At 35.9% G+C, this 71,031-nt stretch overlaps 9 protein-coding genes, 2 long non-coding RNA genes and 1 pseudogene across 13 annotated transcripts; 6 read left to right on the forward strand and 6 right to left on the reverse strand.

The window, feature by feature from the left end:
* Positions 1-4,862: 4,862 nt before the first annotated feature.
* Positions 4,863-7,098, reverse strand: LOC125198720 (large ribosomal subunit protein eL8y-like; annotated as a pseudogene). Its single transcript, XR_016135590.1, has 6 exons — positions 7,069-7,098; positions 6,267-6,478; positions 5,681-5,869; positions 5,463-5,591; positions 5,290-5,377; positions 4,863-5,211 (listed from the first exon to the last, which is right to left on the reverse strand). The product of XR_016135590.1 is annotated as a large ribosomal subunit protein eL8y-like (transcript).
* On the forward strand, positions 7,085-9,406 carry LOC148932756 (actin-related protein 2-like). Its single transcript, XM_089065216.1, has 9 exons — positions 7,085-7,203; positions 7,459-7,569; positions 8,125-8,259; positions 8,336-8,407; positions 8,496-8,574; positions 8,799-8,848; positions 9,079-9,182; positions 9,284-9,352; positions 9,400-9,406. Exons 1-9 carry the CDS (start codon positions 7,162-7,164, stop codon positions 9,404-9,406), a joined length of 669 nt encoding a protein of 222 aa, XP_088921342.1. The 5' UTR covers positions 7,085-7,161.
* Positions 9,407-15,774: 6,368 nt separating this feature from the next.
* Positions 15,775-16,613, forward strand: LOC148932757 (uncharacterized). Its single transcript, XM_089065217.1, has 2 exons — positions 15,775-16,489; positions 16,600-16,613. The coding sequence occupies exons 1-2, from the start codon at positions 15,775-15,777 to the stop codon at positions 16,611-16,613; spliced, it is 729 nt and encodes a 242-aa protein (XP_088921343.1).
* A 103-nt stretch (positions 16,614-16,716) lies between these two features.
* On the forward strand, positions 16,717-18,296 carry LOC125198330 (uncharacterized). Its single transcript, XM_048096700.2, has 2 exons — positions 16,717-17,658; positions 17,736-18,296. The coding sequence occupies exons 1-2, from the start codon at positions 16,717-16,719 to the stop codon at positions 18,294-18,296; spliced, it is 1,503 nt and encodes a 500-aa protein (XP_047952657.2).
* A 659-nt stretch (positions 18,297-18,955) lies between these two features.
* On the reverse strand, positions 18,956-20,113 carry LOC125201935 (uncharacterized). The gene is made up of 2 exons (XM_048100235.2): positions 19,821-20,113; positions 18,956-19,536 (listed from the first exon to the last, which is right to left on the reverse strand). Exons 1-2 carry the CDS (start codon positions 19,996-19,998, stop codon positions 19,199-19,201), a joined length of 516 nt encoding a protein of 171 aa, XP_047956192.1. The 5' UTR covers positions 19,999-20,113; the 3' UTR covers positions 18,956-19,198.
* A 4,781-nt stretch (positions 20,114-24,894) lies between these two features.
* LOC125198342 (GRAS family protein RAM1-like) lies at positions 24,895-27,274 on the forward strand. Its single transcript, XM_048096707.2, has 2 exons — positions 24,895-25,812; positions 26,143-27,274. Exons 1-2 carry the CDS (start codon positions 24,895-24,897, stop codon positions 27,262-27,264), a joined length of 2,040 nt encoding a protein of 679 aa, XP_047952664.2. The 3' UTR covers positions 27,265-27,274.
* A 942-nt stretch (positions 27,275-28,216) lies between these two features.
* Positions 28,217-30,748, reverse strand: MUB4 (membrane-anchored ubiquitin-fold protein 4 precursor). Of its 2 annotated transcripts, none has more exons than XM_048110266.2 (3): positions 30,330-30,748; positions 29,707-29,877; positions 28,217-28,570 (listed from the first exon to the last, which is right to left on the reverse strand). In XM_048110266.2, the coding sequence occupies exons 1-3, from the start codon at positions 30,457-30,459 to the stop codon at positions 28,563-28,565; spliced, it is 309 nt and encodes a 102-aa protein (XP_047966223.1). In that variant the 5' UTR covers positions 30,460-30,748; the 3' UTR covers positions 28,217-28,562. The 2 variants fall into 2 exon arrangements, with proteins under 2 accessions (XP_047966223.1, XP_047966147.1); XM_048110190.2 differs by having other exon boundaries at positions 28,217-28,534; positions 30,330-30,744.
* A 2,635-nt stretch (positions 30,749-33,383) lies between these two features.
* On the forward strand, positions 33,384-34,943 carry LOC148932758 (uncharacterized). The gene is made up of 3 exons (XR_016134864.1): positions 33,384-33,748; positions 34,287-34,369; positions 34,726-34,943. It is a non-coding gene; the product is annotated as an uncharacterized LOC148932758 (long non-coding RNA).
* Positions 34,944-35,553: 610 nt separating this feature from the next.
* Positions 35,554-37,758, reverse strand: LOC148932759 (protein FAR1-RELATED SEQUENCE 5-like). Its single transcript, XM_089065218.1, has one exon. The coding sequence runs from the start codon at positions 37,756-37,758 to the stop codon at positions 35,554-35,556; it is 2,205 nt and encodes a 734-aa protein (XP_088921344.1).
* Positions 37,759-42,223: 4,465 nt separating this feature from the next.
* Positions 42,224-42,910, forward strand: LOC125198349 (uncharacterized). The gene is made up of 2 exons (XM_048096713.2): positions 42,224-42,280; positions 42,371-42,910. Exons 1-2 carry the CDS (start codon positions 42,257-42,259, stop codon positions 42,908-42,910), a joined length of 564 nt encoding a protein of 187 aa, XP_047952670.2. The 5' UTR covers positions 42,224-42,256.
* A 730-nt stretch (positions 42,911-43,640) lies between these two features.
* LOC125201997 (uncharacterized) lies at positions 43,641-44,866 on the reverse strand. The gene is made up of 2 exons (XR_007173014.2): positions 44,570-44,866; positions 43,641-43,801 (listed from the first exon to the last, which is right to left on the reverse strand). It is a non-coding gene; the product is annotated as an uncharacterized LOC125201997 (long non-coding RNA).
* Positions 44,867-52,962: 8,096 nt separating this feature from the next.
* Positions 52,963-53,571, reverse strand: LOC125202131 (glutaredoxin-C1-like). Its single transcript, XM_048100474.2, has one exon. The coding sequence runs from the start codon at positions 53,479-53,481 to the stop codon at positions 53,104-53,106; it is 378 nt and encodes a 125-aa protein (XP_047956431.1). The 5' UTR covers positions 53,482-53,571; the 3' UTR covers positions 52,963-53,103.
* Positions 53,572-71,031: the final 17,460 nt, after the last annotated feature.

The following is a 71,031-nucleotide window of genomic DNA, read 5'->3' on the forward strand; positions in this document are numbered from 1 at the left end:
TCTCCATTAACGAATCCAAGCATTCATCTAATGAATGGGTGATAAGTCGTATTCTAAGCCTTGGTTACTGGTCAGAATGTCGTGAAATGCATGTATTATCTGCAAAACAGTTGCTCAAGTGTGCAGGATTAAAGGATCCAAGTCAGTAGGAGACGATTCAGGTGACGCAAGAAAAAAAGGGCGCTAGAAGGGTGCAATACTGACCAGGATGCATGCCAGAGAAAATGCTCGAGATGGAGAAGAAGGATAGCTGGGATGATCATTAACAAGGGGCATAAAAGTCAAAACTTGAAGGAAGTCTACCCTAAAAGCAAGGGCAAGCCTCCCTATAAAAGAAGCCACTTGGAGAGAGAGAAGGAGTTCGCCTTTAGAGTCCAGCCACCGCACTTAGTTAGAATTCTCTCTAGAAGATCAGTTCCTTCAGCATTATCCAATCTCTCGATCCTCGCCACAGCCATGGTCACTTGACGTCCAGAAGTCTGCCGGAGAAATCATCGATCCACTGTTCCAGCCAGTTATCGTAGTAATATAGTAGTATCATCGCCCGGAGTGGAAAAACAATCGTTACTTTGCTTTCTAGTTTAATCTTTACTTGTTTTCATCGTTGGTTTGTTGCAAACACTCATCGTTGTTGCCTTTTGAAGTACTTTGTTATTTTACAACGTTTACGTTATGAAGTTTCTATTTCGCATGTCGCTTTGGTTCGAGTTTACTTCATTCTCCCTAGGAAAGTTAGATCTAGTTATCGCTTTTAATTTCTGAGTGCTTTCTTATCTGGAGTTTTCGACCTGCAGTTGTAGTTATGTTTAGTCAAATTTTCGTACATGAGTTTCTTTTCTGCGCCGTGATTACCTCTTTGCATGTCAGTCAGTAGAAGTAAAATTACAGTTTCACCGTTTAATTTAAGTTGAGCATTTTAATCGATGGATCTTGAGTTTGAATTTATGAATCTGAAGTTTAGTTATGGTGTTTGTGTTCAGATGATTTTTGTCAATACTTGGTGAAGAAGAAAACGTCAAAATCAACTTTAGTTTGGACCACTTTCACTTTTAAGTTACTTTTGCTTTTGTTCCCTACTTTTCAGTTGTACTATCCAGACCTGTCAGAGAGCCCCCAGCCACCAGATATACCTTGTTGTCTAATTTTCCTCTTTTGGTAACTGTCTACTTTCCATATGCCTCTGAGACACCTTGTCCCCTATTTTCACGAACACCACCGCATGCCTGTTATTTTCACGCCTACTAGTCAGTAGAGTACCACCTTTATTTCTCGTCTAGGTAAAATCTCAACCCAAGCGTGGTAGCTAACCAAAACACCCAGGAAATTCACCGCAGTTATCAAAACGTGTCCATCCTCGTGGGATTCGACCCTTACCTCCATTATACTAATCAGTAGAAGTGGGTTGAGGAAACTCGTTTGAAGCAAGGTCCCGGTTGTCGTACCAACGACTCAGCTGGGTCAGGAATCTCTTCCTGATCAGTTGGATACACTCCAAATTACATACGAAAACCCGAGGAAACCACCTGAATAGAGACCCTTCAATGGGATAGTTATGTAAGAAGGAATCGAAGTCTTTCTAAGACAAGTTTGATTATGTGATGAGTTGTACTCATTAAAATCTTATCATTGATGGGATAAACATTAAAGAAACTACGAACATCAGTGTCTTCTACAAAACACAAGTTGTGGACTAGAGCGTCTCTAGTCTAGCACATCTCAAGGTGTAATGTTGTTCCAACACGTGTTGGAAAAGTGTCCAAGAAATTGGAGTTGAGTACTGAGGCATGTTTTAAGGTTTGTCCCAAATGATGTAAGGTTTTGAGTACTGTAATCTTCAAAGATATAATTCTTGTATGAAGATCAAGAGATGAACTACAAGCCTAACATCGTGATAACTCTCAAAATAAAGAGAGAGATATCGGATTTTCCACATTACCAAGAAGTCATACCATTAGAAACTTTTGCACTAATAAAATCAACTTCATTACCTAAGTTTGTAAGAACCATATCGTAGTGGGAGCGTTCCACTGGAACACAGCAAGTTCATGGGTCTAAGAGTGTCGTAAGACTCAGTCTTAGATTAACTTGAACATAATCCATTTAACTACAATGTAGTATTGGTTAATTTGGATAAGCATCTTTTAAAAGGTGATAGATTCCATGTTACAATCTAAGATAGACAACATGTTTTACAAGACTCGCAATACTACCTACAGACTGTGTCAGTCAGTGGGAGCAAGTATCTCTGCAAGTGTAAATGTGGATCTCAAATGCCTAGACAATGACAATGGGTTATGCCCAAAGAGAATTATCTTCTCGCTATCGTTGTGCCAGGATTTAAGTACGCAACAAAGACATTGTGGTGAAAAAGATATAATCAGAGAACAACCAAGCAGATTTTTCTTTCACCTTGTGAAATGAATGGTAATTCGATATATCTAGTACAAAGACCTACTTTGAGTATAAGTGGGAGAGTTTTTGGCAGTGGTATACTCGAAAGCATGTTTTGAGTATAAGTGGGAGATTGTTAGGTTTGGTATACTGAAAAGCATGTTTCGAGCAAGTTTCGCTCGAATAGAATCTTGCTTGTATATGTAAAACTCTATAATCCACTTTTAACCCGAATCAGTATTATTCGAGCAGTTTCGCACGAATAGAATCAGTATATTATTACATTGTGTTTGCTTGTGCATTTATAAGATGTTTTATAAACATTTAAATGCATAAGAAGTAAACAAAGTCTAAGTCTTTTGCTTAGTAGACCGGTTGTGGGCGTCGTCCACTTTAAGGTAACATGGTCAGATCTATGCAATGCTTTGCAAAAGAAAAAGAAGAATTTCACAACCTAGATAGGCTTAGACTACCTATCGTGAAAGGCTGCAATGTCAGCCCGCATATTTCTAGGCCTTACTGAAATAAGATGGCATTGGTGTGGTATAACACTGAACAGATCTAACAGCAAGATGTGTCTTTTTGCTATCTACTGAAAGACTAGGTTTTGATAAAATATTATTTCTTAATCTACATATGTTAGTATTGAGCATACGGTATTGATTATGCACTACTTTGACTTATCAAATGGTGTGGGTTTTTCGCAACCCAATAATCCTGATATATTGGGTAGTGGTTGATAAGGCTCGTTTCATGCATCGGTTTAGGGTTAAAATTCTGTGCATTTGGGGCGCTAATGTGCGTTATTGAGTTTAGGTGCGAAGTAAATCTGCCGGACCCAGGAGTTGTTGTTACCGGACCTGGCAGATATAAAGTTAATGTAAGAGATATAAAGAGAGAGTACAATAATGAGAGGAGATAGAATTTTTGCAAAAAAAAAAAAAAAAAAAAACTCAACTACCTTGGGACAATCGAAAAAAAAATATGACTCAACTACCCTGGAACGAAGGAAGTATAAAATAAATTTAAAATTCAATTGTATTTGAAAATATTGCTAATCAAATCTCTATAAATATCATTTATATAAAATGAGAAAAGAAGAATTCTGTTCACCTAAAAGTTTTTAGATGAAACATTAAAAACGCTTGATCACCCGCTGCTAATTATGGACCCAGGTGCGGTTGGCCGACCCAACTGTTGGTCGATGAGTTCCACCGGAAAGCTACGTAATCTGAAACTTCACCTCTAACCCCACCAAGATTGGTGAAGTAGAAAGGAATAGAGAAGTAGCAATTTTGTGGATTAGTAAAATTTGGGAATAGAAGAAAATTATGCTACCTTTGTCCGACGAGAGTATGCACTTTCTAATTTTGGAAGCCCTTTTCACCCTATTAAGGTGAGACTCATTTTTCACTAACAATACTTTGATTACCTTTTCTTTTGATCTCTCTTATACTTTACCAATTGTGCATTAGAATATATGCTCAACCCAAAGTACATACTCTTATGGATGGAAGGTGTAAAGCACAAGAAGCAGCAGATACAACATACTATAAAGGAGAATAAATTTTGTACAAGAAAAATGCAAATTTGCTGAAAATAAATTGAGGAGAAGAAGATGCGGTTTGTTTTGTGATATTAACCAAAGAACATGTCCAACATTTTACATTCAACTCAAACACATTTTAGTGTAAATGTCACGTAGTTAGTTAAATGTTTCTCTTTTATCTTATTTCCTTTATTTCTGTTGCTTTTGTCAACTACTTCCTCCGTCAGCCATTTATAGTCTTATTTTGACTTGTCACGGATTTTAAGAAAAAATTTGACAGTATGAAGAAAAATGGAAAAAATGAGTTAGTGGAATGTGAACCCCACTTTTATCCATTTATTTTAATGTGAGTGTAATGAGTTAGTCGATGGTGAATCTACCAACCTAAAATGGAAAAATATTGAAATCCCAAATGTCAAAATGAGACTTTAAATTGTGGACATAAGGAGTACTATAACTTCTTTCGCCTTTCATCTTCATTTTGCTTGTGATCATAACAATTCCCTACTTTTATACTTCCATGACTACAACCCAAACCATAATTTTTTGAGTGTGGGCTATACGAGTTATAATTGTTTTTGTGTTTTCTTTTCAAATTGAACCCTTAAATTTCAGGTTCCAGAATAACACATCAGATCAGTCGAGTTCAAGACAATTTCGATTCTTTTAACTAAGTAATATTTCTACGATAATTTTATATCTATAATAAATAAATAAATAAATGTATATGAATGAGTGTTATTCAACTCGAAACTAATAAATGTTGAGCACATCAAATTTTAATCTGTGGTGTTTGTTAAAGCTGTTGTGTTTATAAGCCTAGAGCATCTATTCTTTCTTCCACATTCATTCGCCACTCTAGAATTGGATGAATACATCGAGCACCACACTAACACCGTCCCAAGATAAATAAAACGCATAGTTAAGAAAAAAATATTGAAAAAGAAAAGTAATGAAGGGCAGCTACATTGTGGATGCCATATAAATAGTCTATTGGAATAGGTACTGCCATCATAAGTAAAAAAGTAGCATAGTAACAAAAACAAAATTCATGTCTAATGTTTAGTGAAACAATGACATGTAAGAAATATATGTTCTGACACTATAAACTAATTGGCAAAAAAAGGCACAGGAACTACTTTGGTCATCCTCTGGGCAGCCTCCTTGGCAAGAACCCTCTCCTTAGCCTTGGTCTTGGCCTGTGACTTTGATCCCATGACACCACCTCCCCACTTCTTCCTGGTCTCATCGTATTTGTCGTTGAAGTTGGCCTGTAACAACAGCAAATAGGGTTAGATCTGTCATTAAACATCGAAACTGAAAGACCATAATGATGTTGGTCTAAATACCTTGATAGCCTCAAGGATTTTGCTGAATTCCATCTTGTCCTCGTTCTTTACTGAGGTCAAGCACTGAGGCAGTTTTCTTGTGGACGATCTGTGCAGAACAAAACAAGCATCAAATCAAGCTAAAAGTAATGAAGATGAAATCCAAATTACGCAGGTGAGGTGCAACATCTTACGCTTCCCAATCTAGCTTTGCCCTTGACAATGCAGTATGGGATCTCCATCTTCCTGCACAAAGCAGGGAGCCAAACAACCAACTCAATGGGATCGACATCATGAGCAATCACAACCAACTGAGCCTTATTCTGTACATGAAGAATACACAAATCAGTGAAAAAAAAACACAGCTTCAGTCAAACAAACACAACAAATGGGAACAGGAAGAGAGCAAAACCTGCTCAATCAGGTAAGTCACATGGTTCAGACCATACTTGACCACAATTGACTTCTTGACCACAATTGACTTCTTGGTCTCAGTGGGTTTTGCCCTCAGCCTCAGCTTGAGCTCTCTTCAAAAGCCTGTCTTTCTTTTGTGCTCTGTCCTCAGGTCTGTACTTGAGAAGCATCTTGAAGAGGTTGGTTGCTAAATCAAGTATTATAATCAATATATAATGTTAGTCTAGAGTAATAAAAGCATAAGATAAACTACTTTTACATTGCTATGGAATAACAGTTTCTTGTCAAAAACTTTTACGGACATACAGAGACAAACCAGATTTCAACTCTGTACTAAAAACACACAGCCTATTAAATGTTTTTTTGATAATGTGGGACTAGAAACCTCACAAAACAGGCAACAGCTTCTCAACAAAGCATTATAGATAGACATTACTAAATGAGATATATGGCATACCAGAAAAAAGAAAAAGCATTCTCTATAGTAAACAAAAACTCAATCAAACGAATAGTCTCCAATCCTAGATAAAACAAATATAGAACTGAAAAATAGCTTAAAACACAAAATTAGAAAGGGGCAATACCCAAATTTTTGTCTAGCGTTTTGGAGAATTGATGAATCGGCGGCGGCACCTTCAAGCGCTGCTCCAAGATCATCTCACGAACCTGTGAAGGTCCTTCTTAGGCGGGAGGGCGCCACGATACCAAACTGCTTCGGCCTCTTCTCGAAGAGTGGGTTTACAACTTTCTCCACCTTTTTCTTGGCAGCGACCGGCTTCACACCCTTCTTTGGAGCCTGAAATTGAACATAATTAGATATTGAACGGAGGAGGTGAGAAGATCACGACGACATATAATCGATTTTTACCATTTTCTTCAGCTGCTGGAATGAAAGAGTGAGCAAAACCCTAAATTCCACTTGTAATGCGGCGACGAAGGGGCTTGAGATTTTATTACTTAATCAACGATAATTATTTATAGCCCAAAATTAGGCCCAAAACCAAAATTGAGCCCAAATATTTTACAAAATTGTTAACAATCGATATTAATATAATTGGGTAAGTGGCAAAAAAAATAAAATTGGTTAATGTCCGATGAAACTTTAAATAAAGGCTAATTATATTATAATTTTTATATTTTTTAAATTATCCCATATTCCATGATTTAGATGGAAATTATGTAGTACGTTTTTTAAACAATAGTGTTAGTTATGTGTTTAACTTTTACAATTGATTATTTAAGAAACGTATAATGATTTATTTGTTCTTTCTTTAAGAAAAGATTATTTTTAAAGGGTTACTTATGACAAATTTACAGGATTGATTTAGAATCATACAAATAACAAAAGATGTTAGGTAAAAAATTTTAGAGGTATTTGTTCAATACATTTTTGAATTGTGTGATTAAATGAATCATGAGTGGAGGTTGCTCGGTTTCAAAGAAACAAACGTCGGTTAAATCAGCTGATACTTTTTAGCCATGGACAGCCGGAACGTCGTCGTTTGCGACAACGGCACCGGTGTAATTTCCCTCATCTTCAACCACCTGCACATTTCCGTTTATCGATCTTTGATTTTATTATTGTCGCTTGATCGCTTCCCCCGATCGATGCTGCATGTCTAGCTGATATTGGATGTTGATCTATCCTGTTAGTGTTAATTATAGACTTTTATTGTGCTTTTAGGGTAATTTCAGTGTGAATTGCATCAATTTTGCAGTTACGCTTTTGGTCATTACCGATGCTCATGTCATAGGTTTTGTATGAATTTATTGCAGTATGTGAAGTGTGGATTTGCGGGTGAGAACTTCCCAACGTCTGTGTTTCCCTGTGTTGTTGGAAGGCCAATGCTTCGTTATGAAGAATCTTTAATGGAACAAGAGATCACGGTCAGCTTGTTGCTCTTTTAATGCATCTACTTTTAGTGTTTGTCCTATTTTCAGATTAAATTTCGCACATGAACGCATGTGTAAGTTGCATTTAACATCTATTATTAATTGAAATCGATTCCTAGACGGTCAGGGACATGGTGGGCTATTCAGTATCTTCTAGAAAGAGAAATTATCTAGTTTGCTCCATATAGGTTCACGAAATAAATATTGTATTCAGTTCTTTATCTGTGGGACGAGACTCACGGTCAATGTGGATAAAGGTGGATCGATACATGTATGTATACCATTAATTCAAACAAGCTGGCAAAGTACGACTAGGGCCAAAGGAAAGGTTGGCCATTCCCATTAGTAAATTTTGATTGGTACCACAAGGGTCACTGGAGTTTTGAAGCGAAATAACTGGATCATTAATCATTTCCTACTCCTCACAATCTCAATGTTATGGTTCAGATGCCTACTTTTAAGTCCTATCATGATTCTGATGCCAAATCTTGTCGTGCTGCGCCTACTTATTGTCGACTCAGTTGGATTTTCGAATCTTTTTGTTCCTAGGACACTCTTGTGGGTGATGCTTGTTTAAAGTGGAGACACCAATTGGACATATCTTATCCGGTAAACAACGGAATCGTTCAAAATTGGGATGACATGGGACATGTGTGGGATCATGTATTTTCTAGCGAACTAAAGGTTGGTTTTTTAGTTTAAGTACGTGCGATCTCGTTTAAGATGATATCTAATTTCTTCTACTGTTATCTGTTTATAGGTAGATCCCAAGGAATGTAAAATCTTGCTTACCGATCCGCCTCTGAATCCATCTAAAAACCGTGAAAAGATGGTGAGCCAACACCTTAAAATGATATGCTTAGATTTGCTTCTTAATGTTCAATATTGACTGATCTAGTTTCCACATTTCTTTATTTCAGGTTGAGATTATGCTTGAGAAATACCAATTTCAAGGTGTTTTCATCCAAATACAAGCTGTTTTAACGTTGTACACTCAAGGTGCTTAGAAGAATACTTGATTTTTTAGATGTTTGAAGCAGAAGCTTCTAGTTTTACTGCTGAATCAAGGCTATTATAAATCTTGTCTAGAAGTGATTAACTAATGTACTCCCTTTTTGATGGGATCGTTTTATGAATTTGATGTCAAAACTTTTGTCTCAAATTAAGATTTCCTTTTGGATATAAAAGTGATGTGCTTCTAATGCTTTCTTGACCTGACTAAGGTTTGCTTACGGGACTTGTAATTGACTCTGGCGATGGAGTTACTCATGTGGTAAGCATTATTTAATGTTGTCCCTGTGAAATGCTTTGGAGTTGATAGAGGACGCTTGATGTGTCGTACATTCAGAATAAATTGCAAAGATAATTATGCATTGTAAGTTGGTCTCTAGTTTGGTGTGCCAGATCAAGTCAGAATTTGTTTAGTCATGTCATGATCTAGATTCATGTGCATTTAACTGATTATGTTATACTCTGAAAATGTTAATGAAACTTGAATCCCAGGTTCCAGTTGTTGATGGATACTCATTTCCCCATCTTACAAAACGAATGAACATAGCCGGGCGCCACATAACATCATATCTTCTTGATTTGCTCATGAGGAGGGGGTAAGTGTTCTTGAAATTTCAGAACTCAGTTGCTGCATTATGTTTATGGGGCTTGGCAATGTGGAATTTTCTCATTAATAGAATGCCTTTTATCTGTGAAGGTATGCAATAAATAGAAATGCTGACTTTGAGACAGTAAGGAATATCAAAGAGAAGCTTTGTTATATAAGGTGAACATGCCTTTACTTCTTTCAATGACCTGTGACTGGATATACAGGTTTTAAAAGTTGCCTATTTTGCTGCAGTTACGATTACAAAAGGGAGTATCAGTTGGGACTTGATACTACCATCCTTGTAAAAAATTATACTGTAAGTTGTTTTTGCTAGATCTTGTCATTTACCAAACTTATAGGATAATCTGCAGTGTTTGTGTTGATATACCTATAACAATTAGCTCCCAGATGGAAGAGTCATTAAAGTTGGGAATGAGCGGTTTCAAGCACCCGAGGCTCTATTCTCTCCCGTAAGTATGTTTGTGCCATATTAAAGCTATGGAGTGAACATTATTGAGTTCTATATCAATCTTCTGGATTATTAATTATGATGAAACATGATGTTAGAGAAGGACTCATCTCATCCACTTGCAGACATCTGCCATTTCTTAACCAGTTGCATTATGATTAGCTTAAATTTTCTAATCCAGAGCCTAGTTGCCTGCTTTCTAATTTTGACGTCCATTATGTGGTGGTAGGAGTAGGATAAAATGATATTGGAAGCCTAATCTTTTATTCACGTCCCTAATTATTCCTTTTCTTAGAAATCTTTCGTGTGTGTGTATAGGATGATTGTCAATTATGTTATGAGTATTTTTGTGATCCACGCTTCTTGACTGTTATGCATATCATATAATCTGTTGTTGTAATTCATACAGGAGCTAATAGATGTCGAAGGAGATGGAATGGTTGACATGGTATTTCGTTGCATCCAGAAAATGGATATTGACAATAGGATGATGGTACTCATATTTTTTTAAACTGCAAAGCGTCCATGTGATGCATTCTGCAGTTTATGATGCTCTAGAATCCTTTTCTTTTTGCAGCTCTACCAGCACATTGTCCTCAGCGGTGGAAGCACAATGTATCCTGGATTACCTAGTCGGTAATATATCATATCCCTCTCTTCACTTTTAACGAGAAAACGAGAAACATGATCGATTCATAATATACTAGTGTATATTCTTGAGAAAGTCCATCAACTTAATTTTGTTGAGGACAACCTATTGTGTGGGTTCATTGGTGTAGACTATTGGTCTGAGATGTGGAGAGAATATCATGCTTTCTTATCTTTATTATAATAACAGCTAGGCTTTTCCTCAATCTCATAAAAGTCTGTGGCTTGGAAAGGTTCCAAGCGATGCTGAAGATCGGGGTTTTTGCACGTGTGTCATGAGCATGTGTCCCTCCTTTCAATAAGATTTATAATTTTCCCTCTAATGCAACAAATATTACTAAGTATAAGCGGCAAGAGCGGGGTCGAACCACATGGACCATGGACCTACTCGAGATCGTTTCTACGACACAATCGGAACAGGGGTCGGCTGCTGCCACGCATTCATTGAGTTAAATTAAATCCACTTGACCTGGCGGAATTAAACTCGACTCTATCTACCTGACCTAGGGGATAGAAAAAGTACAGACACTTGTAACTTGTAAACTGGAGTGAAACTTACTAGAACACCTATAACTGAAGGAACATGCTTAAACTTAGGGATGTCAATTTAGCCCGAACCCGATAGGCTAGCCCGAATAGACCGGTAAATTTACAGGGTTAGGGCCGAAAATCTATAAACCGATAGGAAATCGGGCTAATCGGGCTAGCCCTATCGGTCTGCCGGGCTAGGCGGGCTGGGCTGCCGGGTCAGCCCATCGGGCTATGCATAAAAATTCTAAAAATTAAATGTGTGAGTTTTAATGATCTTCTGACTCTTCCACTTCCAATTGATTAGTATTTAAATCACCGTTTCTATTGTTTCACTTTCACACATTATTCATTATTCTCTTCCCCTCTCTTTTTCTATTTGTTATGCATTTAGCTCAGTAGTCATATCATTCTATATGTGTATCAGTGTATACATTTGTTTAAAATTAAAAAATTACTTTATGTGCTATGTTTGTCAACATCATGTGAGTAATATGTCACTAAGAATAAGATGTACTATCAATTTATTTACGTAATATAATGTGTATATGGATAATGGATGTATCTGTGTATGTATATATGTATTTGGTTTTTAGTTACTGCAAATGAGAATCATGAGATGGCTTATATAGCATTTACATTATGATTTATGTGTATGTGAATATAATATGGGAGTATCTTATATTTTTTAGCTATCTCTTACTGGAGAACAAAATTAATATGGGAATCATGAGATGGCTTATATACATTATTTTGTTAGGCATTATTTCAGCTTTATGCTATTTAGACATAAAAGGAATTTAAATAGTCAATAATAACTTTATGCTATTTAGACAGAAAAAAAAATTTAAATAGTCAATAAATTCTAACATTTTTTTGTTTAATATATGTCAGTAATTACTTTATTACTAAACATATGTTACCGACTGCATCTTCATGATATTTTGGACATTTTAGTTAATGTATAATTATTAATTACGTTATAGTTTTGTGCTAAATATATGTGATGAATTGATTCTATATTATTACTTGATTAGTGATTAATTTATGCTAATTATATTTTTATGTTGCATATATATATATATATATATATATATAATAGGGTTGTGATCAATTGAGATTTTTTATGCTAATTGAGAAATGAGATGCAATATCAGCCACTCATTTTAGGATGGTAATATCATGGTATATTTTATTCAATAAATATTTTTAAATTTTTAATTTTAATTTTTTATTAATTTTAATTTATTTTTTATATTTTTTTATTTTTTTTTTATTTTTTTTATTTTATTTTAATTTAATTTTTTAATTTATTTTAATTTTTTTTTAATTTTTTAAATTTTTTTTAAATTTTTAAATTTTTATTTTTCAACTGCATATACAATTCATGTCAACTACACACATATAATGTCAACTATGTGTACAATCCATGTCAACTACACACATATAATGTCAACTATGTGTACAATCCATGTCAACTACACACATATAATGTCAACTATGTGTACAATCCATGTCAACTACATATACAATTCATGTTAACTACACAATATAATGTCAACTATATGCACAATTCATGTCAAATAGTATTTATTGAATAAAGTTGTTGACATTTGATGTGTAGTTGACATGAATTGTATATGTAGTTGGAAAAAAAAATATATAATAAAAAAACGAAAAAAAATAAAAAAAAATAATAATAAAATTACAATTATGCCCCTCTGTTGACATAAACTACATGCTGTTGACATTTCACAAATATTCTGGATGAGTGGCTGAGATTGCATCTCAATTCTCAATTAGGTTGATAAATCTCAACCTAACAAGACCCTACATATATATATATATAATATAATATAATGATTTATTATAAAAATATAGATATAGAATTCTCAAAATTTAAATTAGTGTTATAGTTAATTATTTGCTTTAAATTTGATTAGCCCGCTGGGCTAGCCCGAAACCCGAAGGTTTAGGGTTAGGGCTGAAAATTTAGAGACCGATAAAATCTCAGCCCAATAAGCCCGCATCCGATAAACCCGAAGCCTGAATAGGGCTGGCCCGATTGACATCCCTACTTAAACTTTCCCAAAATAGGCAGACAAAGTGTAAAAGTAAAGTGGGGACCATTTTTCCTAAACAGGCTGGGGCTGGCAGAAAGCTGTTAAAAGCAAAAGCAAAAAGCAGATCTGATTCTCTAACTAACTCCTACTTCATCTTCTCCAAACAACCAAGTAAAAACAGAGCATAGAACAGAGCTTCAACACCATTGACGAAATAAAACTGATCATGCTTCAAAACAAGACGTAAATGCGAAATTCAAGCTAGAATTACCAGATCTACGCTAATGGGTCAAGGAGAAAACGAAATGAACAAAGATTACCTTGCATGCATCACCTAAACTATCGGATCTCAGAAATCGAGCACGTGAACAACTAAATCCCAACCTCTAAACTACTGGAAATCATGTAAACAACATGGATCTAAACATCTAAGTTACCAATTGCGAAAAGCATCCAAGAAACATAAGTAAAAATATCATCAACATGAAAATAAACACCAAAGCTTCATAAAACTAGAAATGAGTCGAGATCCAACGGTGAAGTCGTCAATTCCTCCGATGAAACCATTGAACTAAGCTAAGAAAGCAGCAAACTATCTAACTAAACTAAGAGAGCGGTGGCGTTAAGCGCCTATGAGAGCTTCCTACCTAAACTACGATAGCGTTAAGCGCTGCCTCTTCATTGTGGAAAGCTTCTATTTATAGAGTGGCTTTAACTTCAACCCTAAGGAAACTTCTTGTCGGTATTTGACCATTTTACCCTTGCAATAATTGAGGATCTTCATGTCAGCACGCCATTCTGTCTCCTTGACCAGGTAAATGACTTTTTCTGCGCTTCAGCTCCATTCCGCCATTCTGTCTCCTTGACCAAGTAGATGACTTTTTCTGCGCTTTTGCTCCATTTCTACTCTTGTCGTCAACTTCCTGATTCTCTTAGGTCCGAGCGATGACTTCTGGTATTTTACTCCAAAATCAACTATTTTGCATCTGCCAGGTCAATTAGCACAAACTCCTGGGTCCAGCAGATTTCTGCACACTTAAGCTCAAAATTTGTGCATTATCTCCCCAAAAAGCATATAATATCACCCAAAACCAATGCATGAAACTAGCCTTATCAAATGCCAACCCTGTGATACCATGTGATGTGGTACTTAATGCATCAATCGCCTCTTCAAAAAATTTAATGTGATGAAGGAGTTTTTATGATAAATTATTTATCTGTATAGCTTTACATACTATCATTTACTAATTAATCTGACTGCATCAAAATATCATCTTTGCTGTTAGTTTTTAGGTTTTTCATACATACTATGCTCATTATAATAGTTAAAGTTAGTGCAGAATCTTGTTGGTTCCTGGTGAATATTTTATATTAGGACTGTGTTTTTTCTTCAATTCTCATGAAACTTCTTTTAATTTGCTTATTTATGTCATGTTATTACCAGCTTGGAGAAAGAATTATCGGAGCGTTATCTGGATTCGGTGTTAAAGGGAAATAAGGACGGATTGAAGGTAAATTAATACTAATTCTGCTTCTAAGCTGGTGACCTTTTCCGTTGAACAAGGACTGAACTTGACCCATATATAACCTTTAGTTCTTTCTTATCAATTAGAACAACTTAATTTCATCAGGTCCCGATGTGCAGCATAATAAACGAGGTTGTTGTTTGCAAATAAGACCCGATTCGATCTTTTGAGAATTCTTAGGCTCAGTGTCAATGTACTCTAATGTCCTATTTGCATTAGTGAGATGCTAATTTATTTTTACCACACTAATGTCCTAGATCTGCTTCTTATTACTGTAAAATCTAAAAAAGGATAGTTTCTCATCCTCAAGCATGTGTCACAAGACTTTCACCATAACCAAGTCGAGCCAGCTATATTATACTAGTTGCTTTTGCTCCTTTTTATCTAAAAAATACTCCAAATTAAATGGTATTAGTATATTTATTGTTGGGCATAGAAACTAAGGCTGCGGATAGAGGATCCACCACGAAGAAAGCATATGGTGTATCTTGGGGGTGCAGTTCTTGCTGGAATCATGAACAATGACGGACGGAGGTGGGGTCGCGCGGGGTCGGCCGACCCCACCGTCGATCCCATAATACCCAAAATTTATACTACCTTCGAACTTTCAACATGCCGTCGACCCCACGAATGATACCTCCGACCCCGACCCCGCCCCAAGAAGGCAAGAACTTAGAGGAGTAAGGAGAGGGATGGACGGATGGTCTTTGCCCAAATCAATACGCACAAGGCAATAATTGGAGAAGTTTAGCCCAAATCAACACAAAAGGAAACAATTTCCATATCTTTCTCCAATTTCTTTTCCTAGAATTTAGAGGAAATTTCCTTACCTTAACTTTCCTAGAATTTAGAGGAAATTTCCTTACCTAGAACTTAGAGGAGAGGGAATCTTTACTCTATTTAATCTCTGGCTCACCACTTTCTCTTCCAGTTGATCTCCTCTCCGGCTCCCCCCTTCTGTAATTCAAAACTGAATTTCGGCACCTGCGCTTCCAAAGCTTTTTGGCGACCCTTTCTGCTGTTCTGCAATCCTATTTCACTATTTGAGAGAGAATCGATAGGTGGTAGGTAAATAAAATTAAACTATTATATTTTCTTGTTCAATATTGTCTAGGTAATTGAAATTTGTATTTTACTAGACATTAGTCAAATAGTCATGATTGTCATTGATGGTGTGTACTATAATTTATAATCCTTAATCTTAGTACTATATTACAGTAGCTTTTAATATGTATTTCACGAACTGAAATTGCATAATAGGGAAGTAGACTATTTTTTTCTTTATGTTTTAATTTCTGATTTCATAATTTTATTATATTTATAGTTATAATAATTGTGTATTCTAAATTGTGGATTTGTAGGTAAATGGAAAAGTATTTTAAAAAAAGAACTCGAAATTCTATTGATTCTTCTAGTGCTAATGTTGAAGTTGAACAAGAAGCTAATGTTGAAGCTGAACAAGAACCACAATATTCTGAAAATAATGTGGTAGTTGATAGGAATCCAGACGAAGTAGAAATCGATGAAAAAGAAATCGATGCCGATCCCGGATCACGAAGGCCGATTGATACATTTGATGTAAACATTCGAGATCGTATTCGTAGAGAATATGTGGCTAAAGGTCCTTGTCAACCAAAAGGTCTTGATTTTCCTAGAAAAAAATATGGAAAAGATTATAGGGGTTTCAGAGATGTTTGGTATAAAGATTATGTTTGGCTTGAATATAGTACGTCAGAAGATGCTGCGTATTGCTTTTGGTGTTTTCTCTTCAAACGTGGATATTCGGCACCCGGAGATGAAACCTTTGTTAGTAGTGGTTTCTCTAATTGGAAAAAAGCCAACGAAAGATTTAGAGCTCATATTGGGTCAGCTACTAGTTCACACAACAAATCTAGAATTGAATATGAAAACTTTGTGAATCAAAGGCAAAGTGTATCTTATGTTGTTCGTAAAGCTAGTACAAGACAAGAGAAGGAATATCGAATTCGTTTGACTGCAACTCTTGATGTTATTCGTTTTCTTTTGAATCAAGGTTTGGCTTTTAGAGGAGATGATGAAGCCTCAACCTCCATAAATAGGGGTAATTTTCTAGAGATATTACATTGGTATAGTTTAAGAAATGATGAGGTCGGTCAAGTTGTATTAAAAAATGCTCCGGGTAATAATCAAATGATTTCTCCAAAAATTCAGAAAGAAATGGTTAATGCTTGTGCCGTTGAAACCACACTTAAAATATTGGGTGAACTTGGTGAAGGATTATTTTCCATAATGGTTGATGAGTCTCGAGATTGCTCAGTCAAGGAGCAAATGGCTATTGTTATAAGATATGTGAACAAGAATGGGGAGATTATAGAAAGATTTTTATCTTTGGTTCATGTTAAGGAGACTACATCAAGGTGTTTGAAAGAAGCAATTGATTTTGTATTTTCTAAGTTGGGATTATCTTTATCAAGATTGAGAGGTCAGGGCTATGATGGAGCTTCAAATATGAGGGGTGAATTTAATGGATTGAAGGCTCTTATTTTAAAAGAAAATCCATCGGCATGGTATGTCCATTGTTTTGCCCACCAACTTCAGTTGGTATGTGTGGCAGTATGCAAGGCAAATCGACATGTTTCTGATTTTTTTGGCTATCTTACCCCGATTGTTACAGCATGTGGATCTTCTTGTAAAAGAGCAGATAAACTTCGACAAAACGAACATGATAGAATGGTTGAAATGATTGAAAAAGGGGAAATCAATTCAGGTAAAGGTCTAAACCAAGAAACTTCTTTGCATAGACCTGGTGATACTCGATGGGGATCTCATTATACAACTGTGATTCGTCTTGTATCTATGTGGCCCTCAGTAGTCAAAGTTCTTGAAAGCATATTTAGTGATGGAGATGATGCAGAGCAAAGTGGGAAGTGTAAAGGTTTGCTTCAAAAGATGGAAAGTTATGATTTTGTGTTTATCATGATTTTGATGAAACATTTGTTGTGTATGGTTGAACCATTATCTTGTGCATTGCAAGATAGAGAGCAAAATATTTTGAATGCCATCAATATGATAGCGGGTTTGAAAGAAGAGCTGCAAACTTTTCGAGAATCTGGATGGGATGATCTTTTGCAAGAAGTGGAAGATTTTTGTCGAGTAAATGAGATTGATGTTACTAATATGGATGACATTGTCCCCAGACGAATACGCATGAAGAGAGATGGCACAGTTGTCACAAACTACCATTATTATCGTGTTGAGATTTTTTGTCAGGTAATTTAAAATTTCATTTTCTTATTTACTGACACTTGAATTGACTAGTAACTCAATCATTTTTTGTTTATAATTAGGTTGTTGACTCCATTATTCAAGAAATGAGGAATCGTTTTTCCGAGTCTAGTACAGACTTGTTGAATTGTATGGCATGTCTTGATCCAAGAAATCAATTCTCAAATTTCAATGTCGATAAACTTGTTCATCTTGCCACCCTTTATCCAAAGGACTTTTCGTCCACAGAGATGACGATTTTACCTCATCAACTTAAATCCTTTTTGATTGATGCAAGACGAGATACACGTTTCTCTGATGTTAAAGATTTAGGGACTCTTTCAAAGAAAATTGTTGAAATGATGAAAGATGGATTCTTTCCACTAGTTTATCGGTTGATTAAATTGGTCTTACTTTTGCCTGTAGCGACTGCATCTGTTGAACGAGTGTTTTCTGCAATGAAGTTTGTGAAGTCAGAGTTGCGAAATAGGATGGGAGATGATTGGTTAAATGATATCATGGTGGTATACAACGAGAGAAAAATGTTCACTACTGTTTCTAATGAACGAATTTTGGTTCGTTTTCAAAATATGGATACTCGTAGGAATCAACTATCGCAGCTCACAAAAGATAGTGTTACTTAAATTGTAGTATTATTTTTTTAGACGGTTATTTAAATACTATACTATTTTTTATTTTTTATTTTCCGACCCCACGTTGAACATTTTCTGCGTCCGGTTCATATTCTTTATCCTCTTCCACCAACACAAATACACAAATACTATATGCAAATGTCTGAAAATTGCTGATCATTACTTTATTAAGTCATGAGACGATTTGACCACATTGCAGGATGCTCCAGAGTTCTGGATTAGCAGAGAAGACTATTTGGAAGAGGGAATTGCTTGTTTAAGCAAACTAGGTCAGGCATGAGATTCACCCCATCATTTCCTGATTCAGCCGTTTTTTATTCTCATTAAAGCCATAGAAGTTAAGGTGGTATCATATATGTATCTATGACTGTTTAGCTAAATAGAAAATTTTAGTAATAAAAAGAAGGCTGTACTTATTTTGGATGTCCATTTCACAACATAATCTCAGTGTTTTCTGGCCGCCCTTGATACAAATTATGACTGGATTAAGGTGAAGGCACCAGGGAATTGTGTTCAACGTTTGCATCGTATATTGGTTTACTTTTAGGGTAAGAAGCAAGTAATCTTTCTGATGCAATCTTATGGAGATACATAAACGTGTATGTGTGTGTGTGTGATTAATCTGTGAACTGTATCAGGACAGGAAAACAAAAAACTTAAACAGTTGTACATTTTACTTGAAATCTATACACACCAAATTATTGATGAAGTACAGTAGTACACACAAATTACTAATCAAGCAAACCGATTACTACATATAATGATTGCAGCAAAAGCTTCAAGAAATTCCAAAAATCATCTCTTTATGACATACGTATAATGTTCAAGCAGAGATATCAATCATAGGGGTGCATGAGAGGGGAAAAGAGTTGTGGTAGAACCAATTTATTGATTCATTTCCCACATAGAGAGATGTCTCTCTTGGATGGCCTATAACTCAATGCATTGAGGCTGTAAATGCACGTATTGGCTTGTTTCGATTTGATCGAAATCTGGTCGGAAGTGGACTGGAAGCTGGGGACTGTGCAGGCCGGAGACGATGTCGAGAGCAGAGTCGCTCGGCAAGTGCTTCCTACAGCCTTATCCCTAGCACATTCTACTCCATCAACAGAAGGTACCTCCAGCTTGTAGATACCATCCTTATTTGTTGTTCTGTTCACTGAAAATGATATTTGCTCAGCAGTTCTAGGAGAAATTGCCTTGAACATGCAATCTATTCTAACTTCAACTCCTGTTACATGATAACAAATCAACAATGCATTAAGATTGCAAGAAACTCCCAAAATTCTTGCAATTCCAACTTTTTCTTTCCAGAAAACAGAACCCAACTAAGACAAAACCAAACACATGATAAACTAAAGGGAAACAAGACCTTCATACTAACAAGATGCAATCCTCTAATTGAAATGTTTAGACAAATAAAATGGGCCAAAAACTAGATGCATTTTGCATATTTCTGCTCTAACTGTTGGAAGTAAGTAAAAAGGGAAATAGCAGATGAGAAAAAGTAGGAACCTGGTAAGAAGTAGCTATGTCTGGAGAAGGAGTTGTTGGAGCAGATGTCGCAGTAAACCAAGCCCATGACAGTAATTTGGGGATTAACATTGGAGTGAGATGTTGCTGCTTCAAGTTGCAGGAGGAATAATGACAGAGTGGAAAAGAAACAGAATGCAGAGGCTAATTTAGAGGCCATTGCAGCAAAGAATAAGAGTGGATGAATGAGATTATTTTATGGAAATGTGGCTACATTGCTATGGAATTCTCATGTGAGTGGATAATGAATGACAGAGCAGTTGTGTTGGAGCAGCATGTAGTACCTCTCTTAAGCTAAGGAGTTGCAGCACCTTTTTCGCTGTGTGCATATAAAACAAGTGCATGTGAATTTCCTTTGGCTTGTTATGGAGCAGGTGTGTAGGAAAGAGAGCACTTTTTGGTTGATGAATTATTAGATTCACTTGAAAATGAGAGTTGATATTATCGTCGAGGGGATTGCAAATTGGTGACTTTTTTGATTGTTAGAAAGTGATTGTAATTGCAAAAAGTTATTCTGATTTTAAGCAGCTTTCATTCAATTTTACATGTCCCTCTTTTGCACTCCACCCAAACCAACCTCTGTATGTGTACATATGCTACTTAATCTTAAATAAACGTATATATCAAAATAAAGAATATTATAGGTATGTCAAATTTTTTAGTAGTAGTACTAGTACTCCTACTATTTATTTTTGTGCAGATATGGATCATACGCTGATATAGTAGTGTCTGGAGTCGGCCCATTTAAAATTTGAGCCAGTATGAATTTAATCGATTATGCGTTACTAATTATCTAAAGTTTTCTGCTTTTATTCGAATGAATAATATACTTGTGTGTTGATAGCATGCACTTACCGAGCAAAAATAATCTAGTAAAAAAGTTATGGTTCAAAATTTTGGATGGAAAAATTCTGAAATATTATCGAGCATATAAATGCTCGGTAATGTAAATGACATACTAGTATTTAGCAAGCACTTTTGAGATAAAAGCAATGATTCAGTCTTTTTTCGAGCAAAAAAATCTAGAAAAATTGTACTCCTCTTTAGCAAGTAAAATGGTGCTCAATACAAATCCCAAGCACCAAAATGCTCGATAATGGGTTACAATTGGTTTCTTGGTAGTAATGCTTCACTATTGTTGGTGAGAAATATTGCAAAAAAAAAATATTAATATAGTAAGACATTGTTGCGAGCACTTTGGTGCGCATTGAACTCACTGAACATTTAGGTGCAGCAAAAGTTACGTATTATAGGAAAAATTTTGCAAGCACCAAGTGCTCGTTAATTCTCGTCTCCCACCCAATATACATTTGCCATTTGTCTCCAAAAGATGTCAAAAGTTTTCCTCTCAAATTGGGCAGAAGAATGAAGAGACATATAGATTTTATGTTCCTCCTCTAAAACATTTCTCAATTATTCACTATAATATTCTTGCAAGTTTTTGCTGTAGGTTAATTGATGAAATGAATGCTGCTTGACCGTCAATAGAGTTCACACACATATAAAACGCCAATATTGCATGTTTTATATCATTATTCTTCAGTAATTTATACTGCCAAATTTCCTTATATGCTTTTCGTAATATTATTATATCCTTGCAACAATGTTATTGGAGAATTTACTTGCTTAATTAAATGATTTTAGAATTAGGTACTAAAATGCCAATTCCAATAATCTAAATACTGACATTTTTTGCATACAAAATAAGAGTCCAATAAATTTATGATTTATAATCTTCCTTTTGGATGATAATTGATATATACACACCAAAAACAAGAGACGCTTATTCAATCTATAATCAATATTTAATGATTTGTGGAAACTTATGAATTGCATCGACACACATGAACATATATATACATAGCCATATTCATTCTATTTATCATTATCTACTATAATTCGAGGACGCCAATGAATTTCATCGAATGAAACACTCAATCATTAAACAAAACGATAGTAACAACATTTATATTCATTGTAGTAGTATCTATCAAAAAATCTTGTTCGAAATTATTATACTATAATATTAGAAATATTTACACGTATGGACATTAGGTACAATCCACCAATAATTCCACAATCCAATACATAAAAGTCATGAAATCTATATTTACTAGTATAATTATATATTTGTCTTTTATTGAAATGGAACCAATCAAACCAAGCCACCGACGTTCTCTAAACTTAGGTAAATGCTCAAGCGATGGAGCCAAACTTAGAAGTTAGGGATAAATCCATTTCTTTACTCAATTTATTCCAAGAAAATTTCATTGCACTCGTCGCTTCTAAACATGAGATTTGTCGCTCCTATAAAAAAATTAGTAAATGAATTACTTCAAATGAGCTAGCTAGCTAGATGTGCCTATTCAAATTGAGTTAGATACTGATTATGCATAATTTAAAACGCTCACAAAATAAATTATATACTTCGTGTGCTCAAAATTTGTGATGGCAAGAACTAAGAATTAAGGTGATCAAGTTGAAGTTTTTTTAATAAAATAAGATTAAAGTATTGATTTGGATTGCTGAAACTATTCGTCAATATCATAATATTGAAATACTCCCACCAAATACAATCTTAAATTTGATATATATGTATCTATAAAGTTATGTTAGAATGCTAACTATTTGAAATCGTTAACAACTAACTATGTCTATAACATATAATGTCAACATGAGAGAAGACATTTGTATGTCAATTAAATTTTGTTGACACACAAATATCTTCATGCTGACATCTATAGCATATGTTTCTGACATAGTTTAAAGTCAGCAATCGATTGTATCTCTATAACTATGCATGCAGTACATAAATATAAAAAAATAATGTAGAATTGAAGACGTCGCCCATACAACCATGGTGTTGCTGGAGAGGTTTCAAAAACTATGTAGCAAGAGAGAGACAAGAAGTTGAGTCCTTTGGCAAATCCAAAGAGTAGGCGGTTGTATCAGACGATTTCTTCAACGTCCAGCTCTTTTTGTCATCTTCAAATAGGCCGAAAAATAATTACTACTACTAACTACTATTGATTAATAATATCAGATTCGAGTCATTATTCCCTCTCTTGTTACAGTAAAGCAAACTTCTTGTTAACCAAACAAAAAAACTTATTTAGAAACAATCATAAAAAACGACAAATTATTGCATTCTTGAGATTAACAAATAATTGGAGATACGAACTAAGAGACTAATTAACCTCCAATCATGCTACACTAGAAACGGGATTTGTCCCTACATCATTTTCTCTCTTTTATGTCTCGGTTATTCTTCATCTTTCCCTAATTTGTTTTTTTAGTTTTAGAAATCGAGATTCATAGTTGGAAACAATTCAAGTCGTCATCGACGTTGTCTTTTATTGTATGTCACCATAAATAAGTTTTTTTTTTTTTTTTATATGATAGTACAAAAAGTTGTGATGGGCAAAATGTCCAGAAATCAAACCATTCCAAAAATATTGTCCAACCTCATTATTCTAGTGATATAGTTTGTCATGGAATTCGCGTACAAATTCATATACATTTACTAGCTTATTACCTTGCTTTAGTAATTGTTCCTTTGTTCAAAACTTGGAGTATAAAACTACGGATACAAAGCTATAAAAACATACTGTACTATATACAATATGGAGAGAGATTTGTTCACAATTTGTACTACTATACATCACAGACGAATATATTTTATAATTAGTTGAACTCTCTAATTTAGCCTCACAGAGACTTGTTTCGGTATGTTTTGCATCCCAAAAAGTGAAATATTACTTTTAAGATATTTTGAAATATCATAACACTCCGAATGAAGATGATGATTAACAAGTTTTGAAAAGCTAACGTGAACCTGGTGAGTTATCATATGTTGTACTACTTGGGATGGAGGCATAGCTTCCGTATGGTTATTGAGAATTTATCAAGGGTTAATATTCATTTAAATCATGAAACTTAGTCAAATTCTCGTCTAATATTTAGCTTTCAAAGTTCATGGATATACCAGAGTTTGACCGAACTTCATGATATGGCCATTACCCCCAATTCATAAGGCACGAGTTTTTCTGTCATCGTACGCCTACAGATCGACCCTGGCAACCCCATCCTACATAAGTCCATGCTTTAGATAGCTAGATATAAGATCACAAATTTACACACCCTCAGTGCAAATACTTTGATCATACATTTTTTCATTCACAAAAATCCATGCCATAACACAAATTATATTCAATATTTTCAAAAACATATGAATAGTTTCACCTTCATCGGCATTCAAAATTAAAATTTATTATTGAATACTATTATGATTTTGTATTTGGACCAAAATTATCTAAATAACAGTGAAATGATCTCACGGAAGATTATACTCCCTCTAGACCGAGTTCTGAAAAATGTTTGATTTTATATTAAATGAGAGATATATTGAATCTCACTTTAGTTGTTATGTTATTTAATTATTGACTTTATTTACTTTAAAAATTTCATTATGCCATTAATTAGTGTAATAAGGATGAATTGTAACGATAATATTTATTGCCATTTTTAGTATATTTTAATGAGATTTTTATTGGGATCGAACCAAAATAATAAAATGAGAATTCTAACCAAATGGTGTAACCAGCAAAATAACTCTGTCCAATCTTATGAATGGAGCTGGATGCATAGGTGGACACACGTTCGAGTGGGGGAGGGCTCCAACCCCTATTAAACTAAATTTTGATTTTCTATGTATATACTACTATTGTCAAATGTTTGGTATTTTGTGTTTCATCATGCAAATCAAAACCCTTATTACTATATCAAAATTTCAAACTCAAAATTTAGAAAGTATAGCCCCAGCAAAATAAATTTTTGAATTCGCCCCTGAATTTGGATGGAATTTCAGCCCGGTGCACATATTTCCCCGTTCTCATTTTGTCCTTCCCAACAAGACAAACAATTTACCTCAATAAAAAGAGGTGTAGCCACAAAAACCACCTTTAAATTTTCTAAATTCTCAAACAAGAAAGCAAAGCAAAGCAAAGGTTAGGAAGATAGAGAGACGGCATGATTAAACACATATAAATAAACTCCAATGATCAACCCTTGTAGTCGGAGCATGGGAAGTCTGATCAAGAGCGAGACAAACACCATCAAAACTGAGATGGTAAACCTCAAAATCTCCGAACCATGTCCCAAAACCGATACCACTTGTTGCACGAAGCAAGAGCCATCGTCGTCATCCTCATCCTCATCGCTCAAGAAAACCCCCTCCTCGTCCGATTTCGACACCCATAATAGCTTAACCCCCGTGGCCAGCCTCAGCAGCCTCCTCAACCACCCGAATCTCAACGTGCCTCCTCTCAAATACGAAGAAATCCAATCCCCCGATTACTCCTTATGGGAGTCCATCTTCTCCGACCATGTAACCGACAATGACTTCATGATATGTTCACCCGTCCGAAACATGCTCTCTCCGCAGACTAATAACTACCCGGGCGTCTCGTCTCTAGGCCCGGGCAAGGGGAAGGGGCTGAGCCCTCTCCACCGCGTATTCAACTCGCCGAATAATCAGTTCATGCAGGTGGAGAGCCTCGCCTCGTTGGAGACGCTCTTGGATGACACCTACGATGCTGCTAAAGACGATGATTTTGTCGTCTTCTCTCCTATGAAGATAGCCGGCGGTGAGACCTCGGCTGATTGCTACGCTGGGCTGGACACGATGCCGGAGCTCTTGGACTGCCTCACGATGGATGATTCAGGAAGGTTTGTCGATCAGGAGGCGCCGGCCGTTCAAGACAACGGTGTTTATCAGGTGATGTTGTCGCAGCAGTTGCAGCAGGAGCGGCAGCGGGAGGAGGAGGACCGCCACCGCCACTTCCAGAGGCGGATCCAGCCGCCCAACGCACCTCTGCACAGATTGCATCACCAACAATCTGCTCCTGAGCAGATTCATCACCAGATTCCGAACGTGCACAATAACTTGATGGTGCCCCTTCCTGAACCTGAGCAGGTGACTCATTTAAGTTGTACTACCTCCTTATTAAGTGTCACATTTACTTTTCTGCATCCATTTTGTAAAAATGATAGTAATAAATAGTTAAAGTCAAGAAATAGTAAAATAAGAGAGATAATAAGGTAGATAAGAGTCTTCTTTACATTATTCTCTCTCTTACTTTACTATTTTTCCACTTTAATCTATTATCATTTTTACAAAACGAGTGCAGAAAAGTAAATATGACAGTTAATGCGGGACAGAGGCAGTAATTTCCATTCAATTACTACCATTTTTTAATGTTTTGATGGATTTCATAGGTCGATTTTGTTTGATTTGTTATTGTAGGAACAAGATAGTGGACTGCAATTGGTGCACCTTCTTTTAGCATGTGCCGAAGCCGTCTCGAAGGAGGACTACATGTTGGCACGGCGGTATCTCCACCACCTCAACCGCGTCGTCTCTGCCATTGGCGACTCTATGCAGCGTGTCGCCGCCTGTTTCACCGAAGCTCTCAGCGCAAGGCTCGCCGCAACTCTCACAAACAAACCTTCCACCTCAAACCTAGTACCTTTCAACCCTTTCCCTCCAAACAACCTAGAAATCCTCAAAATCTATCAAATCCTATACCAAGCCTGCCCCTACATCAAATTCGCCCACTTCACCGCCAACCAAGCAATCTTCGAGGCCTTCGAGTCCGAGGAGCGCGTCCACGTCATTGACCTCGACATCCTCCAGGGCTACCAGTGGCCTGCTTTCATGCAGGCCCTGGCGGCCAGGCCTGGAGGCGCACCCTTCCTTAGGATAACTGGGGTGGGCACGTCCCTCGAGGCAGTGAGAGAGACAGGTAGGTGTCTTACCGACCTTGCTCTCTCTCTCCACGTGCCCTTCGAGTTCCACCCGGTTGGGGAGGAACTCGAGGACCTCAAACCCCACATGTTCAACCGAAGGGTCGGCGAGGCGCTGGCTGTGAACTCTGTCAACCGCCTCCACCGCGTCCCGGGCAACTGCCTTGGACCCCTGCTGACGATGATCCGGGACCAGGCTCCGAACATCGTCACCATAGTCGAGCAAGAAGCGAGCCACAACGGGCCATACTTCCTGGGCCGGTTTCTCGAGGCCCTCCATTACTACTCTGCAATTTTCGACTCGTTGGACGCAACGTTCCCGGCCGACTCTGCGCAGAGAGCGAAGGTGGAGCAACACATCTTCGCCCCGGAGATCGGGAACATCGTGGCTCACGAGGGGCCGGAGCGCGTGATGCGGCACGAGCGCCTCGAGAAGTGGAGGAAGACCATGGAAGGGAAGGGGTTTGAAGGGGTGGCGCTGAGCTCAAATGCAGTCACACAATCAAGGATTTTGCTAGGGTTGTATTCATGCGATGGGTATAGACTGACGGAGGATAAAGGGTGCTTGCTTCTAGGGTGGCAAGATAGGCATATTCTTGCTGCTTCTGCATGGCGGTGCTGATGCCATGCATGCAGAGATTTTACGTCGATTATTATTGGGGGTTTCTTCGGATGGAGTAGATTGATTTAATATTGATAATTGTTGAAATTTGATGTATAAGTGTTTTGAATTACTATAAGTTTAAGTATTTGATCATTTGAGGGGAGTGAGGGGAAAATATATGTATTAGCTTTTTAGTTTCCAAAGGTATCCCTCCTACCGACAGTTAGAAGACTAGTATCTCGTCCATCGGTCAGCATACTAAGCGGTAGGGACTGGCCAAATGGCTTACTCCATTCACTTGGGCATAATGTATTAGTCTTTTTATTGTATGTAGAAGTAAAAAAAAAGGTGATGATCAAATATTGGTTAATTTACGTACGATTTGGTTGATAATAAATTACTTAGATTTTTTGTGTTTTAATGTTATTATCGTGGTCTATTCCGTAATATATCAGTATATATATACATGACGCTCATTGCTCATATGTAGATATGAAAATAAAATACTAACATATTTCGTGCATAAATACAGCTATGAATGCCACACTAGGTTTTGATTTCACATGACTCATTTTCCTATATGGAGTACATACTAAGGTAATGATAATATAGGATGGGAGTGATTGTAACAACAAAAGAGAGTATGATATTTTCATATTTGGATCCAATGAATCAAGTGATAACATTAAATTTTACCTGGTGGCTGGTGCAGAAGACTGAAATATCTGGATCAAGATCTGCCAACCAGAAAAATAGACTAATATAAATCACCTCCTAAATCAAGAAATACAAGTTCTCATCAAGAAGAGATTGTAGACATGCATCACAACCAACTAGAGGCCACGAACGCCTGAAAATACTCGAGTGATCGGTGAATGTACATCGTCTGTGGAGATAGAAAGAAATTTAGCTAATAAAGTTGAGTGAAAGCTGGTTTGTGGCTCAATAGAGGTACAATTAAGGAGTTGCATTCACAAGAATTTCCATATAGTATTGTGGCAAAGGATGTATTCTCATAGTATGTAAAAGTTCTGCACCTACACATGTACAAGCAGCAAATTTTTATAGAAACAAGCATACATGACAATCGACTGTTACACAGAAATGCTCTCAAACATACAGCGAATAATGACTGTTTACAAATTATTGGGTTTTTCCGACTTCAAAATCTGATGATGGCGCAGGTGAACTCCCTAGAAGTCCAGAAGATAAAGGCTCAATAAACTTCCACTTCACATGATGGAACACGAACAGACGTTCTTCTTGGGAATCTCATCAACCTTCTTCTCTGTTGACACAGTGGGAACTTTCAGCAACTAAGCAACTATATTGGGGAAAGAGAAAATTGAGGCCTTAATGATAGCATCAAAGAAATGAGATTGCATTTGTTACGAAATCCAAACTTTTCACAGGAATATATTATATGAAACCGAGACATGAACTGCGATGTTAGATTTCAGGGTATCATATAGTAAAAGGAAAATAAACACTGATAAATGAAGGTCTGATTTGTGATGAATTTATTCAGTAAGCGATGATTTTGAAATCGAGCATGATTTATGCACAAATATACATTCTATCATAAAAATTAGATTGGAATGGACTGAGGTCTGAGCATTGCGCTTCCTGTATCAATGACATTCACCAGTAATTGATTCCTCCAAGCACTTCATGAATGTACTTAGGAAACAAAATTGCAATTTTATCCCATTTCCTCATACTAAGTTTTACATAAGTTTTCCTAAAGAAAAAGAATGGGGAGGTATGCCAGGGTAGGATGAACAGACAGAAATTTAAGCTCTGGAGAGTAATTCTAGATCCATGAAAACCCAGAAATAGGCTACAATTATGCATGAGAGCATGCACTCTATATTTGGCTAAATTTTTCTCTACTACTCGTACACAACATTATGTCATCATCTTTAACAACCCGAGACCTATATTTCTCTAACTATCAATATCCTACACCAAGATTAGGATCATTCATATTGTTGAACCTTTAAACTTCCAAGAATTTCAAAATCCACATTCAACTGTATGCTTCTATTCTCACTGTAATATCCCAAGATCCAACAATCGAACCTTGATGCCTCCCAAGAATCTATAGATTACCATCCCCTGTAAGTGAGTCCCATTTTTAGGAGTTATAAGCCATAGCTACAATTCTAATGTGATCAACGTTCCAACTCGCATGAAAAACAAATTACAAACCCATATAAAACTATGCCAGCAATTAACTGAAACCATAGAATCACATGCAGGCAGGTTATGTTATTAACAAAACCTATCTGCAAAAGTTGTGTAGTTCCATATGACTAAAATCTCCAACTCAGAGTCCAAATATTGTAGGCAAAATAAAGTAGGCAGGAAGTATGAAAGCATAATTAGAGCAACCAAACGAGTTATGAATAACAAAGTAACAATCGGATTTGCAGCACAGCAAAAAAGTAAAAAAGTGACCTGTCTTAGCTTTTGCCACCGATGGCTGTACAACAGCATGCATGGTTATAACTCCTTTAGGCAGCTCCCCAAATGGCATCTTGCACTGTGCAACAGTCTTGTTATTCTCCAAAATTTTCCCAGCACTTATTAATTTCACATCATTTGCTGCTTTCGGGGAAACTTTTTTATCTGATAATAAGCAAAACTGCTCCAATTACACTCGCAATAAGCACGCAAAAGAGCAGGAAATAAGCTCTCCACTACATTTATGATTAAGGTATGCATTAATGAATACAAGTCTCTGAAACTCAATTTCTCATGTGCCCCAAATCCAAAACTTCATTCAAATTTGCGCTGCTTTACATTCTTACAATTGCACGAATTCTGCAGTTACTCCTGCCCCAAAATCAAAGGGCATTTAATCATAACACATTATCCAAGGGCATAATCTCAAAGATATCGTGTATAACTACGCTAAAACTCAAAGTTAAACTTCACTAACTAGTTTACTGTATGTGTCCTCAATCAAACGCCAATAAGAAAAATGGAACATAAGAAGACGATAAAATCGAATTGAACAAGCCCAAATTCTAGTAACAAAATTAAAAGAGAGAATCAATTTTGTGAGGAGTTAAGCTAACCTTTAGGCCACTCTGCCACAACTCTTTCCTTCAGCATAGCAACAGTCGACGCCGGCGAATATCGGAACGGACCGATATCTGATCCATCGTACAATCTGAACTTCAGCTCCACCAAATCCTCCTCCGGCATTTGATTTCCTCACAATCCTCTAAAACCAAATCCAATTCTTTTCCAATTGAATCAAAAACCCTCGAACTCCCCCAATCCTTCACCCGCCAACCGCAAGTTCAAATTGGAGGTGCCAACCGAAAATTGTCGAAGTTTTTAAACGAAATGCGTCAATAACACTTTGAAATTGAGGAACCCAAGACCAGATCTTGATGATTTACGCGCCGCTTTAACCCTTTGTGCAGTGGTTTCTCACTTCTTTTTTCAGTTTTTTTTTTAATCTCTATCCAATTTTGAGTTTTTTTTTTCATTTTTTTTCAATTGTTTTACTTTATAAACTTTTTCTTGCTTTTGAGAGACTCGATTTGAATTTTGAGTTAAAATTCCGGAAAAGAGAGAACATTTCAAAAAAGCAAGCAAGAACATTTCAATAAAGCAAGGAAGAACAATTCAATAAAGCAAGGATTTTGCATAAAATTTGCATATAATTATACTTAAATCTGTCGTACAAGAATATGCGCTTTTGATTATATATGATTTTAATGCACAATTGATAAAATAAAAAAAATAGAAAACAAAAGTAATTAAGGCATTGTCAGTGGAAAATGAGTCCTTCCTCATTAAAAAAAAATTCCAAAATTAGAAAATGTATACTTTTTTTAGACGAACTTAAAAATAAAGAGTGTATACCCTTATGTAATAGAGGGAGTAATTAGGTTTAATTATATGATAACGGCTTGGTTAATAACAAGAAAATTATACTCCAAAAAGGACTTGTAGAATAACGGTTGTTTCCACATACAAACACAAGTCATTCCAATATGTTTTGTTCTCACTTCTCGCTTATATGCTTCATGAGAAACTTTCTCATCTCATAAGGTCATCCGCAACGCTGTCTCTTATCCGTCTCTTAACCGTCTCATCTCTTAACTATTCATGGGCCCACTGTACTTTTCAGCTCATCTCTTAACTAAGAGACAACACCTGCATCCCTCTAGGGGTGTCGAAACGGGTACCGCGGGTATCCGCACCCGACAAGTCGGGTACCCGCACCCGATTTCGCCCCCAATGTTAGTCCCGATACCCGTCCCACACTGTGTCGGGTATAACCGATACCCGAGTCAGGTATCCCGCACCCGACGCCGCGGGTACCCGACCCGACCTGACAGTAAATCACAATTCCTTCCTAACAATTTTTGAAATCAATACAGAAAATTTAAAACAAAAATTCAAGAATGAAAAGTCCAATTCAAGAATAAGATCTGTAAACAATGGAAATATACTATGAAGATGGAGTGGTGTGGTGGCGGCGGATAGTGCTGTGGTGGCAGGTGGAAGGAGATGATGGCTTGGACGTGAGTGAGAAGAAAAAGGTGAAAAAAAAGGTACAGACGTGAGTGAGAAGAGAGGGAAATAGGTAAAAAAAAACTTAAAAAAAACTTAACTATAATTAAAAGAAGAAGAAAAAATTTACACTGTGACTGCATAATTAAAATAAAAGATGATAATTACAAAATGCTAGTATACTTATAAACAATCGGGTAATTTTCGGGATTAACGGGTAACCCGCTCGGGTATCGGGTATACCCGATACCCGCAAAACCCAAAATATAAATACCCGCTCCCGACCCGTTACCCGTTTCCGTCGGGTATCGGGTACCCGCTACCCGCCGGGTATCGGGTCGGGTAGGAAATTACCCGATACCCGCTACCCGTTTCGACACCCCTACATCCCTCCATCTCTTAACCATCTCTTATCCATCTCTTAACTATTCATTCAATTTCATTTTTTAATTTTTATTTCCAACAAATTCAATTAATAAAAACAAACTTAATTAAATAAAATAAAATAACAATTTAAAGGCCTAAAAAATTATAAAATACATAATTATAAAATACATAATTAAAAAATAATATAATTAAATAAAATAAAAATTACAATTTAAAGGCCTAAAAAATTTAAAAATGCATGATTAAAAAATACATAATTAAATATTAAAATTTATAATTTTTTTTTTCGAATTTTCAATTTTTTTTAAAAAAAAATAAATTTATGACGTCATAATTCCGACGCCCACTCGCGGGCCGGCGAGTGGGCGTCACGCCATCGCTTAGCGCGCGCCACGTGGCCGCGCGCGTCGTCTCGTCAGCTCGAGGCCGGCCTCTTCCGAACGCGTCGGGCGTCGAGACATCTCGTCTCGTCGAGACGAGACGGGAGCCGCAACGCTGTCTCGATGCCGTCTCGTCTCGTCGAGACGAGACCGAGATCGCAACGAGGCAGCGTTGCGGATGCTCTAATTGTTCCACATATTAACATACTACCATATCTTTCTGGTGTATATTTTGTCCTCACTTGCACGCAGTGGCGGAACCAGAAAATCGAATAAGCCGGTGCTGAAAATAAAATAAAAATAAAATTAAAAAAATATTAATAATAATAATTATTATTGTTTTTTTTAATTAATTAATATTCCATCCATCTGTCATTAGGAGTCCCGGTTCACTTTTACTATAAATGGTAGGTTGTACATACATCTTACTATTCACTAATTCATTGCACTCACATTTTATTATAAGTATATAAAAATGAGTTTCAGTTTCACATTCCACTATTTTTTCTCAACCACTTTCCTTTATATTTCTTCATAAAACTTATGCCGAATTTAAATAAGACTTCTAATAACGAACGAAGAGAGTATTGTTTTAAGATTAAGAGGATAGTTATATTTGAGAAAAAAAAGATGAGTATGTTGTATGTGTCGAGCAATTGAGAAATTGTACTTTCATTTCTATTACATAACAGTCAACTAAATAATTAATCGTGGAAACTCAACAATATTTGGACAAAAGTCATATGCAATGTAGAGAACTGTTCTGCTGCCCACCTTGTGTGAGCGTAGTGTGAGCGACACTATTCCACGTAGGAGAGAGGGGGACACCTGATTTTATTTTATTTTTTTTCTCTCTCTCTTCATACTTTTATCTCTCTCCTTTTAGATTTCAGAATTTTGGATATATTTCTTCTCTTTCGATTTTTTTCTGCATCGCTACCGAGAGTTTGTCGGAAATTCGCCGCAGAACCTGGTCACGGCGGGATCAGACATCAATTCGGCAGTGCTCGAGCGCGCCCAAGGAGTCCCAGCGTGCGAGCTCCTTGGATTCGTACGCCGCGAAGACGGCGAGCTTCCGCGTGGATGGGACCGAGGGCGAATTTGAGGTTATCTGCGAAGCCGTTAGTTTTTCTGAAATAGACGATTTCGCTATTTCCCGGAGGAATATGAGGCGATGAAGGTGGGGTCTTCTTCTTACGGTAAGAAATTGGAGCCTTTGTATAGAGAAATTGAAGTTGATTGTGATGATGTTGTTCAATATTCTTATGGTGATGGTTAAATTGGGGCTATTGATGTGATTCATCGCAGAATGGAGGGTTTGTGTGTCGGAAATTTAGATAATAGTTACGGTAAGAAATTGGGGGAAACGGGGTTGTTAAAGAGGTTAGATGATGGTGTAAATTATAGTGACAAGTTAAGAGTGAGATCAAAAGCATCTCGAATGAATGGAATTAAGGGGGCGCGGCGAACTATATTGGTGCCCGATTGGGATACAACAATAGGCTTTTTGCGGTAGAGTGATCCTTGTATTCCAAAGTTCCAAAGCAGATTCTTTTCGAATAATGGAGAGACTGAGGGGGTTGGCCGGGATAGGACCGAGCAAGAGAAGGGTGCGAGGATAGGGGGGTTGACAATAGAAGAGAACCGTGCATTATCAAAGTCTTGCTCTTTCTCTTCAAATGAGGATGATTCCTCAAGTTCCATGACTGAGCCTTTGTGCATTTCATCTAATGACAGATATGGGCGCGTTATTCATGACAGGCAGAAGGCGAGCTTTTGGAGCGTGGAACATTTGGATATGTGTATGAAGGAATTGCGGAGTAAGTACTTTATTTTGAGTATTTGTGCTTGCATTATTGAATTTCTAGGATTTAGAGTGTATCGTCATGTGTATGTAATCCGAGCAGGTGAAGTGTGTTGTTGCTGATGGTAGACTGGAATTAGTTGTGGTCATAGTTTTGGGAGGATCTTGATGTTACTCTGAATTTACTCAAAGAGAAACCTAAATAAGTAAAAATAAAACATAAAACTAGTGGTGAACTTTAGTCTTTTGTTAGCAAAGGAGTAGTTGCCAGTAGTGGTTACTTATAACATGTCAGTCAATTCTCTCAATAATCTTTGTCAGTTCAGTATGTAATTTCGGGAAGAAGTAATTTCGTAATTTTCTATGATGCAGTGGCGGATTCTTTTTTGCTGTAAAGGAAGTGTCTTTGCTTGATCAAGGAGAGGATGGAAAGCAATGTATAGTCTAAAATTTGTTGCATGAGTGTAGCAAAAAACAAGAAATGTGCACTTATCAAATTACTGTAACTCTTGAATATTGAGATACTCCTTCGGTTTTGTTATACGCTTATATGTCACTGGCTCATGTTTTAGTGTTTGATGTTTTGATTTTATGCTTTCTTCCAAATCTGCAAAACTATTAATTGATATTGAAGATTGGGCATGAAATGAATGTTCAGCTTCCAAAAGCAGACTACTTATATTGGTTTCTTCATCACTCATGATATAAGTGACTCTTAATAACTGAATTATTGCTGATCACCATTACAGAAATCTCATTCTTGTAATAAGTTTCTGATAAAATAAAGTAGCATCTAAATTTAGCACTACTCCATTCATTAGCTTTGAAGTTCCTCTGCTAATTATTTCAATTGTCTATTCTTTATGTTTGTTTTGTACAAAATTACCTACGAGTATTTCAGTTCAATTATTGTGGAGACATATTTTGTCCATAAAAATTCACAAAATAAATGACCAATCTCATGAAACCAAATTTAATGCATAGAGGGGATGAAAACAAATGATTAATCTCATAAAAAAACTAGACGTGTTCTCATAGTATTCTCTTAGCAGCAACACAGAGACAACATAAAAAATAATTTCAATAAAACTATGGAGATTAGTCTTTTTCGTTTGCAAAACCATTGCCGCCGTAACCACTGTGTACGACTAATCTGAAATTTGAAGACAAGAGTGAAAATAGTAAAGTTAAATTGATTGATTACCAAAACAACCATAAAATATAAATGATAAAATTCAACAACGATATATTCACGTACCAGTCATGCAATTTTGGACAATTACGTTTGTCATGTGATACTCCACTTAGTCCACATCCATGACAAGCTCTAGCCTTTGAAGTTGACTTCTCTTTTGACGATAACATTCTTTTACCGCATCCCTTTGTTCTTATATTAGAAGGATCGCCAATATTTCTGGGTTTATCTGAGTTCTTCCTTGTTTGACTACTGGGCACAGTGGTTGAACTAGCACCCATCTCTTTGATTTTGCCATGTAAGGAATCAAGTTGTTCATTCAAAAACTTTGTCCCCTCATCACTCAAAGATGCATAATCAATCAATATTGAAGCCTTATAGGATAATTTGGAGCGTCGTGTCATCAAAAGTCTTGTTGGATCATCATTGGTATTTTCATCATCTAGTGCATAAACAACACCAATCTTTGCTTCTTGCGTCCATCTTTTGAGTATATACTTCTCAGGTAGTTCAAATATTTGGCTAATGCGGAAGAAAGCTAGCATGTGTCTGCACGGAATGCCATCAAACTCGAATTTTCCACAACTACAAGATATATGATCTCTTTGTCTATCATGCATGAGTTGCCTTGGTTTTGAGGAGGAACTTTGAAAACTTACCACATTGTAAATCATGATATCATCTCTTGTAGTGGTATGCTCCACAAAGTAACCATGACTTTGACTCATTTCATCTTGAAACTCCGTCCATTTTTTCTTCGTGTACACTTTAACCATTTGCGTTTCCATCGGCCAATTTGTTTTGATTTTGGGATGCTCATTCATGTCAATATGATCAGCAACTAATTCATTATGTCTTTGGTGTCTTAGTGCTCGGTTGAATCGAGTGATAAAATCCATCAATGAGTTCTTGTGAGAGACATACTTTTTGAAAAATGAATGTGAACTCTCAGATCTCTGACTACTTGACATCCCAGCAAAAAATACATGACTAAAGTATGCCGGAACCCACTTATGCCGCAATTCATACATCAACAAGATCCAACTATTTTGCTCTAAGTTAGCAGATCTAATAACATCTTTCCAACCATGCTCGAATTCCTCAGGAGAAGTAGAATTTTTTATAACATTTTTTATGCTCTGATAATGCTCTCGGAAAGTCACTGCTGAAATCTTGTCCGGAAATTTATTCAATATGTGCCACAAACAATAACGGTGTACTGTTTGCGGCAAAACTTGTGCAAGTGCTTTCGTCATAGAAGGATCTTGATCAGTGATGATTGCTTTCGGTGCACCTGTTGGCATAGCTTCCATGAACTTATTAAGCAGCCACAAATATGATTCGGTCTTCTCGTCACTTAGAAATCCACAGCCAAAAACAATTGTTTGATGATGATGATTTACTCCTACGAACGGTGTAAAAATCATTCCGTACTTATTAGTATTATAGGTAGAATCAAAAACAACAACATCACCGAATATACTATAAGCACTTCTTGATTTATGATCTGCCCAAAAACATCTTTTGAACCTATTATCTGAATCTATCTCATAGTCAAAGAAAAATGATGAATTTTTCTCCTTTTCAGATGTGAAGAATTCTACCAAAGTTTCGGCATCGATCCCCTTCTGTTCATCCCTCATATCTCTCTCGAGATTCCTGATATCTCTTTCAGTGCAACCTACACTTTCAGGCCCCCCATGCTCTATCTCCATTAGTTGCATTTGCTGACAAGTCGGTATATTAGCTTCTGAAAATTGTTGTGTCAACACTCTCTTCGCAGCAGAGACACTACGGTGTGAACGGAGTAAATGCACCTTTGAAGGAGTAGAAAGGTCATGATTATGACCTTCAGTGAATAAGCTAATACTCCAATAGGGTCCAGTTTGTTGTTTGACAATGGAGATCTTTGCCTTACAATCAGTTCTAACTTCACCATGAGCTCTTTTCTTGATCGGGCCACCACTCGACGATGCTCGATTTTTTGAGCGGGCTTCATCAGTTTGGCCAGCTTTAAAGCATACAAATTGTTTCCAAACAACTTCATTTGTCATCTTATTCTTTTTGCTATTGCTTATTCTTGCACTAAAACCAGCTTCACGTGCATATTGGTTGTAGAATTCAAACGCATCATCTATTGATGCAAATTTCATTCCAGTTTCTGGCTTTCGATCATTCGCAGTTTGAGGAATATGCAGTTCATCATTCATATTTTCACTCCTTAGACTAAAAAATAAATTTACAAAAACATTAATATATAAAAAAAAAATAAGTAGCAGACAATACTAGAACCTAAATAAAACTAAAGATTAATGGTTGATTTAGTATTTGCAACATCACGTATGTCGTTTAATTAGTTTCTGAACTAAAAACTTATGCAACACAGTAGTTGTTTTACTAAATTTCTCCAGAGACCAAACTTTTTAACTACAAAATCTATAATTTCCCTACATTGAATAAACATAAGGCAAATAGACTAAAATATTACCTGACCAAATTTGATGCAACTCGGTAGAGAGTCCAGAGAGGAAGAGAGGATACTTCAAAAATTCTGATAGAGGAAACATGTGAAGGGTATAATTTTTCATAAAATAGGTCGAATAGATTTGTATAAGTACAAAAAGAAATAAAAAAGGAAAACAAATCTAAGCCTAAAATATTGAATCAATTTAGATATATTATAATGCGCAGGGAGAGAATAGAATCCAAACCAGAAAGAACTAAATTTTTGGACTCTCTCCTACGTGGAATAGTGTCGCTCACACTACGCTCACAAAAGGTGGGCAGCAGAACGGATCTCATGCAATGTATATTTCAATACTAAGATGAGTATAAAATATATATTTATTTGTTTATAATATTTGATAATACCATCCTCATCACTTTTTTTTTATTGTTCAAAAAATTCTCTGTTAAGTACATATTTGGTTGAGATATTTGCAATATGCTTTTTACTTGTGAATACGATATTAGTATATTCTGATTTCATGGAGTAATAAATTAATATCCAAAATATGTTAATCGGAGTAGTAATTAATTTAATATTATTATTCTGTAAAAAATTAAAATAGCATAGAGTGTGTCAGACATCTTTCTCTCTTCTTGTTCTGTATATCTATTGTATCTCTACTTTTACACAGTGACTCTTATTTCTTCTCCCCCCATCTCTCTAAAAATCATACTACAAGAAGAACAGTTATGGGTACTCTCTTCAATTTCTGCCCCAAACACGCAATAATTATACAGTGTCCGGCGCCGGCAAGCCCCCGCTGGAGCGGGGGCTTGTCCCTTACTAGTTCCGCCGCTACTTGCACGCCTCTCGAGAAACATTCTAGGGATAATCCAATTACTTAAGGCTAAACACATTTAAACTTGGAGATCTTATGTGATGACATAAAAAAATATGATATAACGGTATGAGTGGAACCTATCAAATCTGTTAGACTCTCATCACATGTGCAGTCTTATACTTACATATTCTCAAAATCCATCATTTTCTTGTGTGATTTTCAGTTCATTCATATCCTCCAACAATTTACAAGTAGGAGTCATTCATTCTCTATGCTCTACGCATCGACAACCACTCCCTAGGAATCAACTCATTGTCCATATCTATGCATCGATGATTACTCCTTACTTTTGCCTTGGATATTAAGACAATAATATATATTTATTTATTGTTAATATATTATATTTTGTTTTATTGTTATTATATAGTAGTACTATTATATTTTGTTATTTTAAATTTATTTATTTATTTATTATTGTTTATATTTTCCCCCTAATACTTCATTTGTCTCATATTACTCGCACTTTTCTATTTTGACTCGTCCTAAACTACTCACATTATTTCTATTTTAGAAAAGAATTCGGATATTTAATTATCATATTATAGTTAATTAAGTGATCTTTCATTACACTTAAAATACTACTATCATCATCCTAAGTTAGTTGAGTCGTATTTCTTTTTGGTTTGTCCTAAGGTAGCCGAGTCATTTCTCTTTTTGATAAATATTTTATTCACTCTCTTACTTTACTCTCTTTTCATCTCTTATTTTATTCTCTCTCTTACTTTACTCTCTTCACTTTAACATTTCACAAATCAATTTCTTAATTCATGTGCCCAAAAGAAATGCTTCAACTACTTTTAGACGGACGGAGTACTACTAATTTAATTATACTAAAAAATCAATAACAAATTTACTTATATTTTAGTACCTTTTTCTACTAAACTAAAATGGAATGCTTTCAAAATAAACCATTCAATATTTTCTAAATAATACTTCTACAAATACATATTAATTTCTCAATGTAATGCAATTATTTAAATAGTACTACAAATATTTAAATAATTCAAGTTTAGATAAACCTACAAAGATTTAGATAAATTTATTTTGAGATAATATACAAAGATTTATTAATATCACAAAGATTTTTTTGTCATTACAAAATCACAACAGAAATACATAAACATTCAAAAATCACAAGTTTGGTGCCCTCCTCAAATAGCTAAATGGAAAAATACACACCTCAAAGGCTGAAGGGTAGACTAGTAATCTTTGGGACTGAATTTGACATTTATGGAACTTTTTGACTGAAAATGTGATTTTATAAATGTTAGGTACTAAAAAGGCGCAAAGTCCATTTTTTGAGTACTAGTTATGTAGTTCAATCTAAAAAAATAGTTTCATTTGTGGACAACATGAATTTTAGTATGAAAAGAGAGAGAGAAAGTGAGTAAAATAAGAGAGAGAGGAGAAAAAGTAAGAAAGAATTGGAAAAGGTGGGTAAAGTATGAAAGAAAGTTTCCACTTTTGAAATGAGATTATTTTTTATAGACACCTAAAAATGACAAAATTGAACTCTTTTTCGTAGACAGTAGGAGTTTATGTTAAACCAACGACAATTATACTATAATTAAAGAATAAAGATAAATGTACATAAATTGTACTTATTATATTTACATAATGTTACCTCCTAAATGTTAAATATAATTGAATTGAATTATAAATTAGTTTTGTTATTAGTGTATATTGTTCTATAGTATTAAAAAAAGAAATGATACTGAAATTTATGACAAATTTTCACATGATTTCGAGCTTGCTTCAAAATAATTATAGTTTAAACAATTTTTTTTATTAAATTTGTAGATTTTTAATTTAAAATTTTATTTTTCTTTAACTATAGTAAAATGAATAGTACTCCCTCCGTCTCATATTAGGAGTCAGTTATAGTTATGGCTCGGGTTTTAAGAAAGAGTTGATGTGTGTAATAAATGAAGTGAGAAGGTGTGGTGTGTAATAAATGAAGTGAGAAGGTAGAAGTGTAATCAATGAAGAGAGTTGGGTGAAAGTGGGTCCCTTTTGATTTTTTGGATGTAAAAATATGTTTAATGTTGACTTGTAAGACAAATTCATTAAATTAAATAAACTTAAGATTTTAAATGTTTCAATATGATTAATCTTTTTTAATGTAAATTGAATTCATCTTTACTCCTAAAATTTTAAATATGATGCCAACATTTAACAACAACAATTAAGTCACCTTAAAGGTGAAGAGGCCATCGGCCAAAATTGCACAAAACAAACAAGAGGGAAACCATTTTTTCATTGATTCAAACTCCAAAATTAGGAGGGAATTAGTACAATCCATGGAGGGAACAATCAAATGCTAAGGTACACCTATAAATACATTCACTCCACCATTACTATCAACCACTTCTATTCTACCTACCAAAAAAGAAAGCAAACATATTTATAGCTAATTTACCCTCAGAAAATTCTCATCATTGGGCAATGGAGATGGAGCAAGAGATGGAGGAGGAGATGGAGCAAGAGTTGTTTGAAGAGGAAGATCAATTTCCAGAGGCAGAACAGTTTCCAGAGGCAGAGCCTCTTCAAGAGGCAGAGTTTGGGCAAGGGCCGAGGGCCTCTCTGAGTTTGAGCAGCCAAGAGAAGAACCTTATTGTGCAGTTCCTTCAACAGCAATGCCGTTCTGGAGCACTTCCACATGGTTCATTGAAAGATGCAGCCAAAAAATCCAAAGTGCATCCAAGGACAGTCAGCCGCTTATGGAGGATAGCCAGTCAGCAAATGGAACAAGGAGAACCTGTTGTCATGAAAGGAAAAGCATCAGGTTATACTAAGACAAAAGGTAAAATAAACCTTGATGAAGACAAGTTTAGACACCTGTCTATGCTTGAGAGATCCTCCATAAGAAAACTTGCTATGAAGATGCAAGTTAGCAAGACCACAACTGGTAGATGGTCCAAGGCTAACAAGATAAGACCACATACAAATGCCATCAAGCCTGCACTCACTGATGCAAACAAAATTTCAAGAATGAGATGGTGTCTGACTCATATTCAGCCAACCATAGCTGAAGGTAAGCTTCTCTATCATGCAATGCACAACATTGTTCATATTGATGAGAAATGGTTCTACATGATAAAGACTTCAGACAGATACTACCTGTTGCCGGATGAGGATGAGCCTTATAGGTCTTGTAAGTCAAAAAAGATTCATCACTAAAGTGATGTTCATGTGTGCTGTCAGAAGGCCAATGTTTGGCAGTGATGGGCAGACCATCTTTGATGGTAAAATAGGCATATTTCCATTCACAGAGCAAGTTCCAGCCAAAAGAAAGTCAAAGAATAGGCCAAAAGGGACACTTGAGACAAAGCCTATCCCATCAGTTAACAAGGAAGCCATGAGAGAATGTCTCCTTAATCAGGTTTGTACATTTCTTTGTTTCACAATACTATCAGACATTAGTAATGTCATCACTTAGTTATCTAAGCATTCAATCACAAATCATGCACAGATTATTCCAGCAATCAAGGCTAAGTGGCCAGCCAATGCAAATAAGGAAATATACATCCAACAAGATAATGCCAAACCCCATCTCAAAGCCTCTGACTTACAATTTGAGGCTGCTGCAAGTACAGATGGTTTTAAATTCCATCTAATTAGCCAACCAGCCAACTCCCTAGATACTAATGTGCTAGACCTTGGCTTTTTTAGGGCCATACAGTCACTACAAGATGACAAACTAGCCACCAATATAGATGAATTGTTGGCAAATGTTTGGAGTTCTTTTGAGGAACTCACACCACAAACACTGAACAAGGTATTCCTATCATTGCAAAGTTGTTTAAGAAAGATCCTAGAAGTGCATGGGGGCAACAACTACAAAATACCACACTTGAACAAAGATAGGTTGAGTAGGACAGTGGGGCTTCCTACCTCACTTGAGGTTGAAGAAACTCTGGTAAGGGAGAGCTTGGAGTATCTACTACTCCCTGAGAATGATGTGGGTGGTTCATATCACATAGGGCATTTAAACACTGTGCTAGGGTTGTAGAAAGTGCACTTGGGTCATGGGGTTTACAATATAATCATCAAAATAGGTTGGTGTTTATGATGTAAACTTGTTTTTTGGTTTGTAGCCTTTATTTTGGGTTAGGGTATATAGGCTGCATTACAGCTCTATAAGCTGCATTATGTATGAATTGCAAGTGTAACTGTTGCAAGTGTGTGTTTTTGTCTAAAAACCATCACAAAAGGCAGTGGATACACATAATAGCATGCATATCTCAGAAAATTTTCATCACAGAGGACCAATCACACAAAGGCAGAGCCTCCAAACCACCAAAGGGGTGGCTCTACTCATAAAAATCCAACCAAGGCAGTGGATACACATAATAGCATGCATATCTCGGGTAATTTTCATCACAGATGACCAATCACACAAAGGCAGAGCCTCCAAACCACCAAAGGGGTGGCTCTACTCGTAAAAATCCAACCAAGGCAGTGGATACACATAATAGCATGCATCTCTCAGAAAAATTTCATCACAGAGGACCAATCACACAAAGGCAGAGCCTCCAAACCACCAAAGGGGTGGTTCTTGTGACGACCCGGGTTTTTGTAGACTTCTAAAGCTAAAAAAATGTTATGTGCAAATATTTAATTATAACTTTTGGGAAGTAATATAAGAAAATTTTCATATATTTTTTGTTAGAAAAATGAATTTCGTAAATTGTATGTTTTTTTGGAGAATCCTTTATTGCGATTCATAAGGCATCAAGGAATAGTGATGAACTTTGATGTAAGAAAAATAACAATCTCTATCCGGAAGTTGTAATGTTTAAGTACATGATTATAGTAATTTATTACAAATCTGAATTTGAGACGTACAAGTCTCGGTGGGCCGCGATGTCTCCAGGCAGCAACTCGATCTTCCTTTAGATTCCTACATCCACAAAATAATAATAATAATAATAATAATATTAATAAATAAATAAATTAAATAATAATAATAATAATAAATAAATAAATTAAATAATAATAATAATAAATAAATAAATAAATTAAATAATAATAAATATGTATATATGTGTGTGGGGAGGTGTACTTGCCAATATGCTGCCACTTGTCCAAAATAAGGACACATGTCAAAAGAGACATGTGTAAAGCAATTCATGAGAATATATAAGGTGTTGGAGCTATTTTATTTCTTCAGCCATACACACACACTACCTTTTCGAGAGAGCAAGAATAAGGAAGGAATTGGTGATAAGTGGAATTAAAGTTCTTCAAATTTAAGTAAGTCTCAATTTTAAATTTATTACTTTCAATTGTTCAAAGTATCAAGCATATTAAAGAAAAGGAGATTATGCCAAACTTAAATCTAAGTTGATACGGTTTCTGCCTAAGATTCAAATTATCTAAAATAAAAAGTTTATGTAAGACTTCCACCTCAATTTCACTCAAATGCATAAAATTATTAAAACAAGTCATATTATCATCATAATAGTATGAAGTTTGAAAGCTTATCTTGAGGGACATATTTTGCACGAATTCTGACTGATACCCCGACCAAATTTTCGGCGACTATGAAAACTCCCAAAACTCTAGGGACGATTAAAATCCACCAATATATCAAAACATGAAATTATCGAAGTAAAATATTAATGTTTAGGCAATGAGCTTGATAAAGACGAAATAGGAAGAGCCTTACCTTACAGTGGTATGGACGACGGGGGCAAAGACGGGGAAGGGGGAAGGCCGATGTTTCCGTTGCAACATGCGACGACAACCGAGATTAGTAGCAGCAGGAAATGGTGAACACAGCTGGTTAGGCGTGACAACGGCGGCCTCGTTCCTGCACCACGATCAAACAGCAGCACAGAGGCTGAAGGTGGACATGAAGGTGCGGAGACATGAGGCCGACAACGTGCCGTCGCACACCGGCGCCGACGGAAGAGGAGAGAGAGAGAGAGAGAGAAAGGTGGAGCGGTCTCAATTATAGGGCTCACAGTTAGGAATATAAGGTTTTGGACTAACTATAATAGTTAGTGTAAGACTTGTGGATTTAATTATTTTTAGCATTGGGATGAACCTATCATAAAGTTTTGGACCTCTCAAATTAAGTTATGGAGTAAACAAATAAGTGAGGTGCTGTGGTAAAATCTGAAACAATGTTCTAACTTCCGAAATAAAATTTAAGGGAAAGTTAAGTTTTATTATAATAACATAATTATGATTTTACTTTCTGTAAAACAATTTCAGAACACCTCTGAAATAAAAATGAGAACAAAATGAGCAAATGCATGCATTTTAAGTAAATATTTTCCTTAATCTAATTAAGTATATGTTATGGTTTCCAAAAGGCTATCTCTGCAGAGATCGGAGCAAGAGATTCTAATTAAAGAAAATAAGCAAACGAGGTGGGCTCTCTGTTTAAATATCGACTATGTTATAAGTATGTTTTGATGTGGTGTTATTTGTCATGCCATGTTTATGTTTCCTATGAGGACCTATCTGAAGTGGCTCTGCCATGTATGTTTAATCGAATTCGGGTCCCAATAGGGCTGCAAACCCTACACGGACTAGTGTATACCTATGTAGATCAGGCGTCATCCTTCGAGTTGGCCGGTCTAGTGACTTGGAATGTGGCCACATTTCATGTCATGTATGTTCAGATATGGTATGATGAGGATGGATGTTTATGGATGATGGGTTGCGCAGCCATATTTTTCAGAATGAAATATTTTAGTGTATTCGGGCCTTTTAAAGCTAAAATCCAGGGGTCACTGAATGGTGGCATGATAAATATCTCTATGTAAATATATTTTGGCATGTGTTCACTGAGTATAATACTCAGTCCTGCATATCTTTTAAAAATGTGCAGGTTGTGCGATGATGAGCGTGGTGGGCGTTGAGCAGAGGTGATGAAGATCTATATTTTGTACTCTAGATGTGACATGTCTTCATACATGTCATTTTCCATTGACATAAATGCTTCTGCTAAGATACTATTTCTTTTGAGTTACGTTTTGATGAGAAGATACAATGATCTTATCAAGTTATTCCTACAATTCACATTTCCGAGCAAGTGTGCTATGTATTCCCGTTTCTTTCCGCCTTCTTTGATCATTCCCTAGTCATGATAAACCGAACTTATTATCCTTAGTAAGGGCGGTCATGACAGTTCTACTCATAATAATCCAACCAAGGCAGTGGATACACATAATAGCATGCATCTCTCAGAAAAATTTCATCACATAGGACCAATCACACAAAGGCAGAGCCTCCAAACCACCAAAGGGGTGGCTCTACTCATAATAATCCAACCAAGGCATTATACACACAATAGCATGCATCTCTCAGAAAAATTTCATCACAGAGGACCAATCACACAAAGGCAGAGCCTCCAAACCAGCAAAGGGGTGGCAGTAAGCATAATAATCCAAACAAGGCAGTGGATACACATAATAGCATGCATATCTCAGAAAAATTTCATCACAGATGACCAATCACACAAAGGCAGAGCCTCTAAACCACCAAAGGGGTGGCTCTACTCATAATAATCCAACCAAGGCAGTTTATACACACAATAGCATGCCAACCACTCACAAAAAAGTCATCACAGAGAAGCAATCAGACAAAATCAAAGCCTCCAAACCCTATACAGGGGGTGGCTTAACTTAGAAAAATACTCACAGATTAGAGGAAATCTTTCATGCTAGGAAACAAGATCAATAACATTGTTTTCTCATTCTCGGTGTACTCCACCTTTGATGAACACGGTGGTTGAGCTTCAAAGTCGGCAAAGGGGTGGGACGGTGCCTGAGTTTCAGAGTCGGCAAAGGGCAAGGACGGTGCCTGCGTTTCAGAGTCGTCATAGGGCTGGAACGGTGGTTGAGATCCGTCAAAGTACTCAGACGGTGGTGGGGTTTCAGATCCGTCGAAAACCCCAGCCGGATGAAGAAATTCAGATTCTTGGACGATCTCAGATGGTGGAGGCGTTTCAGACCCGTCAACGCCGGCAAACGGTCGTCGCTTTCCCGATCGGTGGTACAAATCGACCGCTCGTTCGATTTCTCACCGTTGAAGGACCTCCGGTGGTGTTTCAGGGACGATTAGGGTTTCTGGTGGTGCCTCGAACTCCGGCGTTGCAACCCAGTCATCGGCCATGAGAAGGCAACGGTGATGGTGTAACGGCCGGTTTAGAGAGGTGAATAATCGGAGGCGACGATTAGGTTTTTAATCGGAGGCGATCGAAGAAACACAGTCGGGAGAGAGAGAGAGAGAGAAATACGAAAGTCAAATGACGGTAGGGAGTGGGTTGGGGGGTTGGGATTAATTAATTGTTGGGTTTTTTTTATTTAATTTAATGTAAGTAATGGCATTTTTGTGTAATTTTGATGAAGAATGGGGTAAAATTGTATGAACAAATATGGAAAATACTAAAAGTGACTCTTAAACTGGGACGGACTTTTATGGCAAAAAGGGACTCTTAAACTAGGACGGAGGGAGTATGTAATTTATTTAAATTAATTATAAATTAATTTTTTTAATAATAAAATATCTTAAAAGTTCAATTATATGTATACATGTACTCAATTTATGTTATTACTCCCTCCGTCCACGAAAATTTGTCCCAGTTTTCCATTTCCGTCCGTCCCTCAAAATTTGTCCCATTTCACTTTTACCATTTTTGGTAGTGGACCCCATATTCCACTAACTCATTCCTACTCACATTTTATTATAAAACTAATATATAAAAGTAGGACCCACAATCCACTAACTTTTTCAACTCACTTTCCATTACATTTCTAAAAACTCGTGCCCGGTCAAACCGGGACGAATTTTCGTGGACGGAGGGAGTACTATTTATATGATATGTATGTACCCATATTTAGGGATATCAATTCAACCCGAAATCTGTGGGCCGATCCGAACAACCCGGTAAAATGAGCGGGTTAGGGTTGTAATTTTATTACCCGAATACAAAATGGGCTAAACGGGTTGGCCCGAATGGGTTGGCGGGTTAAACGGGTTGGCCCGATGAGTTGCAACTTTTAATTAAAAATTATTAAGTTTTAGGGGTTTTTTTTTATATTTTTGAATCCTCAATCTTTCTACATAATCATTAGTCTTATTCAATCTTCATTCTATACTTTTCCACTCAATCCCACAATATCAGCTTTCAAGTTCCACCTCAACTCATTATTCCACCGTCCCATTATCTGCCACTAGTGTCTTATGTAACAGCCCGCCCTCCTAGGATATAATAAATGCGGCGGTTGCTATCCAAAACCGACTCAAAAGAAGTAAACATAGGCTAGGGTTTCATTTAAAGAGTACTGACCAAAAGAATTGGAAGAAAAATCAGAGTATTAAATGCAACAACTTAACCTAGAAGTTTAAAGGAAGAAAGATATCATAAATGACGATCCAAATATCTTAAGAGTACGACACAAAATCCAAGACAAAGTCACAAGAAAAGCTAAGGCCTCAAACCGAAGGCAAGATGCAAATATTCCAAAAGAAATTCTAAAGTGTATCAAAATTCAGCGGAAAACGACCAAGAGAAAGTATAGCTATGTATGAAGACACAACTACGCTTGAAGTTCAACATGTCCATATTAATTAATTAAACTGCTCAACACCCGCCACCGCTCGTCATCATTCAACCTGCACATAAGGAAAACACATGCAGGGCTGAGTATTTTGAAATACTCAGTGAGCTCATTGCCAAAACATTTATAAGTTATGCCACCCTTACCAAGTGAACTCGAGTTTTAAGCAGTTATAAAAGTTATATCACGAGTATCACAAAATATATTTTCCATAGACTGGCCAGTCAAAATAACTCCCCATTTTCCTCATCAAAATAACAATCACAATCATTCCATGGTGCGACGAAAGTGTGGCCACACTTTTCGCCCACGAGACCGGCCGACTAGCAAGGACGGCTCCCGATCCCATCGTGTACACAACCTGGCAGGGTTTGCGGCCCATACTCAGACCCGAATTCGTATAAGCATATCCAAAGCCCTAGCCCAATGGAGCGAACTCACAAACTAGGCATCAGGCGCACAATATCACAATAAAACAGACATAGGCATGACATAACAGTTAAACCACCTTTATAACACCAATCAATATTTTTGACAAAAATAAAAGAGAGTTTTAAGAGTAAAGCCCACCTCGACTGCTTAGTTTTCAAGTAGTTTCGCTTTTCCGTTATCCGGCTTCGCAACCAAGGTTTCACCTTTTAATCACATAGGCACATATCACAAATTAGGTTCAATACTACTCTTACTTATGCATGTTCCATTACTTTTCCCTCTTCCCTACGATTTATCTTATCATTACTAATTAATCAAGATCATGTTTATCACACAAGATTATTTAACCATCAAACACACACCATACAAACACTACACACACACACGCCGCATACACATACACGACACACACAAACACACACACATACATGTTCCCACACCCCTTTTTATCCCTCTTTCACTCAACCAAGATGCATGAGGGTTCAAGAAGACCGATTAATAGGTTAGAAGAAGAAAAAGAAGAAGTAGAAGAAGAACAAGCATAACTCTTAAACAAAATACCTTTTAGAGAAAAACGATCGGTAGAAAACAAGTATTAGCCTTGATTCTTCAAAGTTCTTGGATTAAACTTCAATTCTTCTCCAAAAGATAGCAAAATATTGGAGAGTAGAAGAAGAAAATTTGAGAGAGTGTATGGGGGAGGGTTTCGAAATTTATGGGGGCTGGGGTTGGGGCTTTGGTTCTTATTTATAGAGCTCAACAAGATCTTTAGGTAATTAGAATAGAATATTTGGTAAGATTTTATTCTACACAATAAATAAAATAATATTGTGAAGTAGGGAAGAAGAAATAACAAAAATAGACTCTAAGGCAATATTCCATGAAATTTTCGAAAACTAGGCTTTTTAATTAGCCATGGTTTTGTTTTTGGTATAATTTACGGAGTAGAAATAAGCATGTTCTATGCCTTGTAAATAAGGAAGGGATTTTTAAATATCATCTAAAACAAGGTATGGCAAGATCTCTTGAAGTATGGAAAGATTTGGTAGAATAATTAAATTCTAGGTATGGAAGGAAATCAAATAAGGGATTAACTAAAATAAAATAATTCCTTCCTTCCCACAATAGTGATTTTCGAAAATCACTTAAAACAAAGGGGCTCGATTTTCCCTCTCTTCAACGGGAAAATAATTAGGTCTTGGATTTAATTTGGATAAATATCCCAAGGATTAAATTAAATCCGGAAGAAATAGAATTTCTCTTCAAAGGGGGTCTAGGGTTCGAAAATTACAAGAATTGGGTGGCAAGTATTTATGAAAATTTTCTCTAATATTCTCACTCACCCTTAAACAAATAATTTGCCACATAATCTCATAACTTAATATATCACATGCCACATCATTAAATCAATAAGTTTGACTTTTCAAACTTTCAACACAAACCCTAGACTCAATTCGACCATATCATCTCATGAAATAATGCATTCTCGATTCCACGTCATCAACAATTAATTCTAGGGCTCTAAAATTAGGGTTCTAAATTCCGAGATGTTACATCTTACTACCACCAAAGACAATCAGGACAAAATTAAGAAATAACTCATCAAAATCTTAATATATTTATCATTTTAATAATGATTCATATAAGATATGATTTTTAATTTTCACAAAGAATTAGTTACGAACAATGCCAAAATAATGATACGAACACAAGTTTTAATTTATGTTGTAGTTGATCGAGATGAGATGCTTCTTTCCAAGTATTATTGTAGAATACTATGAAAATATGAAGATTTTATATGATTCTAACTAAAAATAAAAAAGTATCTAAAATTTAAAATCATTTTATAGAAGAAAATTTCGATACAAGAAATTATTTTCGAAAGCTTTTAGGCTCGAATAGCCCGATGGGTTAGCCCAAAACCCGGCGGTTTAGGGTTAGGGATGAAAATTTATAACCCGAAAAATCCATAACCACCCGAATAGCCTGCACCCAAATAGCCCGGCAACCCGAGTGGGTTGACCCGAACCCGAAAGGGTTAGCCCGATTGACATCCCTACCCATATTTATGCTGAATGGACGATGCCTTTAAATGTTTATGTCTAAAACATTCTATGAGATGCTCTTATCTTGGAAACATTGGAATAATCTACGTAAGAAGTTACCATTTTAGATTTCGGAAAAAAAGTATGCATGAAAAAGTGGGTGAAGGGATAATTTTATAGATAGCAGCCGGAATTGTGGGTTTATACGGAAAAATACATTATCCCGCCATTCCTTGCGAATTATCCAGTCTAGGACTGTCGATGGGATAATTGAAGGGATAATCTCGTTAGATTTCTTTAATAAATCGAAGGACGGTGGATGGCTTCATGATAAGTCAAACATGCCGGAGCAAATTTTTGAAAGTATACCTTTTTAGCTGTGTTAGAGATGTATAAGAGATGATCTTGATAATTGGAAGAGAATGTTTTGATATATTATTATGAAAGTGGATTAATTAAAATGTAATGTATTGTAAAAAGTGAGTATTTAAAATGTTTTGGGCAAATTGTCATAAAATTTGCTCGTCTTTTATGGTTTTGAGCCTTTCTTAATACATCAGAATAAGTAATGAAATTTGGCCCAATTTTGGTCAATTTGGCAGTTTGAAAATCAACAGTTAATATCATGACGTTGATATTTTTTTTTCATTTGTTTTATGGACTCGGATTTGGGAGAAATCATGTTTAGTGCGACAACCAAAAAATATTACATGGACAAAATGTATGGCTATTTAAATGATGTTATTTTGTTTGTTTATATTAAATCGCCAAATTATTTTTAAAATTAAGTTAAATTATAGTCAGTGCACGCAGGCTTAAAAATCAGTAGCTAATATCATAACTTTGTCAATTTTCTTAATTTTCCTTAAGGCCCAAAATTTATGTTACCTAAGTATCTTAAATGATAAATGTGGCACATGTATGTAGCACAAATGTACACTAAACGACATACGTCAATTAAATTGAAAATAATTCACAAATGTACACTAAACGACATACGTCAATTAAATTGAAAATAATGAAAATTATGCAAAAAATTGCTTATCTATATATGACATTAAGCGTCATGGGCAATTGTGAAAAATATCAAAGTTATCATATTAATGACTGATTTTGAAAATTGCGTAATTGACTAGAATTTGATCAAAGCTCATAATTTTTTTTAAAATTAAATTAATGACATTAATACATGTATACACTATTTAGTGCCACGTCATAAATTTAGGACACGTGTTACGTCGATAATTTTTGGTCATGGGACAGTTGCGAAAATGATCAAAAGTCATAATATTAGCGGTTGATTTTCGAGTTTGCGAGATCAGCAAGACTTTGAACAAATTTCATGAGTAGTTTTTCTAATAATTTGTCGTTAATTATTTCTCCCATAATTTTAAGAACTAGAATTTCTGAATTTCACATATAACCACATGTAGTGGCGAACCCTAGCCCCTAGCACACCCTGATTATTGCCCAATCTACCATCTAGGGCTATTGATGCATAATATCACACAACTCTTTAGAACTTTTAACTTTTTTCACTCACTTCGAACTTGGTAAATAATATTATGAACGGAGAGTCACTGCTAACTCTGTTCTCATTGTAGGCGATACCGAGAAATTAATAGTATAGAAAAGGGTCGTTGTGAAGAAATTTTAAGATACTAAACCAAGTGGCACAATGTCACTTTATCATTAGTTAACTTCAAAAATGAAATCTTATCTTCCTACTCATTTTACAAATGTCAACTTGTTTTAAAAATGACAACTCATCATCCACATCATTTCTAATGAACTGAAATTTGTTGCCTGTAGAAAATTATCATCCAAGACAAAGTTCATTACCAAGTTTAAAGTTCACAATATAATATATATGCATATGGAGTACATAATTGTAATTTATCGTGTCTACGCAAATCCTAGCTCCACCACTGTTCACAGATTCTTTCTTTTTTGCCGGTTCTTGGTATTTTCAACACAAGTACTACTACTTAAAACAACACATATTCGAGTTTGAAGGAAGAGCATAAAAGAGATATATATTATTATTAGCACTATAAAACTAGAACTACACGAGATCCTAGTATTACCTAGAATTAGAAACTGGTTTACATAATGATTAAATGAAAAAGAAACTTAATGCTACTAATTAATCAGAGCCAGAGCGCGCCGGCCTCTTTAAGCAGCGGCACAAGCGAGCCGTTGATATGAGACGCCATCACACTGTCGATGGCCCCGACGAGCTTCCCCCCGATGAAGACGGTCGGCACAGGCGCTGCCCCTCCGTGGAGGCGCAGCAGCGCCTTGGAGAGGTCCTCCCCCCTCGGGTCCTGGTCGATCTCGTAGATCACCGGACTCACTCCCAAGCTGCAGAAGAGCCGCTTCGCGGTGTGGCACATGCAGCACGTGCTGTCGCTGAAGATCACCACCGCGTGCGCTGCCGCCATCCTCTCTATCCGCTCCATCGGGTCCGTCGCAACGCTGCGTTTTAATGGCACCTTGCATGACCCTGAACCGGTCTGGTAATGCATTATTTTTCGACTTTTTTACGTGTTTACGTTTATGGATTTTTTCTTTTCTTTTCTGAGTGATGGTTTTGATTTTCTGAATGTGTGTGTGTGTTTATGGAAGAAATGGGGTTGGGAGAAGAGGGTATATATAGAGATAAATGGGAAATTAAAGGTGGTAATAGTTTTAATTTGTTTTCTTTATTTTATTTATAGATAGCAAATGCTTTTTAAGTACAAAGATAAATGTGAGGTGACGTGTTTAGTTACTTACTATAGATTTGACCAAATTTAGTTTTACCATGTAGTTCGGTTGCATAAATTTGGTTCTATACTAATTTCGGAATATTACACAAATTTGTGTAATACTATTTCAATCTCGGGTAATTTTGGTTCAATTTAATTTTGTCTTCATTCTTCATTTCTTCATTTAGTAGTAATTAATTAAAATTGATCGTCACATAACATCAATCTCGGGTAATTTTGGATCAATTTAATTTCGAATAATCATCGGCTGACACTATATTGGTGCTATGTATATTATGGCTATGCATATAGTAGCGTAAAATTTATCAAATCAAAGGTAATATTTATGACACAAATTGAAATGAATTGGATTTAATGTGACAACACCAATTCGAAGGAGGGTAACTAGTTAGAGAGAGGAGAGTTAAGTGGAGAAATGGTACATGCTCAAAAAGGAAATTCCTTCTTATTTTTTTTCGTATTTAATTTAAGACGGTTGCTTTGGTCCTTCTTGTCGGCCCCTACTTGATTCAACAATCCACTTTCTCTGTTTAGATACTTTTTTTAAATACATAATAAACGAATGTGGAAATTAAAATTAACAGATTTTTTAAAGAAACTAGGACTATATGCTTATTTATTAATTTAAATATAACATCTACTTTGAGAATCTGTGTAATTTAAATGTGATCAACTTTGAGATTCTGTAAATTTTCATTTACATACAAAGTTACAAATTCGTTTCCAATGTAACCGACAAAAACTTTCAAATTACATATGGATTGTAATTAATTCCGTTTCAAGTTATAGGTAAAAAATGATGATTTCATATTACATTAGTGAATGTTGTAATTTGTCACTTAATTTTGAGTAATTTAATGCACCGACGACATATTTATCTTTCGGTTTCCATTCAAACTTCAGATAAAATCTGATCTCTCCCTAGTAAATTTATGATAAATTAAAAAAGGACATTGTAATTAATGGGGCTTACTGTTCGAAATAACAGGTCCTAACAGTTTCTCATATTTTTTTTAGTAAAATCGTTTTCAAGATTTTATTATTATTTGGTTTTATATTGGGCTCGAGTTGATCCCGTTTCTAAAGTGAAGTGATAACAAATATTATCACCATAATTAAAATTATTTCTACTTAATTTATTCAATTAAAAAAAATAAAATCATAAATAAGAATGCAATCTCTACCATTCCAATTCGAAAGTATCGATGACCATATCAAATACGTACCTAGTAGAAACATATATCAAGTATTCAAATATTATGAGAAATGATAGTATGTTATGTTACGTGAGGATCATGTTCGTTTAATGCAAGTTTGTTATTGTTTATTACTATACTTTATATTTCCTCCGTCCGCGAATAGAAGTCTCGTTTTTTCATTTTAGTCCGTCCACGAATATGAGTCTCGTCCCACCTTTCACTAACTCATTCCACTCACATTTCATTTAAAACTAATATATACAAGTGGGGCTTTTATTCCACTAACTCTTTTCCACCCACTTTTCTTAACATTTCTTAAAATCCGTGCCACCCATGAATGTGACTCCTAATGATGGATGGAGGGAGTACCATTTGGTTTAATTCTAATACATCGAAAATTATTATTTACATTTTGAATTTTATAATTTTCATAAAATACAAACTCAATTTGTTCATTTTTTCAATAATTTAAATAAATAAAATAAAATCAAGCTTACATATTTTTTAAAATTGTAAAATTAAAAATATCAATAACAATTTTTAATATAATATTAGAATCAAACTAAACTCTACGTTTATTAAACAGACGTATATAATGCTCAGATATGTAACATATATCATTTCTAATCAAATTATTAATCAAGTCTTAAATACCTTTGAACGATATAAGGACACTTAAAATAAAATATATATCATACACATGGATAAGATTATATAAAATTCAGTTTAATGAACAATTAATTCCGAATTTGTACTTGTTGAATCATTAAGATTGGCGGTGGCTGGTCGGGATGTTGTATTTTTTTTTGGTTGTGATGTTTTGGGCGGTTATTCAGTTTATTACCTGACAACATTTTCATCATTCAGTGATTTAGAGACATAAGGTCTCTAAGCCATAATACTCTTATGTCATTTTTCCATAATCTTATTTAAATATGTACTAATATACCCTTATTTTAGATAAAAGGAAAATAACTACTATTTATTAAGGAAGGAAAGCTAATCAAATTAACTATTTATAACTAATTACATGGTAAGTACTATTAATTAATATTCACATTTTTTAATCAAAATTTTAACCAATTCTCAACTATTTTCGCTACTTGATGAGTATTTATATATAATTATTTTATTATTAAATCATTCTTAAAATTCTAAACAACTAAATTTAATTTATAAAAATAGAAAGTAAATTATAATTATAATAGTCATTGTCATCTAATTATTTTATTATCAAATAATTATAAAATTTGTAAGTTATAAAAAATACTTGATGTCCAATATTAAATAAATTAAAATGATATTAAATAGTAATATTTAAATTTTATGTTATATAAATGATTATATATATTTGGTGTTATCATTCAACAAAAAAAGTCATTCAAATCAAATTATTTTATTACTCGTAAATAATCATTTAATAAGTTATGGAAATAACTACATGTATTTGCACTCAATTTCCTAGTGTTATCATTCAACGAAATAATAAATTTGCATTCAAATTTCTTAGTGTTATCATTTAAAAGCTAGTATTAAATTTTTAAGTTGTATAAATAGCTACATGTATATATCAACATATATGTTACTATTGTTTTCCAAAATAAAGAAGAAGATTAGATTCCATAATTTTAGGAATTGTTTAAAATAAAAATAATTGATGAGACTTCTATTCAAGTTTTAATTCATTTTAGTGTATCAACTACTAATTGATGTTAAAATTTAAGAATATAAACAATCACACGTTTTAAAAAATTTAAAAATAAGTTTGATTGATTTAGTTGTGGAATTTAGGTAAAAAATTAATAATTTAAAGTAATTAAAAGTTTGGAATGCAAAAGAATTAAAATTAAAATTATGAAAATTTTTAAATCAAAAACCGTTAACTCAACTAATATTAGTACTATCATATATATCAAAATTTAGTTGTTTGCATGATATAGTGAACCGAGTGAAGATTTATAATATTTTATACTAGAAAAAAGAGAATATAACTCAAATAGTAAATATATGAGTTAAGAACATGTGCTTATTTTCTTATAGATGTTCGATTATAGCATTCTAAATATTAAGAATCAAATAAATAAATTTTGAACGTAAAGATTTAAAATCATATCCAAAAACTCAATTAGTATGATTATTATATATTATGTATCAAATTTTAATTTATTGCATAATATAGTAAATGATCTTATAACTCTAATAATTTATAAAGAAAAAGAGAAAACATTAACTCTATATTTTTAGAATATTAAATAGATGAATTAAGAATATGTGATTTTTTTTTATTAAGTATGTGTTATTTTTATTGAAACGGTAGAATTCAAAATAGTATACCCAATTAGTATTAACATATATAGTGGTGAATTGATTTAAGAACTCTAATGTTTTATTAAGAAAAACATAAAATATAATTCACATGTCTTTAACATATTAAAGAGATGAGTTCAGAACGTGTAAACATTTTTTGATTAAGGCTCGAATTTAATGTTCCAAATTTTAAGAATATAAAGAAAATAAAAAATTAATATTAATATTACTAATTTTCTTTTAAAATCAAAATATTAAACTCAATTAGTATTAATACATTATATATCAAATTTTAATGCATGCCATGTTATCGTGAATTGAGCTAAAAGCTTTAATACTCCTTATAAAGAATCTTCTAAATAAAAAGGTTATAAAATTAAATTTATCAATATTAAAAATTACAGTTTAATTATAAAATAATTATTTTTGGCCATAGTAAATCTAATTCTTTACTATTTATAAAATAAGATAACAAATTTTAATACTTTGTAGAGCATATTATTTTATTAAATTATTTAAATTAAAAAAAATTAATTTGAAAATCTGTTATATGGTTCATTTTCTAATAAAATATATTATTATTTCATAGGTAAATAAATGTACGCTAAATATATAGATTCAATGAAATATAATATTTTATTATTTTAAATATGTGTCCTTAAATAAATGCAATAAGATATAAAAAAACCGCCATCATAAATATGAGGATTGCATGCTAATAAAATTGTAATCGCATAATTAGTGTCAATGTCCTTAAATAAGTATATTTAATTAATACTTTAATATAAAGGGTAAAAATGTAAATAAATATAACATGAATTTAAATAAAAATCTAAAACAATCAAAAATGACTATTTTAACCTCAATATTGCATTATGGCCTGGAGACATTATGTCTCTAAAACATTTTCCTTTATTTATTTAAGAATCCTTCAAAACAAATGGTAGCTCATTTATGTGCACGAGGCATGGATTAATTTGAGCATCGGTAAAAAATGGGTTGGAAACATTAATTGTGATGAGTGGTGTTCATTCAAAGGTTGATTATTTTTAAAATAATCTAAATTGGTTTTATACGTTAATTACTTATTCAATAACTAATTTACATTTATAATTTAACTAAAATAAGACTCATTTTATGTTAATTCTTCAATAAACAACTTCGAACAATAATTTATACTCTACTTTGTAGCATGAGCATGTCTAGGCTCTTTCTTCGTTAAATTTCATTATATCTCAATTATTCGCCTATAATCATAAGTTCCAAAATTATGCTATGCTCTTTCCAAGCGTGACTTATTTTGGCATTTTAGTATCTTCCACCCAATAAAAAGAGAAGGACTGGCGCGAAGACATGTGACATCGGAGTCCTATTAGTGGAGTTTTCTGGCAATACTCGTGAGTCAATGGTGTGGTCGGTCAAACCCCGCGCGACCCCTGGTGGTAGCATCATGACATAACTGTATCACAAAGTTTGTAATCCACGTAAGAAGATAGAGGATAGTAGATGGTGATGATTTCAATAAGATAATCTATCAGTACACCGAACATTGTGGTCGTTTTGGTAAGAGGTTTAGGGTTTAAGAGTTAGTATCTTCCGCGCAATAGACTATTTCCGGAAGCTAATAGGTGGTGATGATTCTAATAAGATACTACTCCCTTCGTCTCCTGTTACTTGAGGTGTTCCATTTCGGCACGTGATTTAAGAAAGTGGTGTTTAGTGAGTTAAATAAAGATAAAATAAAGAGGAGATAATAAAGTAAAAGAAAGAATATAGTAAGTGATATTAGGTGTTTTATTTTTAGCTAAAAAGAGAAATGACTCAAGTAATTTAGGACGGAGGGAGTATATCAGTAAGCCGAACATAGTGGTCATTTAGTAAAGGGTTTAGGGTTTAGCTAGTATCTTCCACCCAATAGACAATTTTCGGAATCTAATAGTTGGATCAACCCATTTTAAAAGAATTTCCATATAACTAATTTAATTTATAGTGGAATAACTAAAAAAAGAAATGCAAGTGGAATGAAGGATAAAGGAAGCAATTATATTTTAGAAAGATTTATATTCCACAGATAATACTATAATTCTCCCCTAAGAAAACACATAATTATCAAATAAGTTAACATTCAATTGATTGCATGTTTACCCTCTAATCCTATACTAATAATAAACAATATTTTCGTTGATCCTCATTAAATGTTTCACATTTTTTTATTTGGTTAATCCAATAAACGTCTCATTTTACTTTTATTATTATTAATAAATGAACTTCATATTTCACTAACACATTCTACTCACAATTATTATTACTATAAACTAATAGTACTATAAAAATAGGGTTCATATTTCACTAACTTTTTACCCCCACTTTTCTTCACAAAGTCAAAGACTCCCTTTGTATCACGTACTTGACACAGTTCTTTTCACACTTTCTACATTATTTTCCCTCTTAATTTACCTTTTTTTCACTTTAACTAATTACTCTGAAAAATTACTGCGAAAAAAAATATTTCAAGTAACGTGGGACGTAGAGAGTAATTTCTTAAAATCTACACTATTCAAATATTGTACTATATCTATTGGAGACCAGAGTGAGTAGTATTATATTTCATTTCTCATCACACTAAAGAGTGATTAGAACTGAAATTTCAAGGTCGACACACCTTAAATCAATGAGGGCCTAAGCCCTACAAACTAAAAATTATTTTTATGCATATAACATAATCGAATTTTCGATAATTTGAAGGAATTATTGTCCTAAAGCCGTTTTCATCATAAAAGAACATATGAAAATTATTGTCTCAAAATTTCAAAGTTGAAATTTGAAACAATCGCTACCAAGATAAATTTTTCCGTCCACTCCCCCCTACATTACATTCCTAGGATTTGCATATCAAATGGTTGGTTTATATATTATTCTTTCTCACCAACAAATGTCATTCTCATAAATCACCATCATGTCGCTATGTATATGTATAGGGCCATATCTTGAACATCTCCCTATATGTGTGTAAAAACGATGTATGATGCATGATTAATTTCACTTGCCTACATTATTTGTGGAAGGTAAAAAAAAGTGAATTAACTTTTGTTACTTGTCTAATACTTCAACCAACTATTACTGTTGTCAAAGACTTAACAGAGTCAGAGGGTACCCCACCAACAAAACATACAATTAAATTTGTATTAATCGTGGATCCCTTCGTCAGAAAATGCTCATAAATGATTGACTCTATATGCATATAATGCAACCTAACATTGGAGTTTCATTAAAGGGAAATATGGTGACATAGCATATGCTGACATTTTAATTAATTTGATCTATTTTTACTCTTTAACTGTAGCTACCAAATTGACAAAAACACCCTCAGGAGCATCAACAACACAGGGTTTGCAAGTCTCGCAGTGATGAACGCGATAGGGTTTGCAAGTCGCGTAGTGATAGAACGCGCACAAGGGACGTGTTGGAGGCGGCGGTCTCGACATGAAGTGATGAAATAGTGAAAAAAAGATGTGCAACCCATGAATGCAAATATTGGAGTGATGAGATAATATTATGGATCTTAGATGTATATTTGAGAACATATCAACTCAATGACAAATGTCATGATGCAAGCAAAATATTTGTAATCCAAATAGAACCAAACTGAGATATAGTTTGGAATTTTTGAATTTCGGTTTCGATCAAAACTATATATTTTTCACCCAAATTTAGATATTGGTTCTATCTGAATTATATTTAGTACTATATGTGAAATTTATTTAAAATGTATAATAATTAAAAATACTTATTCGAGAGTGCAGATTTTCAAATTTAATTAAAATACTACCCATAATATGACATGTGCATTACTTCATAAGGGGGAGGGGTCCATATTCAATTATTCATGGCATCATAAAATTTAAACAAAATGATACCGAATTTCTTCATATAGGTACCTACCTACTTTGACTGATTAACCCTACGAAAAAACCTATATATTTTGTCAGACTGCAGTTCTAATCTATATAGATATAGAGTAGCTCTCAATTTGCAAATTAATTTAGCATTTAGCACACCCACGTGAATAGCTTCAGCCTTCAACAGTTGTGTTCTTCACATAATATTATCAAGAAAAAAGTAATCTGAATCAGACAAATAATGAGGATTTTCCTCAGCTTTTGCTTCCGGTCGAAACCTTAAAGTTTACGTATTTATGTTTGGCATCATTCAACCTTGTTAACTTTCTTGTTTTCAGTTAGGAATTCTTGCAAATTTTGTTATAGGAATAGTGCAAAAAAAGAGTCCACAAATTCTCCTCCCCAAATACTCCCTCCGTCCCCATTAAAAGTCACACTTTTTCCATTTCGATCCGTCCCCAATTAAGAGTCACTTTATTTTTACCATAAATAGTAAGTAGGTCTCACATTCCACTAACTCAATTCACTCACATTTATTATAAAACCAATATAAAAAAATGGGTCCCACATTCCACTAATTTTTTCAACCAACTTTTCTTTACATTTCTTAAAACCCGTGTCCGGTCAAAGAGTGACTCCTAATAGGGGACGGAGGGAGTAATTGCAAGACTCAACGGTTTTAATCTGTTGGATATTAAAACGAAAAAATAACATTTATTCTTCTTCTTATTATTACTTCCTTCGTTATATAATAGATGTCATACTTTCTTTTTTAGTTTATCCCACAAAAATTACTTTCTCCGTCCCTAAAAATTTGTCACTTATTTCCATTTTCATCCGTACCTAAAAATTTGTCATCTTTCACTTTTACCATTTTTTATAGTGGACCTCATATTCCACTAACTCATTCTCACTCACATTTTATTATAAAAGTGGAGTAATATATAAAAATATGACTCACATGCCACTAACTTTTTCAACTCAGTTTCTATTACATTTCTTAAAACCCGTGTCAGATCAAATAGTGACAAATTATGGGGGATGGAGAGAGTATTCCTTTTCCATTTTTTCAGAAAAGGCGATGCTCTGTGCAGATACTAGACAAGAATTCCATGTTCCAGAAAATATAAGATGATGTCAGAATGCTAATATCACTGAAACAACGGTGGATTGTCTTAACACTGTGTTATCTATCAATCAGGTACCAAACAGCCCCAGGGAATGTCGGATTTCTTGTAATTTAATTTGAGAAATATGTTTTGCTCGTAATACTAGTAGTATGATTTAATTACTCCCACCATCGAAATCAATCATGACTTGCAATGGAACGAAAGAAGTAGGTACTGTATTTTTATTCCTACCGTCTTAATAATGCATGGTAAGATTTTAATGCAAAGACAATAAAATATGAGAAATAAAAATAAGTATTTTTAATAAAAGAAAAACATAAACAATCTCATAAGAAAATTACTCCTTCCGTTCCAAGGAAGATGATCCCTTACTTGGACGCCATGAGATTCTATGCAGTTTTATTTTGTGTGTTATGACAAACTTATTTTTAACACAAGTATACGCGCAAGTATATGGGGCTAATGTAGCAAACAGTAAGCAAGAGTATCGTATCTACAGAGATAATGAGTGTCAACCTAAGTACCACGAACCAACCTCAACTACTATCTAGATGAATCGGAATGTTTTGTTTTTCTAAATCTACTTAAAAGAAAAGTAAAAAATAATTAAAAACAACTAGAAAACTAAAAGCAAATAAAAGAAAACGGATGTAGATCAAGGATGAGGAAGGTAGAAAGATCGATGACAACTATCATATGCTCAACTAATTTCCAAACTATGCCAACAAGGGTCTCAAGGGTTATTAAGCTATCACTAAGGTAAAACTATATCTTCTCCCGAAGCATACAATTTGTAGATTGCTACCTAGAACCGAAGTGTCATTCCTAGGATACTACAATGCTACCTACAATTTGTAGACAACAACTCCTAAAAGCTCCTAAGATACTTAGCTCCATTCAAAGACTCAATCTCTCGATTATATTTTGACAAAGACGTCAATTTCTTCTCTTTCTAATTAAACTACTCTGAAGAGTTGATTTTCTTGCTTGCTGTATCCTATCAATTTCTAATTACACACTTCCTAGATCCAGTAAATCAACTAGATCACAAGGTCTAGAGACTCACAAGACTGGAAGTCTGGTCGTTGGTACGCAAGCAAACCTTCAAAACCCTCAACCACAGATACTAAACTAGCACAGGGAAGTAGGGATCGATCCCACAGAGATGGACTCGTAAAATACATGCGTAGAGAATTGGAAACTATTTTTGGGTTGGCTGCTGCCACGCATATTTTGGGTTGAGGAATTTAACTAAGTGAATTTGGAAATAAAGTATGCTATGCTAACTGCTAGATCTAGGCAAAAAATGAATTATGTATAAGAACTAAATCAAATCAACTACTAGATCTGGGACTTCTACGAACATCTCTAGACCAAGGAGATTAAAACAAGTGGGGACCAAACTCTGAAAAAGGTAAGTACGGACAGAATCGAATCTGCAGCCTAACTAACTAAAGCATCAACTGAAAATGACTTCATCTTCTTCAACGAACACAAATAAATGCAGAGATCGAGAAAAACAAACTCAGATGTAGATTGGAAACATAATTTTAACGGTAAACGAAACAACGACGGAAATCACACTACTAGACGAAGCAAACCAAGCAGAACAAAATCCCCATAATCTCATGCACAAATTTCACCTCCCCTGTTCAGATCCACACTTCGGATGCTAAATCCACTCCGGATCCAAGCATCCGAACAAAAATCCAACCGAACACAACTTCAATACCACGATTCTCGAATCTCCTAAAATATTCAGCAACAAATTCAAGAGAACATCTCAAATAAACAAACCAAAATAGCAAGCATCATAATAATCAACACGAAATCTAACTTCATCAAAGCAAATCAAATGTAAATAGAACGGATAAACTGATTCAGCAACAAAACAACAAGCTCGACTTCCAAACGTGAAGTTCGAGACTGAACTGAGTACCAAACAGAAATTTTAAAAGAACAATTGTTTCTTCGCCCTCAAGGGACGGTGATGCACTGATACGAGACTCCTGAAAACGAAAACCACCCCAAATTTCCCATATCCCTAGTGTGTGTGCTAAGAGCGTGACTGTGTGTGGAGTGTAACCGATCTGCCATTCTTGTTGCGCACTCCTTTATTTATAAGCTTCGAGGTGGGGCCCAGCGAGGTATTGATTGACTTGATTGCCCTCAGCTTTTGGCTTCCTTCCTCTAGCTTTTCCTCGTGATTCCGTTCCTGCTCCTCGCTAGATATCCTCCTCCAGCATCTCCTGGATCTAGCGCTACACACACACCTGGCTTAACAAAACTTGTTAGATCCAGCAGAAATGTGATGTTTTTCACTACATAACCAATGCATGAAATTAGCCTTATCAAACTGCTCACACTTAAACCATACTTGTCCTCAAGTATAAAGACAAGAAGAAAAGAAGAATAAGGCGAATTTCAAGCATGGTTATCCCCTTGACCGACTCTACAGACTCTAGACAAAACTCCTACACCTAGACACAACTGAGGCAAAGCTAGACACTAAAACAAAGAGTACATAATCACATAGGATGAAAACATATAAACACATATGCATGAACTGGTTTCAACTTTTAGGCAACCGTCCCCACAAGATTAAGATCAATCCAACAGGCTGCACTCCTCCAAATAGGCCCTTTTCTCCCCTCTACCTAGCCAACCTGTCAGCTCGTCAAGATAGCCTGTTACTTCCCCAATTGTTAGATTCACTCGATCGCTCATTCCTTACCAGGGATGTTAGGACCGATTCTCTCTTAAGTTATTGCCAAACCACTGAAACCTCGGGTTATGAGAATTCCTCCTTCTATCCTCCGTCACTATCCCCCTTTTTTTCTTTTTTTTTTTTTTTTCTTTCTGGACTTCGTCCAGCTTATACCTCCTTGATTTCCTGGACTTCGTCCAGCTTATACCTCCTTGATTTCCTGGACTTCGTCCAGCTTATACCTCCTTGATTTTTTTCTCTCTTTTTATTTCCTCCTCTGGACTTCGTCCAGCTTATACCTCCAGATTTTATGATTATATATTTTCTCCTTTCCCCCTTTTTTATTTATATTTTTTTTTTTTTTTTTCTTCTCTTTTCCTTCAGCATTCAGTGGCAGACTTTTGACATATGTTAGCTCTAAGTGTTATCACAGGCTTATAGCTCACCTCTAGAGTAGGGCTTCACAACTAGGCAAGTAAAGGCATTTACTATCGTTCTTGCTTCATTCAGATTGGTTCGGCTTACTAAAGAATCAGGCTTCTAAGTTGGAATACCTCCTATTTTCAATTACTCTCCCTAAGGGAATCTGCCGTATTATATCCACTAGTTCATGCGACACACCCCTAGACCTACAACTCCTCAAAGCATAATAACACTGCATTGATTCCTCTCCCCCTCCCACTTCACTCAAGCTTGTCCTCAAGCCATCGTCGTGAAGGGGGGAAAACAGAGAATTCAATGCAGAATTAAACAACAATTTCACTTCTCACACTTAGACCGAGCAACGGGCTAAGTGGGAGAAGAATAAACCAACAGAAAACATAGAACTTCTCACACTTAGACCAAGCATTGGGCTAAGTGGGAGAAGATAGCATAAAACACAGCAAAAACATGAAAATAAGACACAGAAAAGAAAAAAAAAACACAAAAACTAAAATTTACTTGGTCTGGGGAAATTGTTCATTTCTGGGGCTGGCTCCCGCGAGAGCCAGACGGTGGTGGAACACTGGGGCGGTTTGTTTTCACTTTCTTCTTCGCTGGTTGCTCCAGCTCTTCCTTTCCTTCTGCAGCTTGATCGAGTCCTGGTTTCCTCATTAGCATTTTCGTCCTCGGTGGATTTGGAACTTTCTCGGGAATAGTCGGGGTGGTCAACTGCTGGAATGGCTTGATCGAGGGACTGCTGTGGATGATCTTCTGTGCCTCGCCACTTGACCCAGGAGTCGACTTCGACTGGGTCAAGGGAAGCGTCTGATGCAGCCATTTCAACATCCGCGTAGATATCTCCACAGCTTCCGCCACTCTTTCACTTTGTTTGGCACATTTCGTGGCCAAATCTGCTACGTTGCTGCTCAGAACTTTTACTTCTTCCCGACTCCCATTGAGTTCCTTCCGTATTCCCCCGAGTTCCTTCATCATCTCCTTTTTCATCAGTTGCATTTCCTTTTTCATGTCCTGCACCTCCTTCCTAAGCTCTTCCACCTCTTCACTTGGCATGGCCTCCTCAGCTTCCTCCGGCTCCGCCTTCGCTTTATCTCCCAGCGAATAGAAGTAAGTCTTGTTGCCTTGAGTTTGCAACAAGCCCTTGTTGAAGAAGTAGTCTACGCTGAAAACCTCTGGGCGGTCGCACATCACTATGGGCACTTGGGGCATCTCATCTCGCCTCGAGATTCCCCCTGTCTGTTGACATCTTTCGCAGCATTGACAGTATTCAAAGGCATCCTTGTTCAATGTAGGCCAGTAGAATCCACTGTCTAAAACTTTCCTTGCGGTTCTCCTTGGTCCGAAATGCCCTCCACACGCCAAGGAGTGACAATGATGGAGTACATCTCTTTGTTCCCATTCAGGAATGCAGCGTCGAATTATCTGATCTGCGCACATCTTCCAAAGATAAGGATCATCCCAGAAGTAATATTTGGCTTCGCTTTTAAGCTTCATCTTCTGGGCCCGGGAAGCTTCCTCTGAACTTGGCACCTCTCCCGTGACCAAGTAATTTGCCAGGTCGGCGTACCATGGTTCTGCGTTACGTACGCGCTTTCCTCGATCAGATTCTCCTGGACCGGTTAAAACTAAGACAGATTCCCAGCTTATCGGTCTAGGTGGTTCGTCCATATAGTACAAATGCTCTTCGGGAAAAACATCGGGAATAGCCTCGTCCGTATCTCCTTGATGAATTCTACTCAAGTGGTCAGCCACTCGATTCTCTGTTCCTCTTTTGTCTCTTACTTCCCAATCAAACTCCTGTAGAAGTAGGACCCATCGAATTAGCCTTGGCTTTGATTCTTTCTTAGCTAGCAAGTACTTTATTGCTGCATGATCAGTGAAAACAATAACCTTTGACCCAAGAAGATAAGGGCGGAATTTTTCGAACGAGTAGACGACAGCCAACATTTCCTTCTCCGTAGTATCGTAATTCTTCTGAGCTTGATTTAGTGTCTTGGACGCATAGAAAATTACGTAGTTTTTCCCATCTATCTTCTGCCCTAGGACGGCTCCCACAGCGAAATCGCTCGCGTCGCACATTATCTCAAAAGGGTGATTCCAGTCCGGTGCCCTGATAATTGGTGCGGACACTAGTCTCTCCTTGAGCAATTGAAATGCCCTCTTGCATCCCTCATCAAACTCGAACTCCACATCGTTGTGCAGCAAATGAGTGAGTGGTTGCGCAATTTTTGCAAAGTCCTTGATAAACCTTCGATAAAACCCTGCGTGACCGAGGAATCCTCTAACTTCCTTTTGATTTGTAGGGTAAGGTAGCTTTGCAATCACTTCCACCTTTGCCTTGTCCACTTGTATTCCTCTTTCAGAGACCACATGACCTAAAACAATCCCCTCAGTTACCATGAAGTGACATTTTTCAAAATTCAGAACTAGATGTTTCTCTTGACATCTTTGCAGCACTAGGTCAAGGCTGGCTAAACAAGTGTCAAATGAGCCTCCATATACAGTGAAATCATCCATGAATATCTCGATGCACACCTCTAGTAGATCCGAAAAAATACTCATCATACAACGTTGGAATGTCCCTGGTGCATTACATAGACCAAATGGCATCCTTCGGTAGGCATAAGTTCCAAAAGGGCATGTAAATGTGGTCTTTTCCTGGTCCTCTGGGTTCACGAAAATCTGGAAATAACCGCTATATCCGTCGAGGAAACAGAAATACTGTTTGCCAGCCAGCCTCTCTAGCATCTGGTCAATGAATGGTAAAGGAAAATGATCCTTTTTGGTGGCTTCATTTAGTTTCCTATAGTCGATGCACATCCTCCATCCAGTGACCAGTCGAGTAGGCACCAACTCATTCTTGTCATTCTTCACCACTTGTATTCCAGATTTCTTCGGTACCATGTGAACCGGACTGACCCACTCGCTATCTGGAATAGAGTATATGATTCCAAGGGACAGTAGTTTCAGAACTTCCTTGAGCACTTCCTCCCTCATGTTTGGATTCAGTTTCCTTTGTGGATCACGCCGAGCCTTTGCCCCTTCCTCTAGTCTGATGTGGTGCATGCAAAGATCAGGGCTAATTCCAACTAGGTCAGAAAGTGTCCACCCTATGGCCTTCTTGTTCCTCCTTATTACTTCCAGCAGCGCACTCTCTTGGTCTTCAGTCAAGCGGCTGTTAATTATCACTGGACAAGTTTCTCCTTCCTCCAGGTATGCATACTTTAAATTTTCAGGCAAAGTTTTCAACTCCTTCTTCGGTGTGATGGCTTCCTGAGGTAAAGGGTTCTCCGCCTTACTTCTTGGCGCCATTTCCTCTAGATTCGCTCCCTCGTCTGGGCTCTTCTCCTGAACAGATCTGGCTGATTGGAATGATAGTGGCTGGTGGCAGAATGCCATGATCGCTTCATTGATCTGATCATCTGTCAAGTCCTGTGTGAAAAAAGTTTCACACCATCCTGTCACCTCCTTTTCTACAGTCTGGCTCAGCTCCGAATTGTCAAACTGTTCCTGCATTAGTTCAGTCTCAAGATATTCTTGGACTAGGGGGTTAATTACATCTACAACATGCAAGTTTTCAACATCAAGCGGTTTTTTCATAGCTTCTTCAATGTTGAAGGTGTATTTCTCCCCATGATAGTCCAGGCATATGGTTCCATCAAACACATCAATAACAGTCTTCGCGGTGCGAAGGAAGGGTCTCCCCAGTAACACCCCACTAGACTCAGCAGATTCATTACCCCTCATTTTTATCACATGAAAATCAGCTGGGTATAGGAAATCATGCACTCTGACTATGACATTTTCCAATACTCCCTCAGGCGATATGCATGTTCTATCGGCCAACTGAATCACTACTTTAGTATCGACCAAACTGACTCCCACCAATTTTTTATATATTGACAGCGGTAGGACATTTATCGAAGCACCTAGATCACACATGGCATGCTCAATTTTAATATCACCTATAGAAATAGGAAGAGTGAATATACCTGGATCTGTACACTTTGACGGCATCCTCCTCTTTTGTATCACGGCGGATACATTTTCTCCTATAACAATCTTCCCATCAGGTTTGGTTTTTCCTGCTATGAATTCCTTGATGAACTTGCTGAAGGTGGGTATTTTCAGAGCCTGCAAAAAGGGTAGGTTAATCTCCAGCTTACTAAATATTTCCACAAGGTCCTCAGTATCATCTTTCTTTTTCTTGGCTTCTCCTCGATATGGGAATGGTTTGGGTCGCTTTACTGCATTCGTGGAACTCCCTGCTGGGGCTGCACCTGTCTCCCTGCTTCCCTCTTTAAGTTCCAACTCAGGTTCTGGATCAAGGAAAAATGGGTCACTTAGTCGAGGCATAGATCCCCTTAAATCTCCCTCCTGGAGGTCATCCTGTATAGGAATTTCTCTGAGTCCAGGATCATCTCCTCGAGACTTCTGATTCCCCTTTTCTCCGTTCATCTGTGAGGGTGTCTCCTCGTTTATCACTTGCTTCGGTCCTTCATAGCCTTTCCCCGATCTCAAGGTAATTTGACTAATATTTGCTCGGTCTGGTGGTTTGACAGTGGCAGGCAATTTCCCTTCATTTCCCCGCATTTCGTTCAGCGACGTGGCCAACTGGGACATCTGCTTTGCCAACATGTCCATGGCAGACTTCTGCTCCTGCTGGGCATCTTGAATTTTGTGCACCACGTCATTGTTAGCCTGCATGTTATTCTGCATGTGTTGTTGGAAATTTACCAGGTCATGCACCATGTCATCAAGATTCCGCTGTGGTCGGAAACCTTGAATTGAACTGGGATTAAATCCTTGATTTTGATTGGTTCCAACCACCTGGTTCTGGCGAAAATTTCCCTGACCTCCTTGATTATTGTTGTACTGGGTTGCTGGACCTGGGTGACTCTGTTGGAAATTTTGATTGTTTCCTGAATTGTTCCTCTGATGCGGTGGCACATAAGAATTCCCTTGGTTGCTCTGGTTCCTGTTGTTCCAGTTATGCTGATCCCCTTGGTTACGGAAATTCCAGTTGTTCAGCCCCTCTTGCTGCTTCCCTGCCCAGTTAGAATTATGCTGTGGTCCTTCCTGATTCCGGCTGGGCCATGTCTGCTGGTTCTCCGCTGGACCTGGGTGTTGTGACTGTGGTTGTTGGTTCCCTTCAGCCCATCTGAAACAAGGATTGTCCCTCCATGGTGCCTCCTTAATCTTCCACTGGTTCCAGTTGGTATTTTGATTACTTTGATTCCAATTCCCCATTGCATTCACTTGAGCTTGGAAATCTCCATCGAGTGAGGGATTATTGTAAAATTGAAGCTGATGTTCTTCTTGACCTGGGTTTTTTTCCTTATCAGTCGACCCAGGGGTATTTTTCTTTTCAATGGCATTTAGCAGTGCCTTCTCCAGTCGATCTATTCTGTCTCTAACCTCTTCTCCTTCTCGTTCCTTAACTGTGTTCGCGGAGCTTCTCCTCATGATAGCACGCGGGCAGTCATACGCCTTCTTCGCGTCGATTAATCTTCCCAGAATCTCGCGTGCCTCGCTTGCCTTATTCTTGGTGAAATTCCCCCCGCTCGAGGAATTCATTAAGTCCTTGGACTCAGGATTTGCCCCTTCGTAGAATAGATAAAATG

Source organism: Salvia hispanica, chromosome 2 (assembly GCF_029641045.1).
Source record: "Salvia hispanica isolate PSC_SH4W2 chromosome 2, Shi_PSC_v1, whole genome shotgun sequence".
NCBI classification, from domain to species: domain Eukaryota; kingdom Viridiplantae; phylum Streptophyta; class Magnoliopsida; order Lamiales; family Lamiaceae; genus Salvia; species Salvia hispanica.

Bases quoted from the DNA above. Each gene is read 5' to 3' on its own strand.
- LOC125198349 (XM_048096713.2), top strand. From the start codon at position 42,257: ATGAGAGAATGTCTCCTTAATCAG. The intron at 42,281-42,370 runs GTTTGTACATTT...AATCATGCACAG, and splicing joins GAGAATGTCTCCTTAATCAG to ATTATTCCAGCAATCAAGGC.
- LOC148932757 (XM_089065217.1), top strand. From the start codon at position 15,775: ATGGAAAAGTATTTTAAAAAAAGAACTCGAAATTCTATTGATTCTTCT.
- LOC148932759 (XM_089065218.1), bottom strand. From the start codon at position 37,758: ATGAATGATGAACTGCATATTCCTCAAACTGCGAATGATCGAAAGCCA.
- LOC148932756 (XM_089065216.1), top strand. From the start codon at position 7,162: ATGGACAGCCGGAACGTCGTCGTTTGCGACAACGGCACCGGT. The intron at 8,575-8,798 runs GTGCTTAGAAGA...GACCTGACTAAG, and splicing joins TTTAACGTTGTACACTCAAG to GTTTGCTTACGGGACTTGTA. The intron at 9,183-9,283 runs GTAAGTGTTCTT...TTATCTGTGAAG, and splicing joins GATTTGCTCATGAGGAGGGG to GTATGCAATAAATAGAAATG.
- LOC125198342 (XM_048096707.2), top strand. From the start codon at position 24,895: ATGATCAACCCTTGTAGTCGGAGCATGGGAAGTCTGATCAAGAGCGAG. The intron at 25,813-26,142 runs GTGACTCATTTA...TTGTTATTGTAG, and splicing joins CCCTTCCTGAACCTGAGCAG to GAACAAGATAGTGGACTGCA.
- MUB4 (XM_048110190.2), bottom strand. From the start codon at position 30,459: ATGCCGGAGGAGGATTTGGTGGAGCTGAAGTTCAGATTGTACGATGGA. The intron at 29,878-30,329 runs GTTAGCTTAACT...GCTTATTATCAG, and splicing joins TGTGGCAGAGTGGCCTAAAG to ATAAAAAAGTTTCCCCGAAA. The intron at 28,535-29,706 runs GTCACTTTTTTA...CTGTGTCAACAG, and splicing joins GGTGGCAAAAGCTAAGACAG to AGAAGAAGGTTGATGAGATT.
- LOC125202131 (XM_048100474.2), bottom strand. From the start codon at position 53,481: ATGCATTACCAGACCGGTTCAGGGTCATGCAAGGTGCCATTAAAACGC.
- LOC125198330 (XM_048096700.2), top strand. From the start codon at position 16,717: ATGGCTATTGTTATAAGATATGTGAACAAGAATGGGGAGATTATAGAA. The intron at 17,659-17,735 runs GTAATTTAAAAT...GTTTATAATTAG, and splicing joins GTGTTGAGATTTTTTGTCAG to GTTGTTGACTCCATTATTCA.
- LOC125201935 (XM_048100235.2), bottom strand. From the start codon at position 19,998: ATGGCCTCTAAATTAGCCTCTGCATTCTGTTTCTTTTCCACTCTGTCA. The intron at 19,537-19,820 runs GTTCCTACTTTT...ATCATGTAACAG, and splicing joins ACATAGCTACTTCTTACCAG to GAGTTGAAGTTAGAATAGAT.